Raw genomic sequence first — 72,089 nt, 5'->3', positions numbered from 1 at the left:
ATCATCACTAAGGTCAGAATGGCCTGTTGATTTGAAAAGCTTAATAATACTCTCGATGTGCGCACATTAAACAAAAGGTTAACCACCACTATTAAGATGAAGTGAGCCATTATGAAACTTTGACACAAGCATTTCATTTGTTAATTTAACATTAGCACATACTGATGAAGAAAGCAAGAGAGTTAGATTTACAGTAAAGGTGACATACGCTAGCTGTCAAACTGTCTTTGATTTACAGTTAGGCTACATATCAAGACCAAGGCCAGTGGTTTGTACATACTGCAAAAGATTATAGTGTAACCCTGGGGTGTAAAGGTGCTTGCTAGTCCTCCTTAAAACATTCTCTGGTTCTTTTATATTTACATTTATGCATTTGGCAGACGCTTTTATCCAAAGTGACTTACAGTGCACTTATTACAGGGACAATCCCCCCGGAGCAACCTGGAGTTAAGTGCCTTACTCAAGGACACAATGGTGGTGACTGTGGGGATCAAACCAGCAACCTTCTGCTTACCAGTTTACCGGTTATGTGCTTTAGACCACTACACCATTATATGCAAAAATCTTTTATTTTGGCAGCTAATTTACACACATACTAATATATATATATATATATATATATATATATATATATATATATATATATATATATATTATTTCAAACATATTCATAACAAAGAGGAGAGTTGCTATAATGTTTTGCTGATTTAAAGTCAAATTTAAATCACTCATTCGCTTTTTATTCAGGACTCGTTATTCTATACATGGATTTCTAAATGAATGTTCATGAGGGGCATGTTAATCTACCCCTGTCAATCAATCACAACATAAGGATATAAATAAACAACCACTTACCTCATTCCCTGGACATCTCTTCCAGCAGCCCTCCACCAACTTCACATCTACTTCACTTATATCATGTGTTATGTAATATTATAAATAGGGCTGTCGATTTAACGCGTTAATTCAGTGCTATTAATTTTACAAAAAATAACGCATTACAAAATTTAACGCAATTAATGGCAATGCCCCCGGACCGCAATAAGGAAGATTCCTGAGGAATGCTTGTAGTACCACCTTGTGAAGCAGTTTATAAGATGGAGGACAGGAAACAGGTCTTCAGCATACAGTAAGCTTTCTTTAATTCTCTTTTAGCAACAGCAATCGAATACACATAGCACAATAGGGACTTCAAACGCGGGGTTTGTTGTCGATCTCTCTCTCCCTCTCCTCTGTCGCTGCTGGCTTTTTAACCGCTCTCCTCACTCTACTGCAATTAGAGACAGGTGTTAGACATAATTTAGCCCAGGTGTGAGCGCCCTTACCGCTCTTCTCTCTCGGACGGGCGCTTGACCACGCCCCCGCTGCCACACACCTGTTTACTCCAGAGGGCAGTAAGTGAAACTTCAGCTGTGTGAGCAACACACAGTTTATACAGTGAAGAAAACAACACAAACATGCGTTACGTTCTTGCGTTCAAAACAGTTGATGGAGCGCAAATCTGAACTAAGAGATCTCAAGATGAGTTTAAAGATTGAGTATTAAACTATATTTGAACTAAACATTGTATGTTTATGACGCAACACACCCGAGACGCTACACAAGCATGTCTGACGCAGGTGTTCATTGACGGTCCTTAAACAAGCCCTCATAATAAATCTCTGATTGATAAATTCACTTGTGTAATGGATTACTGTGAACTGTGTGTCAATGATGGACTTATGATCAATAATATGGTATTAATCAATACATTGTATTATAAAGACACTTTCTGTCTTATTAATGATGAACTCTTCTGACACAAGAATGTAGCGCATTATAATTATCTAAATATATATATATATATAATTTTAAAATATTTAAAGATAGCTATGTATAATTATTTCTTCATTGTATATTGAATTATTGAAATATGAGGGGCTTTCTCAGCAAATATTTGTATATGCGATTAATCACGATTAATTAATCGGGACACCATGTAATTAATTCGATTAAAATTTTTAATCGATTGACAGCCCTAATATATAATTATTCATTAATTAGTCAAGGGGGGTATTTATAGATTGAGTTGAGTCTTGTATTGGAGCCATATATCACAGTAAGCCACATTTGTTTACCTTTATTTCATGTGAAGTCATGTAATGCACGTTCAGTCTTTAATATTGCTAATTAATTTATTGCTATTTTCACATTTTTAGTTTATTTTTAAATGCAAAAATCTGGGTTCCAGTGAGGCACTTGCAATGGAAGTGAATGAGACCAGTCCATAAACATTAAAATACACACTTTTTCAAAAGTATTGCCACAAAATGTAAACACTGTATCTGTTAACATGATTTTATTGCGATGAGATAACTTACCATATCAGTGTAAAGTTATATCCAACATTACAACTTCATTGCCATGATGACGGAACGCCGGTAATCCCTCGAAGCATTTTAATCATACTGAAATAACGTAGAACAGAGATTTTATCATACTACAGTCATGTAAACATATACAATATTATGTCACATTTCAATGTTTATGGGCTGGTCCCATTCACTTCCATATTACCTCTATCCATTTTCTATAGCTGCTTATCCTGTGTAGAGTTGAGGGGTGTGTGACGCTCTTGTTCTACCCACTCCATACGGGACTCGAACCTAAGTCTCTGGCGTGGGAGGTGGGTGCTCTAATAAGTAGGCTGAAGGCTACAGCCTCTAGCATCAGTCGCTAGTGCACCTCTTGAGGTCAGGAGAGTGAGGTTTACACACTGCACAGCTATCTACTAGCTGGCTCCCGTTACACTCACCCCCCTAAAACTCACTCCCATCCGGGTCACGGCACCAATGTGACGCTCTTGTTCTACCCGCTCCGTACAGGACTAGAACCTAGGTCTCCGGCGTGGGAGGTGGGTGCTCTAATAAATAGGCTAAAGGCTACAGTCGCTAGAGCACCTCTTGAGGTCAGGAGAGTGAGGTTTACACACTGCACAGCTATCTACCAGCTGGCTCCCGTTACAGGTGCTTGAGACTATCCCAGCTTCCTGGGGTGAAGACAGGGAAACTCCCAGAACAGGTGGACGGTACTTCCAGTGCAAGTGCCTAAATGTAACCGCAATGTCTTAACTTGCATTGAACCCAGAATATTTCTTTAACGTTTATTGTCTGCATCTCCCGTGAAAATGTAAAAGAGGAAAAAACATATTTTTTAGGTATTCAATTGACCCAAACATATACAGGGGCTGCCTTTTTCGATATCATTCTCAAAAATGTGGTCCACTCACACTGTCCATCCCCTCTGCCTCACATATTTCTGTATCTAAGAGCTCTAAAGGGTTTAAGAGTCAATAAGATGTAAATTAGCAGAAAGTATAACCCTCACACTGTCTCTCTATGTCCTACTTCTTTACTGATCACCTGAGGACAGGAGAACAACTGCACACGGTCACCCTGCTGCCGAAACTGGGTAGATCAGAGCTGGCGGGGAATCTTTTCACTGATAAACCATCACAACAGATTTATTTCACACCGAGTGATGCCCCCACTCGAGCAATTTTCAAATGCTCTTTTTTTATAAAACTGAAAGGGTGTTATTATCTTGGCACTCTCAAAGAAATATGAAGCATAACTAAATGCAGAAATGGGGCAAATGGCCACGACTGCACATAAATCTTCCACAGATCTTTGAATTTTAAGAACGTGCTCTAGGATTTTGATGCTTTTGAGAGTTTAGATTACAGCTGTAAAAACCAATACAGTACTTCTGAATATTGTACCCTAGTAGCGGATGGAGAAGGTTGGAGAAGCTGCAGAAGATTCCTGTAAGTTCCTGCATTCACCCTGGACAAGCTGTATGTCACATATGGCAGTTTGCGATGAGAAAATGAATTTAAATGCCACATATGAGCAGAGGTGGGACCAAGTCATTGTTTTCCAAGTCACAAGTAAGTCCCAAGTCAATTTACAAGTCTTCAACTTTTAGCTTCAAGTCTTAAACAAGTCATTAGTGCGCTTTGCCCAAATTAGTGTCAGAGTATTAATTACTATAGTCAATTTATACTAATTTTATAATCTAATTTATAGTCTAATTTGATCTTTTTTTTCTTTTTATCGATATCTACCTGTAAAGACCAAAGCGGGTAATAAAGATGATACATGGATCTTATCTTTGGAAACTTTTACTTTAAACACGCAGTGAAAGGACGCTGAACGTGCTGAACTGGTGAATGAAATCTGAAATATTACCAGGCGGTGGCTAATTGCAGACATTTAAGTTGCATAAACGAGTTATATACTGTAAAGGGCTGCGAACAGAGTAAATGATCGGTTTTGTGATTTTTAGAACCATAACCAACCATCCATCCATCCATCTTCAACCGCTTATCCGAAGTCGGGTCGCAGGGGCAGCTGCTCCAGCAGGGGGCCCCAAACTTCCCTATTCCAAGCCACATTAACCAGCTCTGACTGGGGGACCCCGAGGCGTCCCAGGCCAGTGTGGAGATGTAATCTCTCCACCTAATCCTGGGTCTTCCCCGAGGCCTCCTCCCAGCTGGACGTGCCTGAAACACCTCCCTAGGGAGGTGCCCAGGGGGCATCCTTACCAGATGCCCAAACCACCTCAACTGACACCTTTCGACGCAAAGGAGCAGCGGCTCTACTCCGAGCTCCTCATGGATGACTGAGCTCCTCATCTCTAAGGGAGAAGCCTGCCACCCTTCTGAGGAAACCCATTTCGGCCACTTGTACTCGCGACCTAGTTCTTTGGGTCATGACCCAGCCTTCATGACCATAGGTGAGGGTAGGGATGAAAACTGACCTGTAGATCGAGAGCTTTGCCTTCCGGCTCAGCTCTCTTTTCGTGACAACGGTGCGATAGAGCGAGTGCAATACCGCCCCCGCTGCCCCGATTCTCCGGCCAACCTCCCGCTCCATTGTCCCCTCACTCGTGAACAAGACCCCGAGGTACTTGAACTCCTTCACTTGGAGCAATACATCCTTCCCTACCCGGAGTACAGACTCCATCGGTTTCCAACATGTTGCAATCCTTTTGTTACCTTTAACGCTGTATTCAATATATCCCAATTATATCAACTTTGGTATAATTTTTGCTGTGTCCTTGTCCTTAAATGCGCACTGCGGTCTTCAAACTTGGTCCAGCTTTCATGGAAGCTGATTGGTTGGTTGTCTGATTGGTTGAATATGGAGCGTTGAAATGCAGATTTGAAAATCAAATGAATCGTTTATTTGGGAAATTAATCGTTGATTTACTGCACATTTTTAATTATACAACTCTTATCTGTGGTTTTAAAAAGTATAAGTATTTCCAAGTCAGACGGCTGAAGTCCAAGTCAAGTTGCAAGTCATTGCTGTCAAAGTCGAGTCGAGTTGCGAGTCATCAAATTAGTAACTCGAATCCGAGTCAAATCCAAGTCACGTGACTCGAGTCCAGAGCTCTGCATATGAGAAACACATAATGCTTAAGTGCTCATTTGACATTTTAAAATGTATAACAGTTGCCAGGGTTGCTTTAGATGCCATCTCACAGATAAAACTGATCAAATGTATAGGTATACATGGCTTAATATTAGCAGAGTGTCTTCTTCTATTATTGGCAAGATATGTATGTGCCTGAGGAACACATTACTCCAATTAAGTGTCACACGTGTTTATGTGTGAAAAATATAATTAATGTTTTATGTGCCAGCTGACTAGTTCATTATCCCATCAGAGAGATTAGGGTGCCATGACTGCTGAAAAGCCATGTCTCAGACATCTCCAAACATTGGCTTAGACATCAGGGAAAGTGGGACAGATGTTTCATGATTGATTGTCCATTAAACATCAGGAGACCGTAAAGTGGAGCAGTCGAAGCACATAGTAGCATACTCTTTGTGTTAACATTCTGATTGTTTTACATGGTTTCTAGCTAGACCAAACGGGTCATTTATAGTCAGCTTTTAGCTGGTGCAAGCTGATGATGAATTAGCTCGACTACCAGCTGGTGGAGAAGTTATCAACCTGGAAGACCTTGATCAAGCTGATTAGGGCTGATAAACCACTTTGCACCTTTAACAAACCTGATACTATGCTCAAAACACTGATTGAACTACAGATGACATGACATGGTTTTCCAGCTGTGACATAGACCTAATTGGAAAATCAAGGTTTGACCTCCTGAGAACTGAGCGTCACTGCTTTTTGATTTGTAACAAATAGCACCAAATAAACATGCAAAAACAAAATAATCTAGAGAAAATGGTTTTCCTAAAAATGTATGTCAACATATGTGGACAGCTGGAATACATTTTAAATAACACCAAGCAGATTATTATTTTTAAATAAATTGTTTATTATGTTTCCAGGAGAGATGGTTATTCATGTTTTTGATGTTGCATACATAACATCAGAAATTAGCATAATTAATTCTGCTTCAAAGTAATGGCCAGCATCATCCAATCACTGCCAACCATGTTAAAATAAAATTATACATTATAAATCCTATAATCGGATTTTAGGAGTGAATCAACTTTAGGATGCTCCCTATTTAGTGAATGACCAAATCTCCAGTGTGTGCTATCTGTCTGTACTGTCTCAAAGCTGTTAAAAATGCACCTTATTTTCATCTGAACTCCTTATAAAGTCTCTAACAGCAACATTATTTCAGCTTTTGGATAAAACCATTGATTTATGCACAGTTAATATAGGATTTCTATGGAAAATAAATGTGCTGTGTTTAGTCGGTTGCTAGGGTAACCCCATCGGGTTGCTAGGCAGTTACCATAGTGATACTTGTAATGTCTCCTTGCCATCCTGATTGAAATAAATCAACCAAGAAGTCTCTATGATTTTCTGGTGTAGAGATATGTGATTTGTTACTCGGTTGCTAGGGTAACCTCATCTGGTTGCTAGGCAGTTACCATAGTGATATTTATCAAGTCTCCTTGCCATCCTGATTGAAATAAATCAACCCAGAAGTCTCTACGATTTTCTGGTGCAGAGATATTTGATTTGTTACTCGGTTGCTAGGGTAACCTCATCTGGTTGCTATGCAGTTACCATAGTGATATTTATCAAGTCTCCTTGCCATCCTGATTGAAATAAATCAACCCAGAAATCTCTACGATTTTCTGGTGCAGAGATATGTGATTTGTTTCTCGGTTGCTAGGGTAACCTCATTTGGTTGCTTGGAAGTTAACATAGTGATATTTATCAAGTCTCCTTGCCATCCTGATTGAAATAAATCAACCCAGAAGTCTCTACGATTTTCTGGTGCAGAGATATGTGATTTGTTACTCGGTTGCTAGAGTAACCCCATGTGGTTGCTAGTCAGTTACCAAAGTGATACTTATCAAGTCTCCTTGCCATCCTGATTGAAATAAATCAACCCAGAAGTCTCTATGATTTTCTGGTGCAGAGATATGTGATTTGTTACTCGGTTGCTAGGGTAACCCAATCTGGTTGCTAGGCAGTTACTATAGTAATACTTATCAAGTCTCCTTGTCATTCTGATTGAAATTAATCAACCCAGAAGTCTCTATGAATTTCTGGTGCAGAGATATGTGATTTAATACTCAGTTGCTAGGCAGTTACCATAGTGATATTTATCAAGTCTCCTTGCCATCCTGATTGAAATAAATCAACCCAGAAATCTCTACGATTTTCTGGTGCAGAGATATGTGATTTGTTTCTCGGTTGCTAGGGTAACCTCATTTGGTTGCTAGGAAGTTAACATAGTGATATTTATCAAGTCTCCTTGCCATCCTGATTGAAATAAATCAACCCAGAAGTCTCTACGATTTTCTGGTGCAGAGATATGTGATTTGTTACTCGGTTGCTAGGGTAACCCCATGTGGTTGCTAGTCAGTTACCAAAGTGATACTTATCAAGTCTCCTTGCCATCCTGATTGAAATAAATCAACCCAGAAGTCTCTATGATTTTCTGGTGCAGAGATATGTGATTTGTTACTCGGTTGCTAGGGTAACCCCATCTGGTTGCTAGGCAGTTACTATAGTAATACTTATCAAGTCTCCTTGTCATTCTGATTGAAATTAATCAACCCAGAAGTCTCTATGAATTTCTGGTGCAGAGATATGTGATTTAATACTCGGTTACTAGGCAGTTACCATAGTGATATTTATCAAGTCTCCTTGCCATCCTGATTGAAATAAATCAACCCAGAAGTCTCTATGATTTTCTGGTTCAGAGATATGTGATTTGTTACTTGGTTGCTAGGGTAACCTCATCTGGTTGCTAAGCAGTTACCAGGGTGATATTCTCAAGCCTCCTTTCCATCCTGAGTGAATTAAGTCAACCCGGAAATCTCTACGAATTTCTGGTGCAGAGATATGTGATTTGATACTCGGTTGCTAGGGTAACCCCATCTGGTTGCTAGGCAGTTACCATAGTTATACGATAAAAACGGCATATCAGATGAAATAAGTCTCTAATATTTAGGCAAGTTTCAATGTAAAAACGTAATTAGGTTTCTTACCAGATGTAGACAAACTCTTCTGTGGTCAGCACCATGATGTTTTGTTACGACTCGAAAGTTTAACCCTTTATTGATGGCACAGAGTCTCCTGAACTATGATCAGTCGGTTTAAATTAATTTAAATGATTGGTTGCTCATAGCGAAGCCAAAATACGTGTACACGGGGGTCGCACGTGGTTAAAGATGGTGTTGTAGTACTAGGAAACATACATATATATAATACTATACTTTATAATATACTTTACAATAGTATTGTCAAAAGTACTGGTACTTTGGTACCAAGATGGTGCTAAAATCAAAAGATGTCACAATACCAGTGATTCTACAGTACCGGTAGTACCGAGCACCGACTTACTGACACACGACTGCTTTCAAATGAGCGTGCGCTTATGCTCACGTGTGCTCGTTTACTCCCTTTACACTGAACTGCACAACTAATCAAATTAAAATCGTGATATGTCCTAGTGGGATTATTAAACCGCAATATTAGTCTGCATTCGAGCTGCATGAGCTTTAAATTCATGTATGAAGCAGACCGCTCATACACTGACAATGAGAATCATCGTGTTGTATGAGATGACAGAGCAGAGCACTAATCCACTGTGAAGCATTATTTTTACATAACTTATATAATTAAATGACAGCATTTGCACTTTAACCGTAACACTGGACCATGTATCGAAGTTAAACTTCCATCAAAAATACATGTCAAAATAAAATAACTTTTTTTGTACTTAATAAAAGTTTGTTTAAAAATGCGATTGTTTGTTGATAAGTAATTGTTATATTTTTTACTTTTTTGATAATGAAATGAAACTTTAAAACATGGAATTCTGGGGAAAAAAATAGGAAAAAAGGATTTGGAGAAAAAATAAACAGTAGGATCCTGCTTAAAAACAAACGTGTTAGAAACACTTTAAAGGAAACATACATTTCTTTTCATGTATTATTTATTATTGAAATGTAACTTTAAATAGGCTAAAGGAGTGTGTTCAACAGCACATTATCATATTAGCACATGTTTCTTCTTAGGTAACGAAATTAGTATTGAGATTTCACTGGTGTCGGTATCGACTACTGACATTTTGGAACCGTGACAACACTGCTATATAGTAGCTGTCCCACTTTTGCTAATGATCTGTCCTACTTTACCTGAAAAAACCCCAAAACAACTGACTGTGAGGCACTAACTGTGTTCAAATGTCTGTAATTATCACATTAAAATTAAATTGAATGTTGTTTTGATAAGAAACCGATGCGTACTCCAGGTAGGGAAGGAGGTATTGCCCCAAGTGAAGGAGTTCAAGTACCTCGGGGTCTTGTTCACGAGTGAGGGGACAATGGAGCGGGAGGTTGGCCGGAGAATCGGGCAGCGGGGCGTATTGCACTCGCTCTATCGCATCATGAATCACGTAAAAGAGAGCTGAGCCGGAAGGCAAAGCTCTCGATCTACCGGTCCATTTTTGTTCCTACCCTCACCTATGGTCATGAAGGCTGGGTCATGACCGAAAGAACTAGGTCGCGAGTACAAGCTGCCAAAATGGGCTTCCTCAGAAGGGTGGCGGGCTTCTCCCTTAGAGACAGGGTGAGGAGCTCAGTCATCCGTGAGGAGCTCGGAGTAGAGCCCCTGCTCCTTTGCGTCGAAAGGAGTCAGTTGAGGTGGTTTGGGCATCTGGTAAGGATGCCCCCTGGCCGCCTCCCTAGGGAGGTGTTTCAGGCACGTCCAGCTGGGAAGAGGACTCGGGGAAGACCCAGGATTAGGTGTGTGGATGTGTCTGTTCGAATGTGTGCTTATTTTGTGTGTGCATTTGTTTTTTTATGTGCAAATATTGGAAGTCGTTATATGCAAACAGCCCTGGTAAAAAGTAAGCATACGGCATATATGCGCATATGGCCCCAACTACACCACTGCTGCGAGTGTGTCATGGTTCCGGTGAGTTTGTCGGTTTGTTTTTTATGTTTTGGCATTTTCTCTCCCTCACGACTCGCAGGCGCAGCCAGCATGCATGATCGGTGTTTCCATGGGAACACTGATTGTTCCCGGGGGAATGTTGATCATACTGATTAGTGTGTCAAGCAACACCTGTTCTCCCCTAATTCACTCCCTTCTTAAACCCATCATGTTCTTTGCTAGATTATTGTTTAATGTTGAGGACTAACCTCACTCTCTCTGCCTAGTAGGTGCTGTCTCATGGATCTGATGGTTGCCTGCATGTCGGGTGTGTGATTACCTTGCAGTATTTCTGCATGTCAGCTGGTCTTCCACAGAGGATACCTCATCTCTGCCCGCATGTCGGGAGTGAAGTTCGCTCATCTCTGATTGGCATTGTTCTGCATCTCACTAAGCTTCAACGGAGGATTCTACGAATCGGTTTCTGACTTCCACAATGCACACACATCCTAAGAACACCCTCTTCAGGGATTGCCCCTTGCGTTACTATGACGTGCATGCCATTGGAGATCACTTCCTGCTGCTGCAGCGGGTGTCTGTATTTTCTACATTCCTCAACCCAGTGACTGCTCATTATTACTGTTAATAAATCATTTGAACTGTTCCTCTGCTTTTGGGTCTGTTTGTCTCAACAACTATCATTCATTACAGAACAATCTAGCCAAGTATGGACCAAGCGGAGTAATCAACTCTTCTCTCCACCCTCTCTCAGCAGGGAGTCTTGCTGGGACATCAGCAGGATCAAATCGCTGCATAGAACCAGACTTGGGAGACGATGGCTTTTCAGCTTGCCGAGCTCACCTCCTTTGTTCAGCAGCTCCGCCCATTTCCTGATGCTGGCCCATCTCAGGAAGCTTCCTTACCTGCTCCGGTGGTTCCTCTGGCTCCTGAACGCTTTGAAGCACGCATTCCCCATCCAGCCCTCTATTCAGGTGAGGCTGAATCCTGCAGCGCATGCCTTTCGCAATGTTGCCTGTTCTTCAAGTTACAGCCCTCCACTTTTGCTTTGGATACAATGAAGGTGGCCTGTGTTATTACGGTCCTCACCAGAAGGGCTGGCGAATGGTGCTGTCCGTCATCCCTCAGTTCACAAATTTGGTCACCTTCATCTCTGGGAATCATACAGAGCAGTTGTCCTTCTAACTTCATCGGCACCGCTAGTGTTGTGACATCCTTGGTTGGTAATGCACAACCCCCACATAGATTGGTCAACCAACACTGTTCTTGCTTGAAGTCCTTATTGTTTGTCGCTCTGTATTAACTCTGCTGTTTCCCCTGTCCCGTCTTATGTTTCATTGCAGGATGAACCAGTAGACTTATCTGGAGTACCGTTGACATACCATGACTTGAGGGCGGTGTTCAGCTGGTCCCACGCCTTGACCTTTTCTCCCCATCGCCCATACGACTGTGTGATTGAACTGTTTCTTGGCACTTCGCCACCTTGGGGATGGCTGTATTTGCTCTCAGCTCCTGAGAGGGAGACCATGAACAGGTATATAAATGATTATTTGGCAGCTGGTCTCATTCGCCCTTCCTCTTTCCCGGCAGTGGCAGGGTGGCATGCATGATCGGCATTTCCATGGGAACACTGATTAGCGTGCCGAGCAACATCTCGTTGCCCATCTCGTTCTCAGGATCTTTGCTAGATTGTTGTTTGACATTGAGTACTAACCTCACTCTCTCTGCCTAGCTGGTCTTGTCTCGTGTATCTGTTGGTTGCCCATGTATCGGGTGTGTGGTTACCTTCCAGTATTGCTGTGTGTCAGCTGGTCTTCCATGGAGGATACCTCTTTTCTGCCTCAGTGTCGAGAGTTAAGTTCGCTCATCTCTGCTGAGCGTTGTTCTGCATCTAGCTAAGCTGCAACGGAGGATTCTATGAATCTGTCCCTGACTTCCACAACACACACACTCATCCTACGAACACACACTTTACGGATTGCCCCTTGCGCGACAACGATGCGCACGCCATTAGAGGACGCTGTTGGTAGTTTCTACATTCCTCAACCCTGTGACTACTCATTATTACTGGTATACAATCATTTGAACTATTCCTCTGCTCTTGGGTCTGTTTGTCTCACTATCGTTCATTACAGAGTGTTGGCAAATCACCCAGTGGCTTTTTCTGATTCTGATTTAAACTGATTGTCTCACAGTGTACACAGTGATACATATTCATGATTTATTCAAGTGACTCAGCGGAGAACTGTACAGCTTCTAAGGAGTTTATAGCAGTTATGTTGTGAGTTCTTTGGGCCATTAGGCTACAGTAGGTCCTGCTTCGGCTGCATCAAATCCAAGTGCTGGCTTAGTCTGTATGACCATTTGTTTTTTGACTTACATGAGGGCAATGCTCATTAGGCATTGATTTGTCATTGCCATTTGGCTTGTAGTACGCTACCAACACGACACACATTGTGATAGGTAACAACTTAGTAGTTATTACAACTGACCAGTAGTTAGTTGGTCATTCTTCATTACATATAAAATATTCAGTAATTATTTAATATCTAATAGTGAACGACCCCAGTCATCAATTTGCCATTAACTCCGAACGTATTAAATACTCTTCCATATTAGTTAGCAGTAATATCTGAAGAGTTAAGGCTGCACTCTTAATTTGTCCTGCATTAGTTCCTGCATAGATATGTATTAACTCTGGAACATTATTATTAAGTGTTACCACTACATTCACCACAGTGACAGGATGGTCATGTGGTTAAAATGGTTTTAAATAATTTCTGCAACATTCGTTTAAAATGTGCAACTTCTGCACTCTTTTATTGAGTCAACTTGAGTTATACACAAGAGGGATTGTGTGATGTTTCCTAATGTAACTTCAATGCTTTGGCCTCCCATAATGGACACAAATTATGACCATTCTGGTGAAGCGGTGGGACTAAAAAAATTAACTCAACATGATAAATACAGAGGCATAAAAGCAACAAAAACAACACTGTTATGAACTATTGAGTTCTGAAGTGAACTGTCTGGCTACAGCTCTTGTGGTCAGACTGCTACAATATATTTCTGGAATGAGGGCAGATAAACATTGCACATATAAATATACATATACCATGAATAATTATTCACTCAGAAATATGAAACAGAGATGACTCATTGCAAAACAAGTGTATGACTGTCATCAACACAACAACTACACTGCTGTAGACAGATCAGAGGTTTTCAAAAAGTGCTGGTATCTGAACCCAACACTCTCTTGTGTGGATCGAGAATGTTTCTGAGATTGCTCTTAGTGTTGCCATAAAACCCTGAATTTGGAGATGTATTTTCAGAACCACTAACGTCCCAGAGTTCTTAAAAGGATGTTTTCAAAGAACTACATCTGACAACTTGACTGTTGGAGTTTAGTACTGGCACTATGTGAGCAACACGAATCTGAGTGCTACTCTACAATGTACCTTTTCTAAATTATATTTAATCGGTCCAAACAACAAGGTGCAAGATGGATAGACAGTTGTTTGATGCAATTTCGTACCGTTTTTTAAGCCATTTTTATGATGCATGCTCTTAGAATAATAGTTCAACCAAACACGACAATTCTGTCATTATTCATTCACTCACTTTTAAACCTGTATAACTTTCTTTCTTCCATGCAACACAAAAGGTGCATTTTTTAAAAGCCAGGGTTTATTTTCCATGTAATGAAAGTGAGTGCACCGGACTGTCAATCACGACAGAAAAAACCCCATTAAAAGAATTTGATATGACACATACTCTATATTCTAAAGCTCCTGAAACCATATGATCATTTTATGTGATGAACAGAATCAAATTTACATTGTTATTCACTCTCAAGTCTAATCAAATAATTGATAACAGCTATGTTGGTAACACCAAACCTCATTGGTTCACATCATGTCTCATGACCAAACATCATGATGTCATGTCGCAAGAACCAATAAGATGTTATGTGCAATTTCTCCTTATACGGGTTTGGATCGACATGTAGGGTAAGTAAATTATGACAAGGTCCCAAGAAATATGAAAAGAAATTTAGGTAGGGTTTGCATTTTATCTTTTGAAGTGCTGAACTATTTTTAAAGACACCACATGAACTGCTTTTGTCATTCAGAATAACATATTTCTCTGGGTTTAATTCATTCAAGAGGATAAACCAGTAGCACACAAGTAAAGATTCATGAATGAGGCTACAGCATCCCATTTCTTTGACGAGATACAAAGCTCACATCACAAGTTTTACTCCATTTTATCAACACTTGTTTTCAAAAACCTGACATTGTAAACAAAACACCACTGAGCTCCCATACATTTAACTCTACCTTCTGAAATATAAAATGCTACATAAAAAACTAAAAGTCTAAACATCAAACATTTATATACAATATTGTTTATATACCCAAATAGTTTCATTCCAATGATTTATCTTGCATTTGAATTCAAAGGGTTCTGCTCAGACGAAGGTCTTTTGATGAACCTGTGATAAACTCGTAGATGCCATTTGGATACTGTTTTAATAGGTCCTGCTGCACCATCGCTAATCTGCGCTGCTTTCTTTAGAGGTAATAAGGAGATTATGCAAAACATGAACCCAAGTCCAATCTGAGGTTACATTTGCAATTTTGTGAGTTTGAAGAGTGAATTCACAAGCAGCTAACGCTCTCATTTTTGCTGCTTTTGGACAGATGGTGTTTTTTTTTAGAAAGGGGCAAAGAGAAATTCCCATTGCCTATTGATCCACCGAATGGCAGGTGTGTGGACTGATAAGCCAGTGGTGGAATGGTGTTGACCAGAATAAACTGTAACGGTTTCCTCTCCTCGTGAAACTGGCATCGGATGTATCTGGCAAAAGCAGAGCGGTAAGTCTTGTTGAAGAGTGTGTAGACTAATGGGTTAACGGCAGAAGAAAGATAGCCAACCCACACAAACACATTCAACAGTCGATTTATCACATCAGCGTCACACGCCTCAGGCTCACAAACCACCGCCAAAACGTTAGTGATAAAAAACGGACACCACATGACCACAAACAGGAAGAAGACCACGCCCAGAACTTTGGAGGCTTTTTGCTCGTTGCTGATGGACTGCGCGGTGTGACGTCCAAAAGGCGGGGTTACAACTCCTGACTCAGCCCCTGTCTCGCGGCTCAATGAGCGACGAAAGAAAGGTTTTTTCTCTGAAGGATAGAACGCAGGGCCGGGAAGAATGTTTAGGGTGAACCCAGAGCTCCATTTGGGTCTGGGCACCAGCTGGTCCAGACAGAGTGTAGCTTCACTCTGCAGAGCACTGATAGTCAGGAAGTAGGTCACCACCATGATGGTCAATGGCACAAAGAAGGCCACAAAGGAGCCAATCAACACAAAGGAATTGTCAGTCAATAGGCAGCTGCCATCTTTAAATACTTTGGTGTGATCTTGCAGACCCAGCACTGGAATTGGCGTGGAAATTCCTACAGAAAGAAAGAAGGTACATACACAATGTATGGTTTAGTAAGTCTGCAAACAATTTACACTTAATCTCAACATGTATAACAAATTAAAAAAGATATTCATATATTTTGACATTAGTTCATGCGTAATGAAATAACAAGAACTATTGTAGGAATGAACAATTGTTGTTTCAAAATTAACATTAACCCAGATTCATAAATGCTGTAAAAATACTACATATTGGTTGTTTATTATGACTAATGCATTTACTACTGTAAACAAATAGAGCCTCATTGTAAAGTGTTACCCTAAACACAACTTCCCTGATATATCCTTAGTACTACTACTACTAATAATAATAAACCAGCCTAAAATGGTTTGCTGGTCTTAGCTGGTTCAAGATGGTCTAGATGATCTCCCAGTCTACCCAAGCTGGTCTTCAGCTGTTCAGCCTGACATGCTGATATGCTGACATGCTGACAATCTAAGCTAAGCATCTAACCCAATAAGCTAAGCATTTTTTTTTACAGCAGGGATGTGCACATATGTAACTTGTAAGCTGCCTATAACATATGCATCTGTGCTATTTATGTCCTTTTTGCCCCAAATACCTCTGATCTTTGAGAAAAGGCCAATGGGAATTGGCAAGTGGAATTTGCATGCCACTCTCCCGGACATACGGGTATAAAAGGAGCTGGCTCACAACCACTCATTCAGGTTTTGTGCTGAGGAGCGGCAATTTCAGCGGGTAGTTCAGTGTTGTGGCAGGTGGGACACAATGTCTCATTCCCTCCATCAGGGAACGGAGATTACAACAGTAACCAAGACGTCCCCTTCTGTCACTCACTCGACGTTGTGTCGATGAAGTGACACTAGGGGTCCCTATACAAAACGCCACGAATAACTAATCTGTGTTACGTGGACTGGCGATGCGAGACGGGCAGACTTCTGAGTGCCTCGTAGCCAGCGCACCCGGCCGTCACGTAACCACCCCAATGCTCTTACAGGTGTCAAACGATCCCCTGAACCTCGGAGAACCTTGTCTTTTTTCTCCCCATAAGGCTGTGGGCCTTATAGGGTCCGACGTCGTGGGGTGTCCCTCTGAAGGGGAGGAGACCACAGAGACCACACCCCACCTGGAGAGTGGAAATATGTCACATGGTCTTACCGAAACTTGTCGGAAGCACATCATGTGGAAGGGTCCCATGGTAGGTAATGGTAACTTGGTAACTTCCTGGATTGCCCATCTCAGAGGAGCTTCAAAACTTTTCAAAACCAGCCGTGACATGGGTGGCATCTGTTTCCTGCGGGTGGCTCCACGCCGGGGCTGGCCATCTCGGAGGGGCTGTGGCAGAGCTGGGTTTGTCTCCGCAGGGGAACGCCCTTGGCGACGAGCAGATGGGGTGCGAGACCTTGAGCCACGCCGGGGCAGGATATGTTGAATGACCTCTGTCTGCTTCCTCACCAAAAGGGTAAAGTCTCAGACGTGTCGCCGAATAGGCCAACCTGGGAAATGGGGGCGTCAAGGAATCGAACCTTGTCAGCCTCCCCTGAATCGACCAGGTTGAGCCAAAGGTGCTGCTCCTGGACCACCAGGGTGGATATCTCACACCCGAGAGAACATGCCGTGACCTTAGTCGCCTGGAGGGCACAGCTCCTGCATCAATCCCGGGTCAGGACTACCCCCGTGCAGTTCTTTGAGTGCCTTGGCTTGGTGCACCTGCAGGAGAGCCATGGCATGCAGGGTGGAGGCGGCCTGTCCAGTAGCACCATAGGCTTTAGCCGCCAGCGACGACATAAGCCTATAGGCCCAGTACATGAGCTTCGGGTGACTCTATCAGGTGGGGGCGCTCTGCGGGCACAAGTGCACTGCGACCACCTGATCCATCTGGGGAATTGCCGAGTACCCCTGGCCACACCGTCGAGGGTAGTGAGAGCGGAGGAGCCCGCAAACCGGGTCCGGGCAGTAAAAGGTGCCAGCCACGATTACGTGAGCGTCTCATGCACCTCTGGGAAAAAAGGAATGGGGCGGAGCGCTGCCATGAGACTCCCAGAAAGACTCTATTGATATTCCCTGATATTATTATGAAAACTTAATATATATGAATAAAGGAAGGAATAAAACGTCTCAAGACTCCATTCATAAAATTGGGAGCTCTCCTATAATCTACCTTGTCTCTTCCCATGTAATAGCGACCCCCTCCCCACCCCCAAAAAAGACGGAAGTGGTCTGGTCCTTCAGCCAGTACAGTGCAAACTGAGTACAGGTCAGAACCATTACTTAGTCCATTAATGTACAGAAATGAAGCCGAAATTGGACGTTCAAAGGAAACAAGAGTCTAGAACTAGTGAGCGGTAGAAGACAATTTGAGTCACTGTGTCCTGACCTTTTTTTGACTCAGATGGCCTGTGTTAGGCACAGATTCATTCAAGGGTAGCATGAAACGTGTCTCTTTAAGAACAGTGTGTCACGTACCATTGAACAAGCGGCATCGGGTCACAGGCAATGATGGACCTGAGTAACAGGGGCCCTCACTGGAGGGTGGCCCACAGAAAGGCTTCATTGATATTCCATTATATTATAAAGTAACTTTCTATTGGTTGGAAAAAAACATCCAAATTGTGCCGTTGTGATTTAATGTGCTGAGTAACGTCATTTTCCCCACCGTGTCTGATATTAAAATCAGTGCGACACACATTGCAAAAGACGTGGGTATTGTCGATATGGCTTCGAGACATGAAATTAAATTCTTCCGTCCAGCTGTTGTTTAATTTATATGTTACAAGAGCAACACCTGAGTCTTCTCCTCCCATCTACAGTACCAGTGATGCTTGATTCTACTTCCCGTGTCTACCACCTGCGCAGATATCAACAGCACAACTGGGTTGTAGGTTGTCAGGTTGAGGTCACAAATGGGATGAAATTTGTATGATGTGTCGATTGTGTGAGTTGGATCTGGCAACTGGACAACCTTGGAATAATATATTGATGTGATTATACATATAACGAGGTTTGGGCCATACAAACTACAGGAGTTTCCCGGGAGAAATAACAAAACGGGAGGGTGGCGGGAGATGGGTGTGATGAGTGTTGACAGGTATGCATTAAGCTACCAAATGTAAAATGATGTAAACTATGTAAATAATTTTAAATGAAACAATTTATGCATGTAAATAATAAACATGTATCAAATATATATGCAAAATACTAAATGCAGTTTCAAGACATTTATTGGTAGAATATCATGAATTTGACCATTTTTCAAAAGCTGAAATGCAACCAATATGATGAAAAACTGACTCAATATAATTTGTAAAAGTAATATTGTTGGGTTAGAAGGTCCCTTCATAATTAACAGCATGTGCTGAGAAATCATTTATTTTATATTTAAGTTAAATGGAAATTGTAACCAAAATATACCTAGAATCTGGAAACTGTAACAACCCCTCGGCCGGCCCTAATTTTAACTTAATTTTGGACCCTGTGTAAATATCGGTTAGCAAGTTGAGACTTTCTAAAACTACCTGAGAGCAGAAAATGAAAATGTGTGTGTGTGTGTGTGTGTGTGTGTGTGTGTGTGTGTGTGTGTGTGTGTGTGTGAGCGTGTATTTATCACTTTGTGGGGACCATATAGGATAGTATCCCCATAAGGATAGTAAAACCCGAAATGTTTGACCTTGTGGGGACATTTTGTCGGCCCCCATGAGGAAAACAGCTTATAAATCATACTAAATTATGTTTTTTGAAAATGTAAAAATGCAGAAAGTTTTCTGTGAGGGTTAGGCTTAGGGGTAGGGTTAGGTTTAGGGGATAGAATATAAAGTTTGTACAGTATAAAAACCATTATGTCTATGGAAAGTCCCCATAAAACATGGAAACACTACATCTGTGTGTGTGTGTGTGTGTGTGTGTGTGTGTGAGCGTGTATTTATCACTTTGTGGGGACCAAATGTCCCCATAAGGATAGTAAAACCCGAAATGTTTGACCTTGTGGGGACATTTTGTCGGTCCCCATGAGGAAAACAGCTTATAAATCATACTAAATGATGTTTTTTGAAAATGTAAAAATGCAGAAAGTTTTCTGTGAGGGTTAGGTTTAGGGGTAGGGTTAGGTTTAGGGGATAGAATATAAAGTTTGTACAGTATAAAAACCATTATGTCTATGGAAAGTCCCCATAAAACATGGAAACACAACATGTGTGTGTGTGTGTGTGTGTGTGTGTGTGTGTGTGTGTGTGTGTGTGTGTGTGTGTGTGTGTGTGTGTGTGTGTGTGTGTGTGTGTGTGTGTGTGTGTGGTCGTGGTCTGATGGCTTGGGGGAAGAAGCTGTTACACAGTCTGGCCATGAGGGCCTGAATGCTTTGGTACCTCTTGCCAGAGGGCAGGAGCGTGAAGAGTTTGTACATACATTTATACCAATATGAAATACACCAATAGCGGTGTAAAACTTAAATAAATATATCATTTGTAAAATAAATGTATTTCTAGCTTCCATTGTGTTGCGCGGATGGAAGCATGTTTAGCACTTATAACATGGCGAACATTCAAGGATGTTATTTCATTTTTGTGTACTTTGTAATTACTGTATGGGGAAAAATAAATGTACCTACGTTGAATACTTCATTGTAATCAACTCAAGTAAAAGTAGCAACAGATGTCAAGGTTTTCAATGAAGAAAGGCTTAAATTCCATGTTATGTCTCACCAAGGCTTATCGTCTGTCTTCAGAAGACTTGTACTATGACGCACAAGCCGCACTTGGTCCTTCTTTAAGCATTAAAACATCTCTTTTTGTCTTCCGCTAGTAAGAAAGACATATGGGTTTGGAACAACATGGGGGTGAGTAAATATGACAGATGTTTTGGATGAACTCTCAATTTAATCCGGAACTATTTGCAACTATTAGCATTTAGTTCAGAGGAAGTGTCTGTGCTGTATATGATATACGTCTCATTTCCGTCATTATCTTGCAAATGGAAAGCTGGTATCGCTCAAGGACAAACTTTCAGGGAAACTGCCATGGTGATAAGACGTCTCCATGGCAACAGTAAATCTCTGCAAATCATGTCTGATCTCTAGGGTTTGTTGGGGGGCAACCAGTGCTAGTAGGGTGGTGGGGGTGGGGGGTAATATGATGGACCCTGCACCTCTGGACGCCTCCCCTGGCATTGGCTATACATTTAATGTTAACTGGAGGCCTTGCCTGACTATGATAGAAATCACAGAGTGTGAACAATTGGGTGTAGCTGAGTGTCAAAATTTGAGAGGAAGATGAGGAGATTAAAAAATTAAACAGTGAGTTTAAAAGGGGGTTAGTTCATCTACTCACTCACATTTAGGGACAGGACTTGTGCTCTAAGGGCTGCGTCTTCAGTGGATTTATTAACACTCTGGTGCACTCTGTTGAGGTTCCTCAATACACTGAAAATGTAAAACATGTTGTTTATGTGTAACGAGTGATAGTGAGACAAACAGAACCAAACGCAGAGGAACAGTTCAAAGGATTTATTTACAATAAATGTGTGCAGTCACTGTGGATGCCGAGGACCCCGACACGGGCTGCAGCAGCGGTGAGAGATGAGCGACACATGGGCAAGCGGGCAAACAACAGATACACGAGACAGGATCAACTAGGCAGAGAGATTGAGGTTAGTTACTTCACACCAAACAACAAACTACTGAGATACTGAGAACACGAAAGGCTTAAGAAGGTAGTGAATTAGAGGAGAACAGGTGTATATATATATATATATATATATGGTGTAATGCATTGCTAAGTAATTAAATACTGTAATTAAATTACTTTTTCATTGAAAAACTCTTAATTTTTCATTAATTTAATTACAGTTACTTCTGATGTAATCATGTTAAATACTGTATAGACTACAGAACAATTCTATTTAAAACAACAGTGAATTTAAAATCGAAATGTAACTTCTAATGTTAAAATATATGATTTCTAATTTAACGCCGCCCCCTTAAATTCTTTGACCAGTTCATGAATAATTTATTTGATTTTATATGATTTATTTGAAAGAATTAAAAGAACAGTTTCATGTCTATCCTTGTGTTTTTCATCTGGTCGAGGTTGAAAATGGTTTTAAAAAGTAATTAGTAATAAGTAATGCAATTACTTATCAGAAAGAGTAATTATTAATGTAGAAGACGTAATTAGATTTTTTTACAGTAACTTAAACAATACAATGTATATATATATAAACTACCATTCAATAGTTTGGGGTCACTTGCCTAAAATGTTTCTCATGATCTTAAAAACCTTTGTTGTGCCAACAAATTAATTTATTTAATTACAAAACTAAAACTGGACCAAATAATAAAGAAAAGCAGCCAATAAGTGCCCAGCATAGATGGGAACTCCTTTAATAATGTTTAAAAAGCATCTCAGGGTGATATAATATAATCTAGGCAAAATATGGCCACTTTAAAGATGCTAAAATATAACATAGTTTTGATTTATTCACAACATAATTCCCATATTTCCATTTCTATTCTATTCTATCGTAGTTGTGATGACTTTACTATTATTCTAAAATGCGAAATAAATACATAAATAAAGAATGATTAAGTGACCCTAAACATTTGAACGGTAGTGTATATAAATATATATATATACAGTATATACAGTATATTGCTCCAACATTTTATTTTGACTTATTATCACCCTGATTCTTACCCTTGGACATTAGCTAAGTTTAAAGGAGACTTTAAGAGGTTTTAGAGGTTTATAAAATCAAGAGGTTTGTGAATGCTCCACAAATGGCAGTTTTAGTCATTTTCATGCATTACTTGACCATAGTTGGTCTGTTTGGATTATTACAGGTACTTTAATGCAGGGTACAATTAATCAAATGTCATGAATTTCCCTTTAAACAGAGATAACTCATTTTATGTTATTTTCTATTTCAACGACAGCAATCATTCTGAAGCCATTTTTTGTTCTAAAAACCAGGTTTCAAAAGCATCTGACTCATGCCTCAAAGAGCACTAAACTCTCAAACATTAAATGAGTAGATCTTCTTTGATCCCCGAACGATACATAATTACGAACTATAAGTCTTCTTCAATCTAACGGAATTGCCTAATAGCTCTTTGAACACTGTGAGGCTTGCAAAAGTTGAAGAAGTTGCAAGGATTCACTAAATGTTAGAATCCTTTGAGTGTAGCAGTTTACAACAGTTTAATTCAAGCAGATATTGACCTTGATGTTATTGCTTTATATTCAATGTGTTTTATCCGTTTTGTTTTTTGCATTATTATGACGTACTCTAAATGGCATTGTGGCATTTACTTATTACATTTTGGTCTTGCTTGGAGTTCAAAGGACAGGCTTGACATGAGGTCATTTTGAAGAATCCAGAAAAAAAAAATGAATTTACCATCATGCAATGATCCATACCTGGGAAATTAATGAAAAATCAGCTTTCTATTATGCTATTTGTTATCTTTCTTCTAACCCATTCCTTTTCAATTATTTCTTCCTTGTGGTGCACTATTGACATAATCAGCTGGATACTGATGAAGCTCCCGTCACTACTGCAATTGTTTTTGTTGCCTCTCCCAGCTCCAATCTAAGATATATATATATATTAGGGCTGTCAATCGATTAAAAATTTAAATCAAATTAATGACATGGTGTCCCGATTAATTAATGATGATTAATCGCATATACAAATATTTGCTGAGAAAGCCCCTCATATAACAATAATTCAATGATTATATAATGATTATAAATATTTATATCAATATATAATTATACATAGTTATCTTTAAATATAAAACAAATGTATGTATATATATATATATCAGAAGAGTTCATCATTAATAAGACAAAAAGTGTCTTTATAATACAATGTATTGATTATTACCATATTATTGATCATAAGTCAATCATTGACACACAGTTCACAGTAATCCATTACACAAGTGAATTTATCAATCAGAGATTTATTATGAGGGCTTGTTTAAGGACCGTCAATGTACACCTGCGTCAGACATGCTTGTGTAGCGTCTCGGGTGTGTTGCGTCATAAACATACAATGTTTAGTTCAAATATAGTTTAATACTCAATCTTTAAACACATCTTGAGATCTCTTAGTTCAGATTTGCGCTCCATCAAGTGTTTTGAACGCAAGAACGTAACGCATGTTTGTGTTGTGTGTTGTTTTGTTCACTGTATAAACTGTGTGTTGCTCACACAGCTGAAGTTTCACTTACTGCCCTCTGGAGTAAACAGGTGGTACTACAAGCATTTCTCAGGAACCTTCCATATTATGGTGGGATTTTACACATGATTTTTTGTCAAATTAATCGCACTGAATTAATGCGTTAAATCGACAGCCCTAATTATATATAATATTAAATACTGCTGCAATTTTACGTCTCAGTTACATTTACCAACTTGTGCCCAGTAAGCTCTCTTTCTTTTTGCTACACATGTACAGTATTTGCTCTGGCACCTTTCCTTTGGTGATTGACAAAAAGCAAAGGAGTTTATCAGCCATTGATTCGTTAGTCCCAAAAGCATTTCAAATTTAACCAGCACATATACATACAGTAAATGCATAAAGACTTATTTTGCATACTATATGTCTTGGTTTTAATAGTGTCTCTACGAGACACTCAAACAATACAGAACCAATAAGAAACACCTTCAGGGCATCCACTTATGATTTATTATGAAACAGTCAGTAATAAATATGTTCTCATGAATATGCAGTAGAGTCCTGACTCAACGGACAAAATGCCTTCGTGTTTATAAATGAAATTAGGTCAAGATTGTTTTAGAATAATTCACATCTTCACATCGCACCACAGCAGGGTTCATCAACCTTTTTCAGGCCAAGGACCCCTTGGTGGGTAGAGAGATAGAGCAGAAACCCTCTGTTGCACAGTGTATAAAATTGCATATGTATGGTATCATATTAATGTATGTATAGTACAGACTTTATGACCTTTACATTGCAAAGCCATAAAATAATCCTTCAGTGATTTATAGCAGGAGTTTGCAACCTTCTTGACATGAAGTTCTCCTTGTTAATCACTGTGCCATACCCCCTCCAAAAAAGGAGAATAAAACAGCTTTTATAAGGCCACTGATATGACTATAGTCTTCATCTCATGTGTTAGAGGTCGATTTTATACATATATGTTTTAAAATGACTAAGGAGCAAAACTTTGTAATAAGTGCGCATTGATTGTTGATTTGAGAGTCGCCATCTTGTGTGCATGGACCATTTAGCCTATGCTAGTTTTAGGAGAAACAAGTGCACACAGAACATTACAGTGAGACACAGAATATAAAACAAGGTAAGAGTATAAATAGACACAAATAATAGGACATATAACATAGAATGGCATATGAACATGTACAAGTGGTAATGTATGTGCAAAATGTGTGTACAGTTATTGAAATATGAGTGCATTGACATATGTACGGAGTGGTGGTGGTGTAGTGGGCTATAGCACATATCTGTTAATCAGAAGGTTGCTGGTTCGATCCCCACAGCCACCACCATTGTGTCCTTGAACAAGGCACTTAACTCCAGGTTGCTCCGGGGGGATTGTCCATGTAATAAGTGCACTGTAAGTCGCTTTGGATAAAAGCGTCTGCCAAATGCATAAATGTAAATGTAAATATGTGCATGAGATAATTATTTACATTATTGCACTATGGGGTAGTCCTGAAGGCAGTTTAATTGTTCATGTGGAAAATGCCCTGAGGGTAAAACTGTTCTTGTGCCTGGATGTCATGGCACTCAGTGCTCTGTAGCTCTGGCCAGAGGGCAACAGATCAGAGAGGGAGTGGGGAGGGTGTGTGGGGTCCAGAGTGATTCTACCTGCACATATCCTGACTCTGGAGACATACAAGTCTTGGAGGTTGGACAAGGGGGTACCAGTAATCCTCTCAGCAGTCCTGACTATCCATTGTAGTTTAATTCTGTCTGATTTGTTGGCTGAACCAAACCAGACAGTTATAGGTGTACACAGGACAGACTCAATGACGGCCAAGTACAACTGTGTCAGCAGCTCCTGTGGCAGGATGAACTTCCTCAGCTGGTGAAAGAAGAGCAACCTCTGCTGAGCCTTCTTCACAATGGAGTCTATGTGGGTGTCCCATTTCAGTTCCTGAGAGATGGCAGAGCCCAGGAACCTGAATGACTCCACTGCTGCCACAGTGTTGGATGGTGAGTGCGGGGGGATTTCTCCTGAAGTCCACTATCATCTCCACTGTTTTGAGAGTATTCAGCTCAAGGTTGATTTGACCGCACTAGACAGCAGCTGTTCAACCTCCCATGAGGCTGATGACCGTGGTGTCATCTGCAAACTTCAGGAGTTTGACAGAGGGGTCCTTTGCAGTGCAGTGGAGAGAGAACACATCCCTGAGGAGCACCAGTGCTAACCGTGAGGGTCCCCAGTCTCACTAGCTGCAAAGCTGAAAGCTGATGATCCATCAATAGATTGGGGTGGACACATAGAGCTGGGTCAGTTTGGTTGCGAGAAGATCATACATGATGTTATTGAAGGCTGAACTGAAGTCCACAAATAGGATCCGTGCACAAGTCCCAGGTCTGTCGAGATGTTGCAGGTTATAATGCAGTCCCATGTTGACAGCATCATACCCAGACCTGATTCTCTGAAACTGAAGTGGGTCTAGCAGGGGTCCAGTGATGTCCTTCTGGTAGGCCAAAACGTGTCTCAAACGACTTCATGACCACAGACGTAAGAGCCAACACACATCCTCCTCTAAGTGCAGGTTGAGTTGCAGGAGGTGTAAGTGGGTGTGTGGAGTGAAAATCAGACTGGGGGATGGGTGCGAAACTGGGCTTTTCAAACCTGCAGTAAAACACATTCAGGTCATCAGCCATTTGTTGATTCTCTACAAAGTGAGGGGGTGGTGTCTTGTACTTGGTGGCATCCTTCAGGCCTCTCCAAACAGCTTTTTTCAGCTTTTCAGAGTAGCTTCTTTTAGCCACTCTAATCTCCTTAGTGTGTTTCTGGCCTGGTTGTACAAGATTTTATCCCTACTTCTCTAAGCATCCTCTTTGGCATGACAAAGCTGTATGAGTTTTGCTGAAAACCATGGTTTATGGTTATTAAATGATTAAAATGTCCTTGTAGGATGAACATATCCTCACAGAAACTGATATATGATCCAGGTCTGAGTCTGCAGCTTCAAAAACACTCCAGCGCTGCTTCATTGGTGCCTCTCTTTACAGTCCTTACTACAGGTTTAGCTGATTTTAGTTTCTGCTTGTAGGTTGGGAGAAGATTAACCAGACAGTGATCAGAGACTCCTAAAGCTGCACATGGGACAGAGCGATATGCATCCTTTATAGTGGTGAAGAAGTGGTCCAGTATATTTCTGTCTCTGGTGGGGCATGCAATGTGTTGTTTGTATTGGGACAGTTCACATGTGAGGTTAGCTTTGTTAAAATCCCCAAGAATAATAAGTGACTCCGGGTGTTGTTGCTCCGTGTCTGTGATGTGATCATCCAGCTGTTGCTGCGCTGCATTCATGCATGCTTGTGGTGGGATGTGAACACTCACCAGAATGGTTAGGATTAGGGTTAAGGTAAAACACCCCCATCTCAGAGGTACCTTTTTATTGACACCAAGTATGTCATTTTGTTCTGAAAGCAAAAAGCAACTGAACAATACAAGAAACTGTTGACTGTAATCCACTCAACCACATAACGAGACCAATGCAAAGCATAAACGTCTTCTTGCGCCTATTCTTGCGTGATTATTTGTGGACCCTCTGCGGAGACACGGACCCCTAGCTCTCAGTTTTGTGGAGTAACTAAATAAAAGTATGCTGCTAAATACTAACTACATTGTTCAGTAGCATGACAGTAGTTCTGTTTTCAAAATAGTGTTGTTTTCTGCTAACAAGCGACTTTTCCCTTAGAGTTCTGGCAAACTAGCCGAAAACTTGCAGGAAATTTAGCCACTCGTTATTTTCACATGCAAATGAGCTTGTGATTCGCATATTTTTTTTATTTATAGTTTATCGACTTCCTCTAATGTTTAGCTTCATAATTCGTTATAGTTACTTCACTACATTACTATTTTTTGTGTCTGTGTGGCTAACTACTTTTTCAAAGTAGCTACATTTAGCTTAAAGTTTAGCTACTTTTAGTAGCTTGTAGCTTGGCAAGCTACAGTTTCAAAGTACACATAGCTTCTCCAACACTGAGTGTCATGGCCACATGTTGATGGCTTCAAGTTTACCTGCAGAGATGGTCCAGACCGCAGTGATCTTGGCCCAAGCACGGGAACGGGAGTTTGAGCGATTGTGACGGATGGGGTTGCGGATTGCCACATATCGGTCCAGGGAGATAGCACACAGGTGCATGATGGAGGCAGTAGAAAAGAGAACATCCAGGTAGATCCACATGGGACATAGTGCAGTAGGTAGAGGCCACAAGTAACCTGAAGAGGAGAAACACACACACACACACACACCAAGGTTATTATCGATTGAAAACGAAAACTAAATGTAAAAAAAACATTTGCGGAAACTGAAATAAAAATAAAAATCAACATAATTGGAAAAACTGAAACGAAATGACATTTTCATGGCTCTGAAAAAACTAAGCTAAAATTAAAAAACTTAAAAAAATATATAAATTTGGTCAGATAGGTTTTTAAATATTTTAACCTGCTATCACCTTAACATGAAGATGGCACTAGGCAGCGATAGCACCAGCAGACGGACGATGGTATCGATTGCAGGGAAGGGAAGATATTTTATTGCATTGCATGATGACTTGACAATACTTTCATTCGAGTTTTGCAGAAATCATCATCACCAAATGAAAATGCATATTCAGCAAGCTGAAAGAAGCCAATCTATTTCTTTGCACAACACACGAAAACATAATTGATATGTTTGATGTCACTGTAAATGCTCACTAAATGTCCACAGTATTAAAGAAGAGATTGCAGGTCATATTCATACAACTGTATTTTTTACAATAGTACAAGCTTAAATGTGTAATTGTATTTTAACTTTTAAGTTCCAGTGTTGCAAATGTTGTGTCAAAATATATAGCTTACAAAACATTTCAAGCACTGACAAGTCATATCATTATTGCACATGCAATATGACATCTTATGGATAGAATACGTTATATGGAATTTGTACATTTTACATATATCTATCAAACCATCTGGTTTGAATCGTATAAAATTAAATATAATAAAATAAAATCATATTTTGCATACTAAAATATGTTATATTGAATTAAGCTACATATTTTAATGCAATGTATGTATCTATGTATATACAGCAGGGGTGCCCACACTTTTTTGTGTGATGATCTACTTTTAAATGACCAACTCAATAAGATCTACCAACTAAAAACACACAGTTTCATTTAAAATAAGAAAATGCTTGTTGGGACTACTGCATGTATCCCTACATGGAATTCATCTTCTAATTAAAAAAAAAATATATAATAATGTTCAATGTTGATATCATTCCGTTTTAAATCTTTAAACCCAAAACACCTACAGCAGAATAGATTACAATAGCCAGGGCATTTACCTTATTCTGATGACGAGTAAATATTGACCAGGCGAGGTTTTGTTTATTCAGTTGCCATGACGACTAGGTTTGCGCATACGCGCCTTCCAAGGACTTCTGAGAACAGCGCGCGAAATGACAGTTTTGCCTAATCCGGGCAGTAGCGTTGCAATTTCGCGCTCTATGCAAACCTAGTTGTCATGGCAACTGAATAAACAAAACCTTGCCTGGTCAATATTTACTGGTCAAGTGCAAGTCAGACAGAAACAAAAAGAAGGAAAGACATTATATTTATTTTTATTCAAATTTAACTAAAGTACATTTACATTTTGTGCGATCTACCAGCATTGCCTTTGCGATCGACTGGTAGATCGCGATCGACCTATTGGGCACCTCTGATATACAGTATATATGCATGTATCACAAACACCCCAGGTGTCCCAGTTTGAGAAATCTGGTCACCCTATAGAAAATGCACTAGCCATGTCTGGGACATTATAGGAATGTCTGTTCGTTGTGTTGCCAATGCATTATGTTAAAACAAAGAGAACAGAAACAATGTAATTCTGATTAGATGAGTGTTCTCTTACGAGAGGTTCTCTCGTATTGCGTAAGCTAGCTTACGCTACGGGAAAGATTCATCTTTTCTGAGATATTGAAGCCAAAAAATTATCCTTAATTTTGTATCATTTGTCAACGCAGTGCAGCAACTGCAGACCTTGAGCGGGCTAGCTAGCGAGCTCATTGGTTGCTCTGCGGCAACTGCTGCAGCCTATAGATCGAACTTGGGCTGAACTCGCGATCCAATGAGAGGCGTCCGCGAGCTTACTGCATCAAAGCCCGCCAAAATGGGCGTGGCTAGAGTGCATATAAGCGTAGTTCGTAGGCTGGAACCCTGATTTTTCATCTCTTCAGCGAAGCTCTTCGCATCTCTGAACTGGAAGCCGCGTCGCCGTTCGAGGGGCATCTAGCAAGCTTGGACAGCGCTCGAAGAAGCCGGCCGTCTCCGCCACCTTAAGATAAGGGCTGTTCCATCACGGCTTCGGACAGCGAGGAGTGGTCAGGCTCCCACGCCTCCTCCTCGGCCCAGGAATCCAGCAGGACCCGCGCCGGAGTCGAAGGGGAACTAACACGCCTCCTCACACAGGCCGTCGACCGCCTCGGGCTCGAGTGGTCACCGCCCCCTGAGCAGGCTCCCAACAGACTCGACGGCTGCTTTCTTCAGAGCCGTCGCCAGCGCAACACCAGCGGCCCGGGCCGCTCCCTTCCTGCCGGAACTCCACACTCAAGGGCTACTCCTCCATCCCCCTGGTCGAGGATTCGGTAGCAGCACACCTTTGCCCGCCCTCCGCGAGATGGCGGTCTAAGCCAGTGCTTCCCGTAGCGTAAGCTAGCTTACGCAATACTCGTTCCCTCATCTAGAGAGAACCGAGGTTACACTAGGTAACCGATTCGATTTATTTGACATTTCATTTCATTTGGCATTGGTATAGAGGTTTGTATGATGTTCAGTTTTCAGAGTTGCGACCAGGCTTACCTTCTCATGTCAAATGCACTAAAGAGGACTTTGTGGTTAAATTTCAATCTGTTTATAGGTAATATCTACTTTTACCAGTACCCCCGAATATGTTACCTCTTCAGATATAACATTTAAAACCATTTCTGTTTGTACTGACATTATGTGACTAATACTGTACATATCTGTAAGACAAAATCATTAACTGTGTCTTGGACTCTTACCCTGGACACAACAGAATTTAAGTATTGAAAATCACTGGATAATTGTGCTCTCGGTGAAATTAGAAAATGCCCTTTCTCAGCACAGGTAAATACATAATCACCAGTGACAAGTGTTTCGATTATACCTACTCACCCCTTTGTGTTTTGGAGAATTTAGTCCTTGTACCATCATTTGATAGTAGGTTTGTGTGTTTTGGGACCCCAGTAAGAATAATGTTACCAGAACACATGTAAAGCCTGATGGCCCGACAAAGGCCCCAGCATTTAAAGCTATAGTTCACCCAAAAATGTACATTCTGACATCATACACACACCCTCATAGACTCATTCACTTTGATTGCATCTCTTGCCATCTCCATTAATGGGGCAGTGGTGGCTCAGTGGTTGAGGCTCAGGGTTACCAGAAGGTCAGGGGTTCAAGCCCCAGCACCACCAAGATGCCACAGTTTGGCCCTTGAGCAAGGCACTTAACTCCAGGTTGCTCCGGGGGGATTGTCCCTGTAATAAGTCACTTAAGTGTCAGTAAGTCGCTTTGGATAAAAGTGTCTGCCAAATATGTAAATTTGTGTTTCATAGATATATAAGTTAAACATAATTATTACAGAGTAAATTATGACAGAATCTTTAGGGTCAACTATCTTAAGCAAAGGCCAATACCTGGATAAATACATGAAGAATAACCTTTTGAGTTTGGGAATATATGATGTGCAGATAAAGGGTTGAGACACTAAAAGATACATTCAAGAACATGTGTGTCATACAGGAAGTTTTAACTACCAGAAGACAAATATCTATGCAAACTATAATGGTGCTGGATATGCTGCCTTCAACAGGGGACGGTGTGAAGTTGCACATACAGGATATACTAGATGCAGGCATGGATGTTGAAGAAGTGGCGAAGAAGTTTAACATAAAGGTATTTAGATAGACCATTGGAATTTTGGTTTAGTGGCATAAATTTGGTCCCATAGGAGGAGGTTTGCAATACATAATGAATTTGCTGTGTATAATTACACTTATAATCATGTTGATTTTTGTCCTGTTCAAATGAATCATGTGCTGTTAAAAGGGGCATAAGAGGAGCTAAAGAGTCCGTAGGATTAGTAGAAACAGACTATATACGGCAGTATAAGGGGTGAGCCCAAACTTCAATTGCTGATTAAATTAATTGAAGAACAAAAAATACATGATATATGCTGCTATACATCCATCCATCCAAACTAAAGCCATTGGTGGAGAATTTGCTCTGTTTTGAGAGAGGTCATGTATTCAATTCTCTGTGGGCAGACAGGCAGAAAACGACCATTTTCTACAGACTCATCACAGAAATGGAAAGTTCACTCTTAACAATGCTGTCGTTTTGTACAAAACACAAACACATACACAGAGAACTGGGGAAATATTGAATGAGTAACACATTTACAGCCTTTTGCAATTATTGGCAGGTGCTTTCTTATGAAAGCAACCTAAGAAAGGTTTTGTGTTGCTGGCAAAAAATGAAAATCAAGCACATAAGCAAAGCCAAAGGTGGCAATCAAAATAAAGAAATGTGTCTTTCAAGGGAAGAGGAAATTAGGTATAATAATAGAAGAAATGGGAAAAAGGAAAACAGATTTGAGGAGGAACCGGCAGGAAACGGGATGAAATGAGTGAGAAAGTGCTGAGAGAGAGAGGAAGTGAAGAGAACATTGGTCATGTATAGTGTGATGTGTGTGTATGAATGCACAGAGCTTATCTGCAAAGAAATATGATAAGGACCACCAATCACCACCAAAACAAAGATCAAACACACTCACTTCAACATCAAAACGCATCATCAGAATTCACCTAGGATTTGTTCAATACATTTATGTCCAAAGAGGTCTATTATATCCTGGGAAAGCTCTGTCAGGATTTCCATTCATCTAAACAGCAGTTGCTCAGCGGGCATTGACAGAAGTATCTGCCATCTTTTCTCATGGGCACTCATCCAGGCATATTTAAAACAATCATACAATAATACTCTACTGAAGCAATAAGCCAAGACAGGCCATGCTATATTGTAAATATAGTCACTTCACTTACGACATGCCTAACAACACTGTCGCTATATTCACAATATGGCACAACCTCAATTGCCTTATTGCTTTTATTAAACGGTCACAACACAATAAAATATTAAGGACACAAATTTTCATTAATTAAAATCATTAAATGTCATCCTTACGCCAGAAAATATTGTCCCTGGCATTAAACAGTAAACAACGTTGCTAGGCAACAAGAATAACCATCAGCTATGGGCAGGGCCTTAGCAAGGAATTTGTATAAGCTCATTTCAGCTCCACACAAGTAAACAGGTGCCATCATCCTGATGACTGTTTGACGTTCCAAAAGTCATATTTAGGCAGCATAAAAGTAATCCACACAACTCCAGACGATCAATTAATGTCATCTGAAGCAAATCAATAGCTTAGGTCGATATTTAAAAAGTTTTTAACTTAAATCGTTACTTTCAGCAAAGGCTGGGATGGTGTTTGAAAAGTTTCCGACTCCTTGCGTGACGTTCCTTCCTCTGTTGTGAGCAAAACACGCGTTTCCGACTTCTTGCGTGACGTTCCTTCCTCTGTTGTGAGCAAAGAGGGCGTTTCCGACTTCTTGCGTGACGTTCCTTCCTCTGTTGTGAGCAAAGCACGCGTTTCCGACTTCTTGCGTGACGTTCCTTCCTCTGTTGTGAGCAAAGAGGGCGTTTCCGACTTCTTGCGTGACGTTCCTTCCTCTGTTGTGAGCAAAGAGGGCGTTTCCGACTTCTTGCGTGATGTTCCTTCCTCTGTTGTGAGCAAAACACGCGTTTCCGACTTCTTGCGTGACGTTCCTTCCTCTGTTGTGAGCAAAGCACGCGTTTCCGACTTCTTGCGTGACGTTCCTTCCTCTGTTGTGAGCAAAGCACGCGTTTCCGACTTCTTGCGTGACGTTCCTTCCACTGTTGTGAGCAAAGTACGCGTTTCCGACTTCTTGAGTGACGTTCCTTCCTCTGTTGTGAGCAAAACACGCGTTTCCGACTTCTTGCGTTAAGTTCCTTCCTCTGTTGTGAGCAAAACACGCGTTTCCGACTACTTGCGTGACGTTCCTTCCAAACAACGTTGCTAGGCAACAAGAATAACCATCAGCTATGGGCAGGGCCTTAGCAAGGAATTTGTATAAGCTCATTTCAGCTCCACACAAGTAAACAGGTGCCATCATCCTGATGACTGTTTGACGTTCCAAAAGTCATATTTAGGCAGCATAAAAGTAATCCACACAACTCCAGACGATCAATTAATGTCATCTGAAGCAAATCAATAGCTTAGGTCGATATTTAAAAAGTTTTTAACTTAAATCGTTACTTTCAGCAAAGGCTGGGATGGTGTTTGAAAAGTTTCCGACTCCTTGCGTGACGTTCCTTCCTCTGTTGTGAGCAAAGAGGGCGTTTCCGACTTCTTGCGTGATGTTCCTTCCTCTGTTGTGAGCAAAACACGCGTTTCCGACTTCTTGCGTGACGTTCCTTCCTCTGTTGTGAGCAAAGCACGCGTTTCCGACTTCTTGCGTGACGTTCCTTCCTCTGTTGTGAGCAAAGCGGGCGTTTCCGACTTCTTGCGTGACGTTCCTTCCTCTGTTGTGAGCAAAGCGGGCGTTTCCGACTTCTTGCGTGACGTTCCTTCCTCTGTTGTGAGCAAAGCACGCGTTTCCGACTTCTTGCGTGAAGTTCCTTCCTCTGTTGTGAGCAAAGCACGCGATTCCGACTTCTTGCGTGACGTTCCTTCCTCTGTCGTGAGCAAAGCGGGCGTTTCCGACTTCTTGCGTGACGTTCCTTCCTCTGTTGTGAGCAAAACACGCGTTTCCGACTTCTTGCGTTAAGTTCCTTCCTCTGTCGTGAGCAAAGCGGGCGTTTCCGACTTCTTGCGTGACGTTCCTTCCTCTGTTGTGAGCAAAGCACGCGTTTCCGACTTCTTGCGTGACGTTCCTTCCTCTGTTGTGAGCAAAGCGGGCGTTTCCGACTTCTTGCGTGACGTTCCTTCCTCTGTTGTGAGCAAAGCGGGCGTTTCCGACTTCTTGCGTGACGTTCCTTCCTCTGTTGTGAGCAAAGCACGCGATTCCGACTTCTTGCGTGACGTTCCTTCCTCTGTTGTGAGCAAAGCGGGCGTTTCCGACTTCTTGCGTGACGTTCCTTCCTCTGTTGTGAGCAAAGTGGGCGTTTCCGACTTCTTGCGTGACGTTCCTTCCTCTGTTGTGAGCAAAGCACGCGTTTCCGACTTCTTGCGTGACGTTCCTTCCACTGTTGTGAGCAAAGTACGCGTTTCCGACTTCTTGAGTGACGTTCCTTCCTCTGTTGTGAGCAAAACACGCGTTTCCGACTTCTTGCGTTAAGTTCCTTCCTCTGTCGTGAGCAAAGCGGGCGTTTCCGACTTCTTGCGTGACGTTCCTTCCTCTGTTGTGAGCAAAGCGGGCGTTTCCGACTTCTTGCGTGACGTTCCTTCCTCTGTTGTGAGCAAAGCGGGCGTTTCCGACTTCTTGCGTGACGTTCCTTCCTCTGTTGTGAGCAAAGCACGCGTTTCCGACTTCTTGCGTGACGTTCCTTCCACTGTTGTGAGCAAAACACGCGTTTCCGACTTCTTGCGTTAAGTTCCTTCCTCTGTTGTGAGCAAAGCGGGCGTTTCCGACTTCTTGCGTGACGTTCCTTCCTCTGTTGTGAGCAAAGCGGGCGTTTCCGACTTCTTGCGTGACGTTCCTTCCTCTGTTGTGAGCAAAGCGGGCGTTTCCGACTTCTTGCGTGACGTTCCTTCCTCTGTTGTGAGCAAAGCACGCTTTTCCGACTTCTTGCGTGACGTTCCTTCCTCTGTTGTGAGCAAAGTGGGCGTTTCCGACTTCTTGCGTGACGTTCCTTCCTCTGTTGTGAGCAAAGCACGCGTTTCCGACTTCTTGCGTGACGTTCCTTCCACTGTTGTGAGCAAAGTACGCGTTTCCAACTTCTTGAGTGACGTTCCTTCCTCTGTTGTGAGCAAAACACGCGTTTCCGACTTCTTGCGTGAAGTTCCTTCCTCTGTCGTGAGCAAAGCGGGCGTTTCCGACTTCTTGCGTGACGTTCCTTCCTCTGTTGTGAGCAAAGCGGGCGTTTCCGACTTCTTGCGTGACGTTCCTTCCTCTGTTGTGAGCAAAGCGGGCGTTTCCGACTTCTTGCGTGACGTTCCTTCCTCTGTTGTGAGCAAAGCACGCGTTTCCGACTTCTTGCGTGGCGTTCCTTCCTCTTTTGGAAGCAAAGCACGCGTTTCCGACTTCTTGCGTGGCGTTCCTTCCTCTTTTGGAAGCAAAGCACGCGTTTCAGATTTCTTGTGTGACGTTCCTTCCTCTGTTGTAAGCAAAGTTTAAAAATAAAGTTTTTATTATCTATTTTTTTTTTACACAAACCTATCGAATTTGCTTCAGATGACATTAATTGAATGACTGGAGTCATGTGGATTACTTTTATGCTGCCTAAATATTCCTTTTGGTCCGTCAAACAGCCATCATCTAGAAGTGACGGCACTATAGAGACCTTTTTTACCATTTTTAGAAATGCAATACTTTACCCACTAAGAATATATGCCAATGTGGGTGAAAACACTGGAGACAGGAAACTGAAAACAGGCGAATCGTGGAACACTATAATATAATATAATGCAAAATAAGCGATAAAACTGTTGAAAAAAAAAGAAATCGTCAGAATGCACGGCTATTTTTAATCGACCGTCACTGTGGAAAGATGCTTTTTGGGTCCACACATGGTGTTGTTATTACTACCAGCAGGGGCTAACTGTGACAAAACTTGACCCCTGGAGTTTGCCACCCAAGCAGAGTCACACATTTGCTGTTGTTTCCCTGCATGCTCTTTGTTTCCTGCACTTTTTCAAAGTGAGATACGTCTGTGACTGTTATAAACATTCAAGGATCTATTCAACATTGAAAACTTTCTTTGCAGAATAAAACATCAGTTTCAGTCGGCAGTATGACAAATGCACACAGCAGCACAACTGTGAGTAAATAACATTATCATAGCTTTGAAGAGCTCCCACGCGCTTCTGCTTTTACCATCTAGAGTCACAGTTGCTAAAGATAGATGTGTTTTACTAGGAACATAAAAATGCAGATAGGCCTCACACATAAACACATGCAGTATTATCTATGTGACAGTATAAAGGCTGCAACTACTGTATGGGCTTGGGGGATGCAGATCTTATGATGAGACATGAGAGGATATTAAGAAGGTCCGGGTGTGCGTTTGATGTAGCGGTATGCATCATGGCATAAATCAAAATCAAAGTCTTGCTGAAGGCTTCAAAATCAAATCAAACACAGGGACATAGGAAAGAGGAAAATATAGAATTGAAAGAATAAAAAGGTCAATCATGGCAGAGTAGAATAGGTGCTTATGAATTGACTTGGAGAGATAACGAACATTTTCTTTTTCCTCTCTACCAGCTGTGGCTTTCATTCAATCAGGCTCAAAGTGAAGATACTGCTAATCAATAATCCATTATTGCAAAATTGCTGTATGTATTTGTGTCTACGAGGTGCTGTAAATGTGTGTTTGCACTTGTGACTGAAAGGGGGAGTGAGACATAGAGGAACAGAGTCTAATTTTAAAACCCTCAAGACTGTTGTTCTAATTTGAGTTGCCATTATTGTGAGCTCAGTGGAGCCCCTAATTACTCAAGGCATAATCGTCAATCAACTTGCCTAAGCCCCTTAAATCTGTGGAGTTTTCCTGCCTGTGCCTCAAATGAAAGGCAAAAGTTATCTGGTCACGCAGGATAATTGCCTGATTTTTGGTGTGTGTGTGTGTGTGTGCACGTGTGTGTGTGTGTGTATGTGTGTGTGTGTGAGCGTGTATTTATCACTTTGTGGGGACCAAATGTCCCCATAAGGATAGTAAAACCCAAAATTTTTGACCTTGTGGGGACATTTTGTCGGTCCCCATGAGGAAAACAGCTTATAAATCATACTAAATTATGTTTTTTGAAAATGTAAAAATGCAGAAAGTTTTCTGTGAGGGTTAGGTTTAGGGGTAGGGTTAGGTTTAGGGGATAGAATATAAAGTTTGTACAGTATAAAAACCATTATGTCTATGGAAAGTCCCCATAAAACATGGAAACACTACAAGTGTGTGTGTGCGTGTGTGTGCTTGAGCATGTCTGTGTGCGCAGGCATGTGTGTGCTTGAGCGTTTGCGCGTGCATGTGCCTGTTATTTTTCACATATCCCAGCTAAGCTGGGGTCAGAGTGCAGGGTCAGCCATGATATGGCACCCCTGGAGCAGATATGTTCAACGGCCTTGCTCAAGGGCCCAACAGTGATGTCTTGGTGGTGTTGGGGCTTGAACCCCTGACCTTCTGGTCAGTAACCCAGAGCCTTAACCACTGAGCCACCACTGCCCTTTATTACTATATGTTGAAAGTAATACTAACCAAGATTAATACATGCTGTAAAATATTATTCATTGTTAGTTCATGTTAACTAATAGTGTTTAAAGTGTTACCCAATACTTTAAAACAGGTTTCTTGAATACTCCCCCATCTTCCATTTGTCTGGATCATTTGCAGAGGTTTAATGCATGCAGACAATAAAGTGGATTTGCTGTGTGTGTTTGTGTGTGTGTTTGTGTGTGTGTGTGTTTGTGTGTGTGGTTGTGTGTGTGCGCACGCGTGTGCTGCCTGATCATGTTAAATTAGCTTCCTGCTTTGTCTTCTTAACTGACACAGGTGAAGAAGAAAGAGGAAACACCTGAAGAACTTCCACCAAAGACTCACACTCTCTCAGTCTGTCTCTCTCTCTCTCTCTCACTGTCTCTCTCTCTCGCGCTCTCTCTCTCTCTCTCTCTCTCTCTTCAATCCAGCTGTGCTCAGAGAATGATCATTGGCTTGAGGAGCACCAGAATCTGCTAGCTCCGCACTCAGACAGAGAGAGTGAGGGGGAGAGATAGTCAAAGCGCACGCTTGACTATCAGGTCATCCAGCTCATAAAATCTGTTGTGATCCGACAACGAGAAGAGAGAGAAGAAAGAAGACTTCATGCAATTGAGAGAACAGTATGCAACATTTGCTTAAGATGTAGTTAACAGTGAAGGAGGCGGAGAAACTAGAGAACACTATGGGGCTAAATTTGAGAATTATTTTAATATTTTTAGGTTGAATTTGATTCATAGATGTACAAAAAACTATTTAAAGCTGTATAACATCCAGAAAGTCTTAAGGTGAAAGGTCACAATTGGTTATTTCTAGTTATGTTATTTCTGTTAAAGAATTATTCACAAAAATAAATGTTCTATTTAATTTTTGTTTTTATTTTGATGGTCTTGACAAAGTTACCATTGGGCCTAGGGCACCATGTAAGATGCCACTGTTCGCCGGACACACTGAAAAGGAGATGTTTTAATTCATATTTTAATAAAATGATGTTTTTTTCTCTCTAACCAATTCCAAATTCATATCGAGCCACATGGACTGCTTTTTGATACATTTGGGTATGATGGTAACCCCATGCCACCCCCCAATGTTAAAGCCAAAACTACTTCCTTGGTTTCGTACAATATAAGCATCTTACAAGTTTGGAACGATATGAAGGTGAAAAAATTGTGACAGATTTTAAATTTTTGGGTGTAACTATTACCAAGGGGGTCACTTTGTTTTAAAAAGCGGTGGGGACAATTTGGGGGAGGGGGTGACTTCAAGAAGTGTCGAAACTCATGAATATTAACTAGGTTGTGTGCAGAAAGTTTCAAATAATATTTTTCTGTTTTGATAAATAGTCATTCCTGATAATTAATTGAAGCACTCCAAGAAATATTTCCCATGATTCATTTGATAAGTTGATCTAAGGTGGCCCAGTAGTGCACAACACAACGAAATTCAAAAAGCAAACATAAGTTCACAACACAACGGAAACAAGCCACAACACAACGAAATAGCCACAACACAACGGAAATGATCCCGACCACTAGGGGGCAGCGTCGGCACTAAAAAGCCGATATTTCACACACACACACACACACACACACACACACACACACACACAGTGTCAAACTCGGAGGAGAGGAGAGGAAAAACACATGTGAAAACAAAGCAAAAGCAGGAAAATGAGTCGGAAGCACAGCAGCATTTGGAACCACTTTAATGATGTGGACAATGTTAAAGCACAGTGTAGAATTTGCCAAAAAAAATATCGCATAAAGCCGGTTCTACGCACAACCTACACCGGCATATGCGAACTGTGCACCCAACTGTGAAGCTAGCGGAGTTTCGAGAAACAGCTTTTTCTTTAATATGGGTTCTATTATGTTCAGATTGTATTTGTTTTCAATGTTGTTTCTATACATTAAAAAGTTCTAATGCAAATGCTTAATAGTATTATTTTTTTCATAACAAATCAATGCATTTTTAAAGAAATTGTGAGACATTGCGAGTATGATTTCATTTAATAATTGAATTAGAATTGTTTTCACACCTATCATAGAGAAAACATTTTTTTTTTAAAGAGCCGTTTGTGAGCCAAAAGAGCCGGCTCTTTTCAGTGAGCTGAGTCAAACGAGCCGACTCACGAAAAAGAGCCGGATTGCCCATCACTAATGCAGACCGCCAGCGATAACACATGGGAGATTGAGAGCAATTTACCGTTTCCGGAGACCACCTGTCCCCCTAGTGGTCGGGAGCATTTCCGTTGTGTTGTGGCTATTCCGTTGTGTTGTGGCTATTTCGTTGTGTTGTGGCTTGTTTCCGTTGTGTTGTGAACTTATGTTTGCTTTTTGAATTTCGTTGTGTTGTGCACTACTGGGCCACCGTATTGATCCGCACCTGACACTGTCAGTATTGGGATTTAGTCCGTCAGTGGATAAATACAGTACATGGACCAGTACGCCTCTAGTATAAGGAGTTCCGGGTTCTCATCGACCCTAATGTAACTTTTTAATTTAATGAACGAAAACTGCATCTGTACGTCAGTGGATTTCCAAAAGTGGTGGTGTCACAATCGTCAAAAAGTGCCTAAAGTGAATATCTATGAATAAATACACACACAAACAAATGATACATCTTAACAAAGACTTGACTCTAGAAAATCAACAAGTGCATTGCATTTATTCAGTAAGCATCGATTTGATCTGGATGCCGAAGTAATGACCACTGAGAGGGCATGATTACATGCGTCAGTGTAAGACGTTTGACTGAGGCAGGGAGGAATCTCTCTTTAAGTGGCATGAGAAGTGTGTCCGAGTGTGTGTGTTCGTGTCCGTGGATGATTACAATACTGCTGGCTCACCCCCTTTTCCCTGACCCTTCCTGAACTCATCCTCTGCCTCGTTAAACAGCCCTGAATCTATCAGACTAATTAATCGCCCTCTCCCATCCACACACACCTTTCACTCTGTGGCTTCATCTCTTGATTATCCAGCAAACATCCCAAAATGGTTCAATTTGACTTACATTTGCAGAAACATAAACATTTTCATATGTTCTTTAATTAATGAGGCGACATTCACACATTCTGTGTTTTGGATTGACATTCATTTAATACAGTAGGTGTGAATCTCTAAATATCATGTTCATACAACAGCTGACGGGACTGTCCTAAACTCACGATCGACGTAAATAGCGCCTGCAACCATAGCGACAGAGACCTGAGCATTCGGGTTGCATTGTTTCCTGAAAATTCAGTCTACAAACTTAAATGTGTTCAGTGTTTTAAACAGGACTGACAACTGCATTCTGCTGTTATGTGAACATTTATTATTCCTATAAATAGAACCTGATGATGGTCTTCCACAACCGTCCTACAGATATTACACCCCTCAAGATCTATAATGCAGATGTATTAATGTGCCTAATCTTATGACTAAGGTATGAGTGCTTGAAGAGGCAACGCCCTAATGAGAATGAAATGAATGATACATTTCTGTCTCTATGTAGATTCTTGTCATTAGCCCTTCATGCTGCTCATTAAGTCACTCCTTTCTTTTTAGTCAATGAGCACCGTGGCAACCCAGAGTCCACCTGTGGCACAGAACCATCTTTAACGGCCGCTATTGAGCTTTGAGTGTTGCTCTGGAACACTCTATCGTCATGGTGACATGATGTGGCAGGAGATTATGCCAGAACTCCGCTGTTGAGATTGAGGGGTTTAGAGCATCAAGGGGAAATTAGTGTCTGTGTGTATTCTGATCCCCTTTATTTTGGCTTTTCTAACTGTCACTCATTCCTAAGCAACGGAAAAATAAACAAACAAATGAGGAAGATTGAAGAGGAAAAGGCAACAAGAATATAAGAGAGGCGACAATGAAAATCTGACCGTTTTAAGATTGTAGTCGGCCCCTAGATTTGGACCTGGCATATGAAATAATTGTCCAAAAATTATAATTTTTGGACATTAAACAGTTTTTAGTATCATTAGACAAACAATCAAAATAAATCATAAAAAAATAATAATAATAATAATAATTTTTATAATTTTTGATAAATTAGGCCAGGGGTGCCCACACTTTTTTGTGTGATGATCTACTTTTAAATGACCAACTCAATAAGATCTACCAACTAAAAAAAACACAGTTTCATTTAAAATAAGAAAATGCTTGATGGGACTACTGCATGTATCCCTACATGGAATTCATCTTCTAATTAATAAAAAAATATATAATAAAGTTCAATGTTGATATCATTCCGTTTTAAATCTTTAAACCCAAAACACCTACAGCACAATATAAACAATAGCCAGGGCATTTACCTTATTCTGATGACGAGTAAATATTGACCAGGCGAGGTTTTCTTTATTCAGTTGCCATGACGACTAGGTTTGCGCATGACAGTTTTGCCTAATATGCGCAGTAGCATCGCAATTTCGCGCTCTGCAATTTCGCGCGCTATTCTCAGAAGTCCTTGGAAGCGCGAACCTAGTTGTCATGGCAACTGAATAAACAAAACCTCGCCTGGTCAATATTTACTCGTCAAGTGCAATTCAGACAGAAACTAAAAGAAGGAAAGACATTATATTTATTTTATTAAAATTTAACCAAAGTACATTTACATTTTGTGCGATCTACCAGTATTACCTTTGTGATCGACTGGTAGATCACGATCGACGTATTGGGCACCCCTGCGTTAGGCTTTAAAGATAATTTTTGTTTAGGACATTTAAATTAGTTTTTTCTTAGCCCATACAAGCTACAGTGGTACATCTTTGGGTATTATCAGAGGGCTCCCTGGCTTTTTCAGAGATACCAAATGTTTGAGAGTTTGATCATGACAACTTCCTCTCCTTGGTCTATAAAAATAAAAGAAAATGAGATCTTTATAATGATAGAGCGGGCTGTATGTATGAAAATACACAGAAATATGAGTTAACACTTTAAATGTATCTCATAAAATGTATACTACGCCTGAAAGAGGCTCTGTGACTTCTGTTGTTGTTGTTGTGGGCATGAATGGTATGAGAGATATACCTCAAAATCCTACTGTATCATATGTGATACATGCATTTCAAAGGGGTGTTTTCAATAAAATAATATTCAAAATTTGAACCAAGCACAAGTCGTTTATATTCAGAACATTTTAAAATATCAGTAACAATATAATCATTACTGTCACTTTTACTTTATTAGAATAAGCTGTCATTAATCCCAACATAAGAGTCAATTTTTGCGCAAGTCAGCTGCCATTTTAAATAGATCGATATAAACATTGAAACACTTATAACCTATAAATGGTGCCATAAACATGTGAAATTTAACATATGTTGTTTAGCACATTAACATGAACAGAGAGTGAAATAGGAGCTGTCAAACATTGTGTATCATATTTTATATGGTTAAAATGTGAATGATTTCTGATGGATTTCATTTATTTTTAACTCTAAAGAAACAGTGAAAATTTTACAAACGGAGCAAATACATTATTATTATTATTATTATAAAACAGATATTTCAGATTCTCAATTTAGGTATTCAAGAAATATGTTGCAGTCTACTTACCCTCATGTTTTTCCGAACCCAAATGGCTTTCTTTCATCAGCATCAGTCACTATTCACTTTTACATTATAGAAATAAACACATGCAGTGAAGGTGAATGGTAATGGAGACGACTATGTCAGTCACTGACTAACATACCAACTTATTTTGTGTTCCACAGAAGAAAGAAATTCATACAAGTTTGGAATGACATGAAGGTGAGTAAATTATTTGAAGTTTCATTTTTGGCTGAACTATTCCTATAATGCTCCAGGCATCGCTTGACAACTGTAAACAGCCTGCAGTGAGATATAGGAACTGTATTATTTGCTGGAGTAATTGGTTGTTATTATTAGAAATTAACTATTTATGTAACTTGGTTTATTTTATCATATACGTAGCTGTTGTATCCACTTCGTGTTGTGCCTGTATACATTTTCACCTATTTGGATCAATGGTAAAAAATACAGGGTTATTTACTGAGTGGCACTAATAGGATTACCCATTGCGTGCTTCATCACAGCTGTAATGCGTCAGCACATAGGACTCAATGGGAGTTCCTCTCTGATTGTATCACCCCTGCTGCTGATATGATCCTTCTCTTCTGTATTAGTTTAAAGTATCCCTGTCCTCTCTCTCTCTCTCACTCTCTGTCATGTCTACCATCTCTCGTCTCCTCTGCAAGCTCTTCAGTCTTCTTTAAGCTGAGCGAAATGTGTCTGCGTATAAAAGTGATTCAGTGGAATTTTCATTGGTGTTTCTTCAATCCTTTGTTAGTCATCCTCGTGTTTCCAGAAAGTTCTCTCCACAGAGACGCTCCCTCAGAACAGGAGATATTGTAAAGAGGGAGAATGAAAGCGCTTATGTAAATGACAGATGAAATTAAAATCAGCTCTCTTGCACTTGAATACTTAAAGTGTTAACCCTGCTGTGAAAGACACCCCCCTTTTATTGGATAGTACAATGTTGAATTTAGAGGAAACGATTAAAACCCCCTGAGCACCAGCTTGGCCAATCTGGAAGATCAAATTAAACCAGCTAAGACCAACAAAGATACTCTTAACATTTTAAAACGTTGTTGGGTCACTTGTTATAGCGACACAAGTTTCCTTGAGATGATACACACAGTGTTTTTTCTCATTTTTATTTTTTTAAATCTTTAAATAAATCTTGAGAAGAGCATTCGATGGTGTTTCCAGAGACAGGGTAGCAGTTTCATGCAGGCTTCCATCGATATTGCAGTGCAGATCATAAAACCTTTGCAACCCATTAAACATTTTACACAAATTGTTCTACATTGTTCAACTGGGGCTTTGGGCCAGTGAAAATGATGAGTGGCTAATGACTTTGAAACACCAATAGCCACAGTGGCCGGTGAACCAAAATGTTAATGTCAAGCCCTGCTGGTCAAGCTGGGGGAAAAAAATCAGCAAATATTGTTCCTTGTTCATTGAAATAAACATATTTTACTTACAAAATTAAGTTAATTGTTTTGCAATAAAAAAATTTTTGTGGTAGGCCTATAGTAATATAGCAGAATTTTCTAATTTGAATAAGTTAGTTTAAGCATGAACTTAAAATATTTAAGTATATTTTACATTCAAACATTTACAAATGAATACTCTATCTAGCTCAGGGGTGCCCAATACGTCGATCGCGATCTACTAGTCGATCGCAAAGGCAATGCTGGTAGATCGCACAAAATTTAAATGTAGCTACTTTCGTAAAATTTTAATAAAAATAAATATAATGTCTTTCCTTCTTTTAGTTTCTGTCTGACTTGCATTTGACGAGTAAATATTGACCAGGCGAGGTTTTGTTTATTCAGTTGCCATGACAACTAGGTTTGCGCATAAGCGCCTTCCAAGGACTTCTGAGAACAGCGCGCGAAATTGCGACGCTACTGCCCGGATTAGGCAAAACTGTCATGCGCAAACCTAGTTGTCATGGCAACTGAATAAACAAAACCTCGCCTGGTCAATATTTACTCGTCATCAGAATAAGGTAAATGCCCTGGCTATTGTAATCTATTCTGCTGTAGGTGTTTTGGGTTTAGATTTAAAACGGAATGATATCAACATTGAACATTATTATATATTTTTTTATTAATTAGAAGATGAATTCCATGTAGGGATACATGCAGTAGTCCCAACAAGCATTTTCTTATTTTAAATGAAACTGTGTTTTTTTAGTTGGTAGATCTTATTGAGTTGGTCATTTAAAAGTAGATCATCACACAAAAAAGTGTGGGCACCCCTGATCTAGCTTATAAGTAAATATTATTTATGAATGTTTGTTATTTTTACAATGTGTCATCATGTGTTAATCGTGAAGCAGAAAACGTTGTCATGTTTATTTGCCATCAAGACCAGCCTGGACTAGTTCAAAGCTGTTTTTATCAGTAAGGATACACTACCCGCCAGCCTTCGTATGATGAGAGACATTTCTGTCGAATCACTATCTGTCCATCAAGAAATTCCCTTATTTACCACTAATTTATCTGATTTTGTGTACACACTGAATTTGAGTTTATTTACATTCAGTATTCTCCAGAATATCTGAGGTTTGCTTTGCTGGCACAGTGTAGACCAGCTGACTTCTGAATCGACCCATGATCAATTCAAAAGATACCCTAAATATCTTTAGATCAAGAGGGCACATAAACAGCTTATTGCAAAAAAATAAAAATAAAAGCTAGAAATGGACGCCTAAGCTGAGCAAAAAAAAAAAGAATGATAATCTTAAATAGTAAAACAGTATGTGGGCTTTTTCAAGCCCTCCTTATAAACAAGACTAGATCTTTACATTTTATAAAGAACGTTTGTGCGGGCTTGACTGTGGCGAAAACACGGGATTGCTCAGAAAAGTAGGAGTACAAGCCGTATGATTTGGGGTATCACTCGTGCCGCTAGAGCTGAACCACTTAGCGTAAGGAGTTGAGAACAAGTAGGCAAGCAGGCGACGTTAATTCAAAACAAGGTTTGTTTGCATTTAACTCAAGAATTCATTTTGCCTAAATGTCAGTGACCAAATGACTTAGTAAGAAACCTGGAATCACCTACATTGAGGGGACCAGCCAACAATTCCCACACGAAAAATGGCTCAAGAAACATGTTTAACAACGTCTTAATTAAAATATAAGGCATTTTCTGTGTGGGTTGGGGATTGGGTAAGAGGGAATAGAAAAATAGTAAAATTATATCAGCTTATGGAAAGTCTCCACTATGATAGACAAACAAACGTGTGAGAGAGAGATTGATAAAGAGAAAAGAGAGTGGCACAGACAGAGTATGACTCAACCATCCAACAAAAGGACAAAGAGTTTAATCAAGCGAATTAACAGACATAAGAAAAGGTGCATAGAAATGGAGCAAGTACAGCAATGACACATTTTATGTGCAACCAAATACAAAACAAAAGCACAAGCAGTCAGGAGACAAAGACGAGTTGCTTCATAAGAGTACAGCTGAAGTCTCTCTCTGACATCCAGTTAATTTTGAATAGCATTAGTCCAGAGTTTAACCAGAAGACAAATAATTAAACACTCACTAACAATCCTCCAAACATATCATCACCCATAATGAGTTCTTTTGTTTGTCCATTTACCAGAGGCATTTAATAAGCCGCAGAGGTCATTCTGCTTACAAATGCACACCTTGTAATGTGAATGAAGGTTTCTCTCATACACCTCATACACCTTCTTTTAAAGCCATTGGCTTTTGTATTAAACCGTATCATGCGTTTTCCATGTGTTTGGACTCATTATAAAATAATGAAGCAATTAAAATAATAAGCAATCGCACGCAGCCATCCTCTTGCAATAATTAATCATGTCAGTGTATACAAGACCACTAATGATCAATTAAGGCATCCACTATAAGTACAAAAATATCTACCATTTACCTTATATAAACACAACAGACAGATTGTGAATCAGAACAAAATTATGACCCAATGTGGAATACCTAAACATTACCATATATCTTAGATATGTCATTAATTATCAGCCTGATAGCTGTAACAACAACACAAACATTGAATGAGTAAAATCCTTATGTTATATAAAATATTAAAGGCAGATGCTATTTGCACCCTGGTTCAAATAAAGGTAGATGCTCTTAACACCCCAGTGCAAATAGTGTTTGCACCCTTAATTTAGTACTAACATACAACTATTGTTTAACCATAGTATCACCATAGCATTTTGTAGTATAATCATAGTATGGAGTGGTGGTGGTGGTGTAGTGGTCTAAAGCACATAACTGGTAATCTGGTAATCAGAAGGTTGCTGGTTCAATCCCCACAGCCACCACCATTGTGTCCTGTAGTAAGACACTTAACTCCAGGTTGCTCTGGGGGGATTGTCCCTGTAATAAGTGCTCTGTAAGTCACTTTGGATAAAAGTGTCTGCCAAATGCATAAATGTAAATATAAATGTAACCCCCAAATTAAACATGGTTACTATTTTAACACCTTATTACTTCCTAACACCGTTGTTAATTGCATCAAATCTATGGTTTCTGCCAAAACTACAATGTGTAACTACAATATATCTACTGTAAAACATTAGTACATAACATTATTATACAGTAAGTAGTATAAAAACAATTTAAGTGCGACAAACGCGGAATCGAACCCGATCAAAAAGGCACAGTCACGCTGGCATTATGCCCCACACCACAGAAGCAACACTAACAATGCAGTCTGTCAAACATTTCTATGTGTCCATTAGGCTATAGAGCCATGGGGGTTCCTCTGGATTTTCCAGTGGGTTTTTATAATGGAGTTTTTGTAATTGTGAGTAAAATAAGGTCTGTGGTAAACATTGCTTGACTATATACATGGACATTTTGTTCTACAACATAAATTACAATTTCATACCTCAAATGTGAATTTTGAAGCCACTGTGTGCTTTTATTTTATTTTTTAAGTATGTTGTTCAATACAGCTTTAAAATTCACATTTGAGGTATGAAAGTGTGTAATTTATGTTGTTGAACAAATCGTCCACCTATCGTCAAGCAATATGTACCACAGATCTTATTTTACTCATAAGTTCCAAAACTCTGTTATAAAAACCCATAGGAAAATCCCATTGGACCCATGGGGAATTCTCTTCCAGGTTTTTGGACTAAAAGCTGTACTGCTTTATTAAGGAGCAAATAGCCGTGCAGTGTGGCAGGTGTTTTTTACACATTGGTGCAAATAGTCACTCCGAACATTAAACTGAATGTCAGAATGGTACAGTGTAGAAAATGACCATAACATGCCACAAATATGTTGCATCAGTCATTTCAAACAATATGTTAGTTAACTTAGTCATCAGAAATGTCAGTACCATGTCCATAATACCATACACATAGACTACCTGTTAAAAGCTGATATAAACTGAACTGATATTACTGCAGTCATCAAGCTGTCTTGACATGATGAAAACACAAAATCCTGATTCATTTGCAAGAGTATGCAACAGTTCACCATTCAGTATCAAGTACTACTCTTAAAACCATTATTGTACATTTGAATACCATTGTCACTTGAGGATTGTCATGAGATTGATGATGTCACACTGTTCATAAACAAACAATTATCACTACAAATTGCTTATCAATCACGGCAGTACACACCAAACACCTTTCTCAAAACCAAAGCACACTCACCATACACAATGGTCACCATGGAGACTGGCATGACCAGCAGTCCCAGAAGCATATCTGCCACTGCCAGTGACATGAGGAAGTAATTAGTGGCATTTTGCAGCTTTCGTTCCAAATTGACAGCCATGATTACTAATATGTTCCCAGTAACTGTAACAATGACTACAACCAAAATAAGCAGCGCAGCCCAGTTTTTGCCAACTAACTCCTCTTGACTCGTCTCTCCGTTGCACCTGTGCCACGACAGCAGTTCTGTCCTTTCATTAGAAGTTCCACTGATTGATAGATTGGGAAAGAGAGACGCTTCAGTGTCAACCCAGCTTCTGTTACACCCAAACGAACTGTTATGGACCGCCTTGTCCAGCATGTTGTCTGGCCTGGGTGTCCAGGTGTCCGGGTCAAAGGGCATCAGGACTGAAGAGGTGACAAGTTTGGAAATGTTTGCATGCAAGTTCATGATGTCCCTTATTGACACTCGCAGACTCTCAAAATAAACAAAAGTTTGTTACCTCCAAAGTTCAATGAAAAGGTGTGATTTATACTTCTGATTCCCCCGGGCATCCTTCATGAAACTTGAATCCAGAGGTTTTCTTCAATGTGTCCTCTTTGACTGAAGAAAACACTCCTAAAGTCGTCCTGGAAACTTAGCCAGGGTTTTCCTTTGCTGTCATCAAAAGAGGCATAAAAACAGGAAAATGTAGAAGCTGAAATTCTGTTCCCATAATCCAAGCATTTTTGAAGGCGCAGTGTCTGTTCTCTCACTTGCGTGAAGTCTTCTTTCTTCTCTCTGTTCTCGTTGTCGGATCACAACAGATTTTATGAGCTGGATGACCTGATAGTCAAGCGTGCGCTCACTCTTTCTCTCCCCCTCACTCTCTCTGTCTGTGTGCGGAGCTAGCAGATTCTGGTGCTCCTCAAGCCAATGATCATTCTCTCAGCACAGCTGGATTGGAGAGAGAGAGAGAGAGAGAGAGAGGAGAGAGAGAGAGAGAGAGAGAGAGAGAGAGAGAGAGAGAGAGAGAGAAGTGTGAGTCAGGGGTTTGGTGGAAGTTCTTCAGGTGTTTTCTCTTTCTTCTGCACCTGTGTCGGCTATGAAGACAAAGCAGGGAGCTGATTTAACGTGACAGGCAGCGCGCGTGCACACACACACACAAACACGCACACACACCCACACACACACACACACACACACAGCTTAAGGCCCAAACAAAATGTGATTGATGAAAACAAACAAGCTTAGGAAAACATGTAGACAAAGATATAGACACACAAAGTGAAAACTTACTATGAGGAGATAACTCTCCTTCCAGGGTCACCTTTAGTACATATTCATAAAATAATAATAATAATAATAATAAAACTTAGAGGTAAGTGCACACAACGTAAACAAAAGTAACTACAGAAAAAAATTAGTAACAATAAAATGATATACAGTATTATTGCCAAAGCATTTATTTAGATTAAATAATAAAAAAGCAATAATATTAATAATATATTGATATAATAATAATAATAATACAATAATAACAAGTAATAATGAAAATGCAAATAAAAAGCCATTAATTCCTAGTAATGATGACATAAAACAAAGAACACAGCAAAATTAAGCAATTAATCAAATCTACATCAGTAATGCTAAAATACTCTCTCTCTCTCTCTCTCTCTCTCTCTCTCTCTCTCTCTCTCTCCCCTCCCACTCGTCCGCTTACATTTGAACTGCCTCATAACCCCAAGCGCTGAATCTTGTTTTCTATTTATTCCACATCTAACCTGGCAGTCATGTCTTTTAGAATAATGTGTTTATGTGTAAATATGCGTGTGTGGCATGCTTTTGCATTAGTGTGAAATGTACATGAGCATGTGTTTGTGTTTACAGTACAGATTAGACTCTGATCATTAAAGAACCCGTCAGATGTTGCTATCAATAGTTTACCACCAATTAGATCTCACCTTCTAAGGAGCACTGATATTTAGACATTCAATTATTACAGAAGACACCCGTTACAGACTCCCATGCAACAATATACTTCACAACAAAAAGAAGATTGAAATGATCTTTGAATTATTCTCCATACAGAAGAGGGATATTATGCGTTACATGCAATTCAATCAAACACTAAATGGTCTCCCGAAATGAATGTAATGAATAAATGTACAACCCCAATTTCAAAAAAGTTGGGACAGTATTAATAATGCCAATAAAAACAAAAAGGAGTGATTTGTAAATTAGATGAGATAATCACCCTTTGCTATATTCAAAGCACTACACCAAACATTACATGATGTTTTACCTTGTGAATTTCATTGTAATTCAAATCAGATGATTGCAACACGCTCCAAAGAAGTTGAGACAGGGGCAATTTAAGACTAATAACAATTTGAAGACTTCAAATAATAAGACATTGTGAAACAGGAGATGTTAAACAGGCAATCGTGTCATAGTATATAAGGAGCCTCCAAAAACAGCCGAGTCCTTCAAGAGCAAGGATCATTCCAGGCTTGTCAATTTGCCAACAGATGCTTCAGTAAACAATCCAGCACTCATAGAGCAATGTTCCCCAAAGACAAATTGGAAGGGTTTTGGCCATTTCACAATCTACAGTGCACAATATAGTTAAAAGATTCAAGGAATCTGGTCAAATCTCGGAGCGTAAAGGGCAAGACAAAACACTTCTGAATACACGTGATCTCTGATCCCTCAGACATAACTGTTGGATATCATAAACATGAGCTTGGGATTACTTTAGTAAACCTTTGTTAATCAACACCATCCACTGCTGCATCCACAGATGCAAGTTAAGACTTTACTATGTAAAGGAGAAGCCGTACATCATCACTGTCCAGAAGCACAGCTGACTTCTCTGGGCTCGGTCTCATCTTAGATGGAAAGTAGAACAGAGGAACTGTGTTTTTTGGTCCGATGAGTGCACATTTCAAGTAGTTTTTGAAAAACACTGCCGTCGTGTTCTCCGGTCCAAAGAGGAAAAGGACCATCCAAGCTGTTATCAGCGTCAGGTCCAAAAGCCAGTGTCTGTATGGTCCAGGGGTGTGTCAGTGCCCATGGCATGGGTAACGCGCACATCTGTGAGGGCACCAGGAATGCAGACAGATGTGTACAAATTTTGGAGCAGCATTTACTGCCATCCAGCACCGTCTTTTCCTGGGATGTCCTGGAATTTTCAGCAGGACAACTTCAAACCACATACTAGCTGAATAAGCAGAGAGTGTTGGTGCTAGATTGGCCTGCCTGCAGGCCTGACCATCTCTAAATGAGAATGTGTGGTGCATTATGAAGCGCACAATACGGCAACAAAGACCTTGTACAGTTGTACAGCTGAACACTTGCATAATGGATGAATGGAGAAATCAAACTTAAGTCTTCAGTGCCTAAATGCTTAATAAGTGTTATTAGAAGAAAAGGTGATTTTTCAGTTTAGTTTAGTGCTTTCAATATAGCAAAGGGTCAAAATAATTTACAAATCACTCCTTTTTGTTTTTACTAGCATTTTTCATACTATCCCAACTTTTTCAGAATTGGGGTTGTAGCCTTGAAATATTTAGTTTGCACTTGCTTCATAGTGGTATATCAGTGGTTATCTGTGGGCTGCTTGGAGAGTCATATTTAAAGATCTAAATGAGAGAAATATCTGAGGTAATCTGTGATTAAACATTCAAATTACAAACAACATTGATTTTACAGCCTGACGTCATAGAAGAGCCTTTTTAAGGTCCAGAAATAAAGAAGAAATGAAGAAAATCCAGCTATGTACGGGTCTTGAAAGAACCCACACAAGATTTTCTCATCAAACAACAGTAAGGAAATGGCCGCAGAGGTGCCAGCAAGTTACTGTAAAATTAACGGTGTCTTGCTGTTGCTGAAATTAACAGCCAGATCCTGTTTTTACAACTACAGTATACATCTGTAATTTAGCAGCATATAGCAGTAAAATGACATACTAACTACTGTTGTTGAAATTAACATCAATGTTCCCAGCATGCACTGTGGCATGAAGAAATTACTTAGATTTTCTACTATTTACTGGTTTATTTTGACATTGTTTTTGCTGTAGTCTAAGTTACTTGTAATTTAATGTTCAGCTTTTACATTTTACGTAAAATTATGTTTGTTAATTGTCACCATTGTTGCGTTTTGTATGACGAGAGTTGATATCTGTGCGTGTCTTGTCAACATGTGTTATGCTGTAAGTTCAAAAACATCAAACACTCAACTTGCTGATATCATTTTGCTGAAATATCCATCTACTGTTTTTGCTATTATGTGTAATGCATCACTATTGACACGAGTAGTACTGCTGTAAATGTAGAATCAGATATTCAGGCTGATCTTAAATTTAGTCTACCAAGTAGCACAGGGCAACAACTTGTGTTTTACTCAAACACTAATTGACTGTCTGGAAGAACATAATATAATAATATAGTCAGCTCAAGAGAACATTAATCACCATGATGGTGACTTCAAACAAAACAACTATTGTTAACTAAACAACAACACTAATAATACTAAGACTTCTATTAAGTCTGAATAAAAGCTTTTGTACCCGTTTGTTTTATTTTTATATTTTTAAAATGTTTGTAGCCCCAATGCATTGCCAAAGCATATATACTTATTCAAGCACAAAGGCTTATGGGCATTTCTCTTAGGGGTGTTATTTTACTGTGTACAGGTTGTTGTTTATTCATAAAAAATACACTGTTAATCCTGGCAACATTGTACATTTAATATGTACATTGCTTCAAAGGTTGATTTTTTATTTTACATTTACATTTATGCATTTGGCAGACGCTTTTATCCAAAGTGACTTACAGAGCCCTTATTACAGGGACAATCCCGAGTTAAGTGTCTTGCTCAAGGACACAATGGTGGTGGCTGTGGGGATTGAACCAGCAACCTTCTGATTACCAGTTATGTGCTTTAGCCCACTACGCCACCATCGCTCACTCACTTCTCATTAGACAGACAAGTGAAGGCTGATGTGAGATGATAAAGAACAGAGGAGTTGGCCTCTGTTAAAACTAACATTTTAATGGGAGGTTATACAATATACGTTTCAAAATGTCACTAGCTTTCGGCAAGATGATATCATAAATTTACATTTTCATTTTCCCCTAAAGCCTTGCATACAACAGCTATTTACTGCAAAACTAGTTAGTTAACAGTGAGCCTGCTCTTGATCTCCCAGAATGCAACATTTTTAACAGCAAACTATTGTATTTAAGAATCACGGTAGATTGTAAATTGGCCTTAAATTTGAACAAACCCAAAAACCCAGAACTTTATTTTGTATTGCTTGCCAAAAGAGAAAAAAAAGTAAAAGATGTAAAGAGACGCCTGTGGGCGGATTGATAGTAAAGTATCAATACTGATGTGGTATCAAGAATATCGTTCCTCACATAAAAATATCGATTCTGATGTTTTTTTATTTTTGTTTTTATTTGAATTTTTACAAGTGATATTATTATTTAGATTACATGAATATTAATGCATCTCATAAGCATCAAAGTGGAAAAAAATATTATTATATGAGCGAATTGTTGATTACTGGTATAAACAAACAATTAGATAAATAAATGTTACAAAATCTTGCTAAAATGCTGAAATACAGCAGAATACAGAGCATCCTCCTATAAATCTGGGGACCGATTATTGAACATCTTCATTGTAATAATATGAAGAATGTAAAAAAGTTCAAAAGATTGTTCTAGTGCAATTTATAACACAGTTAATAGTTTATATATATATACACTCACCTAAAGGATTATTAGGAACACCATACTAATACTGTGTTTGACCCCCTTTCGCCTTCAGAACTGCCTTAATTCTACGTGGCATTGATTCAACAAGGTGCTGAAAGCATTCTTTAGAAATGTTGGCCCATATTGATAGGATAGCATCTTGCAGTTGATGGAGATCTGTGGGATGCACATCCAGGGCACGAAGCTCCCGTTCCACCACGTCCCAAAGATGCTCTATTGGGTTGAGATCTGGTGACTGTGGGGGCCATTTTAGTACAGTGAACTCATTGTCATGTTCAAGAAACCAATTTGAAATGATTCGAGCTTTGTGACATGGTGCATTATCCTGCTGGAAGTAGCCATCAGAGGATGGGTACATGGTGGCCATAAAGGGATGGACATGGTCAGAAACAATGCTCAGGTAGGCCGTGGCATTTAAACGATGCCCAATTGGCACTAAGGGGCCTAAAGTGTGCCAAGAAAACATCCCCCACACCATTACACCACCACCACCAGCCTGCACAGTGGTAACAAGGCATGATGGATCCATGTTCTCATTCTGTTTACGCCAAATTCTGACTCTACCATCTGAATGTCTCAACAGAAATCGAGACTCATCAGACCAGGCAACATTTTTCTAGTCTTCAACTGTCGGGTCATAAACATAATGTTTTCAAGTTAATTTAGAAACACATCTTGGGATCTCTGGATCTGGGCTCCATCAAGCTGTGTTTGTACGCAAGAACATGTTCACATTTTGTGTTTTCTGCCCTTGGTAAGTGCAGTTTGTTCTCTGTTTGTGTAATCTCAGCTGTGCGTTGCCAGCTTGAGTTTCACTTACTGCCCTCTGGAGAAAACAGCTGGTTCTACAAGCTTGAATTGCTCGGTCCGTGGACATAATTAATTGCGTACATTTTTTATTACACGCTATTTTTTTGTATAGTTAATAACACCAAATTAACATGTTAAATTGACAGTTCTAATAATAATTGTATAATGATTGACATTGCTCCAAAAATGTACAGTGCATTTTTATTGCGTGCAGTCCTCTTACTTTGTGCATACTGTCGATTGCATACTTTTTATTGCATGCAGTCCTCTTACTTTGCGCATACTGTTGATTGCATACTTTTTATTGCATGCAGTCCTCTTTGAGCATACTGTCGATTGCATACTTTTATTGCATGCAGTCCTCTTTGAGCATACTGTAGATTGTATACTTTTTATTGCATGCAGTCCTCTTACTTTGTGCATACTGTAGATTGTGTACTTTTTATTGCAAGCAGTCCTCTTACTTTGCACATACTGTCGATTGCATATTTTTTATTGCATGCAGTCTTCTTTGCGCATACTGTCGATTGCATACTTTTTATTGCATGCAGTCCTCTTTGCGCATACTGTCGATTGCATACTTTTTATTGCATGCAGTCCTCTTACTTTGCGCATACTGTTGATTGCATACTTTTTATTGCATGCAGTCCTCTTTGAGCATACTGTAGATTGCATAATTTTTATTGCATGCAGTCCTCTTACTTTGCGCATACTGTCGATTGCATACTTTTTATTGCATGCAGTCCTCTTACTTTGCGCATACTGTTGATTGCATACTTTTTATTGCATGCAGTCCTCTTTGAGCATACTGTCGATTGCATACTTTTATTGCATGCAGTCCTCTTTGAGCATACTGTAGATTGTATACTTTTTATTGCATGCAGTCCTCTTACTTTGTGCATACTGTAGATTGTGTACTTTTTATTGCAAGCAGTCCTCTTACTTTGCACATACTGTCGATTGCATATTTTTTATTGCATGCAGTCTTCTTTGCGCATACTGTCGATTGCATACTTTTTATTGCATGCAGTCCTCTTTGCGCATACTGTCGATTGCATACTTTTTATTGCATGCAGTCCTCTTACTTTGCGCATACTGTCGATTGCATACTTTTTATTGCATGCAGTCCTCTTACTTTATGCATACTGTCGATTGCATACTTTTTATTGCATGCAGTCCTCTTACTTGATGCATACTGTAGATTGCATACTTTTTATTGCATGCAGTCCTCTTACTTTGCGCATACTGTAGATTGCATACTTTTTATTGCATGCAGTCCTCTTACTTTGCGCATACTGTAGATTGCATACTTTTTATTGCATGCAGTCCTCTTTGAGCATACTGTAGATTGCATACTTTTTATTGCATGCAGTCCTCTTACTTTGCGTATACTTTTTATTGCATGCAGTCCTCTTACTTTGCACATACTGTCGATTGCATATTTTTTATTGCATGCAGTCTTCTTTGCGCATACTGTCGATTGCATACTTTTTATTGCATGCAGTCCTCTTTGCGCATACTGTCGATTGCATACTTTTTATTGCATGCAGTCCTCTTACTTTGCGCATACTGTCGATTGCATACTTTTTATTGCATGCAGTCCTCTTACTTTGCGCATACTGTCGATTGCATACTTTTTATTGCATGCAGTCCTCTTACTTTGCGCATACTGTAGATTGCATACTTTTTATTGCATGCAGTCCTCTTTGAGCATACTGTAGATTGCATACTTTTTATTGCATGCAGTCCTCTTACTTTGCGCATACTGTAGATTGCATACTTTTTATTGCATGCAGTCCTCTTACTTTGTGCATACTGTAGATTGCATACTTTTTATTGCATGCAGTCCTCTTTGAGCATACTGTAGATTGCATACTTTTTATTGCATGCAGTCCTCTTACTTTGCGTATACTTTTTATTGCATGCAGTCCTCTTACTTTGCGCATACTGTAGATTGCATACTTTTTATTGCATGCAGTCCTCTTACTTTGCGCATACTGTAGATTGCATACTTTTTATTGCATGCAGTCCTCTTACTTTGCGCATACTGTAGATTGCATACTTTTTATTGCATGCAGTCCTCTTTGTGCATAGTGTAGATTGCATACTTTTATTGCATGCAGTCCTCTTACTTTGTATACTTTTATTGCATGCAGTCCTCTTTGAGCATACTGTAGATTGCATACTTTTTATTGCATGCAGTCCTCTTACTTTGCGTATACTTTTTATTGCATGCAGTCCTCTTTGTGCATACTGTAGATTGCATACTTTTTATTGCATGCAGTCCTCTTACTTTGCGTATACTTTTTATTGCATGCAGTCCTCTTTGAGCATACTGTAGATTGCATACTTTTTATTGCGTGCAGTCCTCTTACCTTGAGCATACTGTCAGTTGCATATTTTTTATTGCATGCAGTCCTCTTACTTTGAGCATACTGTCAATTGCATATTTTTTATTGCATGCAGTCCTATTTGAGCATACTGTAGATTGCATACTTTTTATTGCATGCAGTCCTCTTACTTTATGCATACTGTCGATTGCATACTTTTTATTGCATGCATTCCTCTTTGAGCATACTATAGATTGCATACTTTTTATTGCATGCAGTCCTCTTACTTTGCGCATACTGTAGATTGCATACTTTGCACATGATGCTGTAGATTGTATATTATTAGGTATATATTGTGTTGTGTAACAAGAAGTGTAAACGGTGTTATGTGTTAATCAGATGTTTATTGTAATTGTCATACTGCTAAGTTGCTTGGAGCGGCACCCAAGACTTTCACCCACTTTGGCACTTGTGTAGATGGTTGTGTGACAATAAAGGGATTTGATTTGATTTAATGTGGAATACATTTTAAAAGTAACCCTCCCAACCCTGCACACTCCTCATAGAAGCAGTCCTGACAGCACTGAAAAACACCTGTCTCAGAGTTTGCACTTATTTATACAACCTGATTCTTTAATATTGAAGTGTTGCACATGGATACACACATCAATTAATTAAAATATTGATACAGAGATCTAATGAGATTCTCTTTTAGCAACAACAAAAATATTTTGGTAAAGATTTTGTTGTACGTTGATGCATTTGTTTCAGAATAGATTAGACAGATAGATTACAATCACTTGAACACTGGCAGTGGTAGTGGACTGCCGGTTTTCCTGTGATTTGATTAAGAATGACTTTGTTTTCAGTGATAGTGCTGATATGTCACACATTTAATTATTCCAATGTTTTCTGTGTGACCAAGGCCCTTTAATAGGAGAGTGGCAATCCTTCATGCACTAAAATATGGAACTATGGAGCAGCAGTAATTTGATGTGTTCCTGCTACATGCTCATTATAATGTGGGAAGCGAGTTGTTGCACTGCAAACCCTTAACTAGGGATGGGCATTTTGCTCATTCTACTCAAGTTCTCAAAGTAATTATTCAAGTACAGTTTGTGTTGTACCCTCAACACAGAATCATTGCACAGGACATCACAACTAACAAGTTTGCTCTGCTTTTCAGATATCAGGAAACACACTTGTGCCTCTAACAGTCAGTGGTTGCCATGGTAAGGCTTTGTCGCTAACAATATATTCAAAAGGGAATGAGATAACCAAGCGATAATCATATTGATGCCTCTTTTTAACCTATCACAGGCTCATAACACTGGAGTTCCTTCATGCTCAGAGCAGATAAGAACAAAGAGAATGCAAAGGCCAACAGGCCTTCAGTACCAATGGAAGGAAAAAATATTAAAACAATAAAAATATTATTATAAAATACAGTGTCAAGATAAAGTATGTAAACCCTTTGGAATTACCTACATTTTGTATCTTAAAATTTGTCTTAAAATTGAATACATCATTTAAACATTCACAGTGTAGGTTTTAAAAAGTATGTGATCCCCTATTCATTAATGAAATTAGATTGGAGGTGTGGGTTAGAACTACTTTGACTTATAAAAATAAATTTTTTTGAGTTTGCTATTCACAAGAAGCGTTGCTGAAGTGGACCATGCCTAGCTCAGATATTCATCTGTCCACAGTTCAATATATTGTCTATAAATGGAGACGATTTAGCACTGCGGCTACTCTCCTATGAAGTGACCGTCTAGCCAAGACGACTCAAAAGGGCACACGGCAGAATGCTCAGTGTTGTATAGAGTAACCCTAGAGTGGTAGCTAAAGACTTGAAGGAATCATTGTGTCTGGTTAATATCTATGTTCATGAGTCTACTATATGGAAAACATGGCATGTTGTGCTGAAGCCGCCACTTTCCAGCAAAAACATGGCTGCGTCCCTGAAGGTTGCCAAAGACCACCTTGACACCACAACGCTACTGAGAAAATGTGTTGTGGACTGATGAAACTAAGGTTGAATGTTTTGGGAAGAACACGCAGCACTATGTATGGCATCAAAGGGCACCACATACCAACATGAAAACGTCATCCCAATGGAGAAGTACAGTTAAGGGGGTATCATGATTTGGGGCTGCTTTGCTTCTTCAGGCCTGGACCGCTTGCCATCACTGAGGGAAAAATATATTCCCAATCTTATCAAGATATCCTACAGGATAATGTCAGGGTTGCTATGCGCCAGCTGAAGCTCAGTAGGTGTTGGGTGATGCAGCAGGACAATGACCCTAAACATTGAGGTAAATGCACTACAGAATGGCTTCAAAGAAAGAAAACCATCTTTGGAGTGTCCCAGTCAGAGCCCAAAGCTAAACCCATTAGAGATGCTCTGGAATGACCTCAAGAGAGCCGTTCACACCAGATATCCTAAAGCAGTTCTGTAAGGAAGAATGATCCAGAAATCTTTCTGAACGTTCTGCAGTTCTAATTCGCAGCTACCAAAATGTCACTTACTTTTCCACAGCTCTGTAAATGTTTAAAGGGATGTGTTCAATAAAGACATGAAAGATTATAATTGTGTTGTAAACTTCAGCACATTGTGTTTGTCTACACTTGTGACCTTGATGAAGATGAGATCACAAGATCACATGAGCAATTAATGCAGAAAACCAGCTAATGCCAAAGGGTCCACATACTTTTCCTTGCCATTGTATATGAAAAGTACAATATACTTCAACACATAAGTAAAATTTATTATTTACATAAATACTTGAGACTGCTATAGTCTGGCTACTTTCAGACTTGTAGCAATTATTTGGAAATGATTTATGAATAAAGCTTAAAATAATCCTTTGTTACCCGTGGCTCTGGTAGTGCTGCAGTCACAAGCCATTTTCCAAAATCAGAATCCAATTTGAATAATGATTCAAAATGCATTACAAAGGCATCTTTTAAATCTGCGTATAGCACATATTTTCTATAATTATGTTTGCTCAATCAATAACACAGAGAAAACTGAAGTCTTTAAAACTAAACCCCTGCAGAGCTCAATTCCAGCTCTAATCAAACACACCTGAAACAAATCATCTTTTGGTTCGTTTGAACATTTCAAACAGGTGTTGTGAAGAAATAAACTCTGCAGGTAGATCACCAAGAACAGAATTCAGCATTAATATTGTCCATATGGATGATGATTGTGGTTAATTCCGATAACACATGAAGGCAGTATGACTTCGAACCTAGCAACAAAGGATATGATGTCACTCTGGGGTTTCTGTATTTAATGAATAATAAATCATGTATTCCTTGTATTGAGCCAGGAGTTCTATCTATGACGTTTCGATTGATCACACGTTGTCTCGTTATCCGAATTCACTAAACTTGAACTTTGGTACGCAGTAGAATACAAATGACATCACATGAGCTTGTGTTTCCAGTCCCCCGCATTCTGATGCGTATAAAAGGAAACGGATGGAGCGCAAAGTGTGTTTAGTGTGACCGTGGCTTCCTTTGGTAATCACGTCAGTATGAGTCAATATCAAATGTTCCAAAACACAATGAAGATTACATTTCAAGCACAATTTGCCTTTTACATAATGCACCTTCTCAGTTTACTGCTCATTTATCATCATCATCATTATCATCATCATCATCATCATCTGTGAGTGCTTTTATGATTGTTGTGGATAAACAACATCACTCTCAGTCAACACCTCTTGTTGCAGCAATCTGTCCTTAACCAGCCTGTGAATTGTGTTCTGGAGATTTTTATTCTTTTAGGGCAAATAATATACTGCACATCATAATATCATTCCTCAAAAATGCTTACATTTAAAGGTATAATAATCCCATCCTCATGTTGTTCAAAACCCATTCTGCTTCTCCTTGTGTTCCATGGGAGAAAAGAAAGACATACGAGTTTGGAAAGACATGAGGGTGAGTAAATTATTACTTTTATGACTTTTCTTTTTTTCAGGTGAACATTTCAACGTGATCACATGGGAAACTGACATGTTGCTTCCAAATGTTCATTTACCCTGAAATTTACCCTATTCTGCTGAATAAAAAGAGTCTTCCCCTATCTTCTGAATTACTGACAAGCACCATCTTCCATCAGAGATTGTTGCATCAATTGCATTTTGATTATCTTCGAAACCCAGGTTCTGGTCTCATGGAAACCAGGAAGTAATCACGTTCACATAAACAGTGGTGAGGCGTTTCGGAGGTTGCATTTTTGCTCTAAAATTACATTTTCACTCCACTGATGGTTAGGCTTAGGTTTGGGTTAGTATTACATGATTAACAATTTAGGTTGCAATGTGAAGCATTTACATGTTTCCAATGATGATTGTATAAATAATGGGGGGGGGTTGTACTTACTTGTTTGACGCCCCTGCCTGTCTTCAAGTGATAAAATTGCAGGAGTCCGATTGTTAGGGCTTGGCGATTTAATTTGAATATAAGTTTAGACACTATATATTTAGATAATAGAGAATCAATGTTTTGCATAAAAATATTATAAAACGCTGTTGTTAGATACATTGTCAATCCACCAAAGGCTGAAAATGAAAGAGAAAACAATTCAGTTGCACTTGGCTTGATGCTGCTACCGATCTGATCAGCTACACGTGTGTGTGCGTGCTCCAAAATGTACAGCTGTGACCAAAAGTATTGGCAGCGACATACATGTTGTGTTTCGCCAGGTTTTCTGCTTCAGTTGTTGTGGAGTTGATTCACATTGTTTCTAGATTATTGTGCAGAGTGATCAGATGCATTTAAATAATTGCAAAAAGCTTCATTGGCCAAAAAAATTTACTTTATCAAAAAACCCAATTTTTTTTGGCCCGGGCACAAAATGACCAGCCAACATCATATCAGCAGCACCTGGGAAAGTGTGAACGAGTACTGAAATCACTCTATCACTCTGATTGGATTATAAGAGCGGACTGATCGCTATAAAAGGAGGGAAGAAGTGCTTCCAATCATTGTGTTCTTGTTAGCAGTGGCTACTTCTAAAGAAAGACGTGCAGCCATCATCGCTTTGCATCAAAATGGCTTCACATGCAAGGAAATTGCTGCAAAGAATATTGCACCTGAAATAACCATTTACTGGATCATCAAGAACTTCAAGGAGAGAGGTTCAACTGCAGTGAAGAAGGCTTCAGGATGTCCCAGAGTGTCCAGTAGGTGCCAGGACCATCTCCTCCTGAGGAGTCAGCTACAGAATCATGTCACCACCAGTGCAGAGCTCAATATTGGCAGCAGGTTGGTGTGAGTGCATCTGCACGCACAGTGAGGCGAAGACTTTTGGGCAATGGCCTGGTGTCAAGAAGGGCTGCAAAGAAGCCACATCTCTCCTAGAAAAACATCAAAGACAGACTGAAATTCTGCAGGAAGTACAAGGATTGGACAGCAGAAGACTGGTGCAAAGTTATTTCCCCTTTCGACTGTTTGGGACATCTGGAAAATCGTTTTTTTTAGTTGTTTTTCTTGCACAAATATAATGAAAATAACTATTATTTCTCTAACCAGGTTCCTTGCATTCTAAGAACATATTATTTAAATCATGTTGGAGTTTAAAAATGTATTTGGAAATTGTATTTATTTGCCATATCGTCCAGCGCTACTTTCAAGATAGATGTTCTTATTTAGACTAAATGAGTTTGTACGTGTGTTTACATGCATTATATAATCTATGTCCAATCAACTTCTATCCCAAGCAGCTCTAAGCTCTTAACTTCCACTTTAAAGCAGCTTTGACGTCTTCAAAAACAACTTCAATGCAGTGAATAGATTAGTTAACATCACTGAAAATGGCTAATGGAGATAATTCCATGTCAGATTACTCATTGCAATCTACACTCTCATCTCTTCTCCTCTCATGCACTCATATACTGTAGTCTATGTCAGCTACCAAAAAGTAAAATCTGTGAAAAAAGAGAGGGCGTCTGCATTTAGCATGGTAAAGTTCAGCATCCTTTTGTCTGTTGTTAGTAAATTAAATTGAGAAGTTCTTAAGAGTCATTTTCTCCTCTTTGAAAAGTAAACAATACCCACCTCTGTTGTGACAGAATCAAAAATAAAAAAGTCTAGTGATCCAAACTCCATGAATATGCAAAGAGGAAATATGCTAATTAAATGATGAGACTTTCCATACATGATTTCACACCAATTGTTATTCCTTGCTCTGCTAACTCCTCTTCCATACATGTTCACTAGCCATAAGGCGTTTTTCTACTGCAGCAAGTTCCTGGAACTGTTCCTAGTTGCTGGAAAAATGTCAGGTTCTTGTTGTATATTGAAGTAAGTTGGCTGAGCTTTCCTGTTGTCGCATCAAGTTCAGGCATTGCTGCTACAACAGTGCACATGCTTACGTCAAAGCTTATTTAAATAAAGTTCCTGGTTTTCGGTCCCTGGAGGAAAAATTACACTATGAATTTAATCGGAGCAAGTATAGTTGGAGTGGTGGTGGCGTAGCGGGCTAAAGTACATAACTTGTAATCAGAAGGTCACTGGTTCGATCCCCACAGTCACTACCATTGTGTCCTTGAGTAAGACACTTAACTCCAGGTTGCTCCGGGGGGATTGTCCCTGTAATAAGTGCACTGTAAGTCACTTTGGATAAGCGTCTGCCAAATGCATAAATGTAAACAGTTCCACAATTAACTGATTTTAGTTCAGGTATTAAACAGCCTATTTTAAAAACATTAACAAATGTTCTTAATTCCAAGTTCCTTCCAGCTTCAATTGAATACAGACACAAAGCATATTCAATGCACCCAAATCAGCAGACAACCATTAAAACACAAATCAATTGCCAACTGAAGGAGTCATTCAATTTGAAAACAAATCACAAATGTTCTTGACTATTGTTCTTAAACATTACAGGAAGAACGCAAGTTACTTAACAAAACACTTTGCAATATTGCAGATACACGCCCTTATGAATATCATAACTGTTACATCTATGAAGAGCAAAGTTTAACGTTAAGAATGCCTGTCACAGCTGTGGATTATCTGTGACTTTGATCCATGCCAACACTTTGACAGGATGTGTGTGGTGTGCACCTGTTTTTCATTCTGCTTCCCTTACTTATAACTCATCACAAGATGCCAATCAAACATTGTTGCCATTTCAATTCTAATAACTCATGCTTCAGGATTTTGGCTGGTTTGCAGACTCCTTCTGTGATCACACCATCCCAGCTGGCAGCTATTTCATTGATGACAGTCAATAAACATCCACAGAAAATGACAAATAATAAAGAATTGCGTACTTCCATACATTTTCTAACAAATGTGTGCTGTAATTCATAGCTGGTGAGTGGTGGTGGGGTAGTGGGCTAAAGCACATAAATGTAATCAGAAGGTTGCTGGTTCGATCCCCACAGTCACCACCATTGTGTCCTTGAGTAAGACACTTAACTCCAGGTTGCTCCGGGGGGATTGTCCCTGTAATAAGTGCACTGTAAGTCACTTTGGATAAAAGCGTCTGCCAAATGCATAAATGTAAATAGCTGCATGCAACAAAATGCACAACTGTATATATTTTACACTGTTTTGTAAGCTCGTAATACAATCCAAAATATGCACAGGTCATTTTTCCATTTGTGATTTAATGCATATATAATGTCCTGGTTACTTTAGTAACCTCCGTTCCCTGATGGAGGGAACGAGACGTTGTGTAGATGTAGAGACACTAGAGGTCGCACTTGGGAGTCCCAAACACCTCTGATCTATGACTGGCCAAAACAGTGGCCGTATCATGAATTGAGAGAAATCACTGATGTGAATGTGCTCAAATCTATTGTAAATCTAACACATATACTGTACGTCACATTCACTGACATTTTCTCAACTTTGATTTCAAACCAGGAACAAAATAGCCCACAAATCGCTAAATTAACCACTTTAAATTTAAATTAATGCTTGCCATCATTGTATTACATCACCTGAAAAACATAAGGGTGATGTAATACAATGATGTTTTTTCTAGACATTATGACAAACTTGAATAAAATATAGATAATAAAATATATGAATTTGAATATATAATTGTAAAATGATCAGTGGAAAGGAGGAGGCGAGAACTGGCTTGACGATATAAATAATGGATTAATGATAAACTTTAAAGAAGACATAAACACAGACATGACGGACATGTCCGTAAACGATCTCTCTCTCCTGCACGTTCATCTGCAGTCGACCTTTATCCCTCAGAGGCTTAATTAGCCTAATACGGGACCGGGTGTGTATAATCACGACCCGGCCCCGCCCTCCATCCTGCCACAATAATATATATATACTGTATATATCACTTATATTTACAATATTTCTGAACTGCAAAAAACTTCACAACAGCATTTCATCATGTTTTTCGTTGTTTAAATAGCCAAATTTATTTCATGTAACTATGGTAACAGGGCTTTGCTATCCCCCACGAGTGGGCAGGGCTTCCTTGCCAACCTATAGGGGATGCCTTTTTTTATTTAAAACTTTAATAATGGCTTTTCTTATCCCATCACACAACCAGTTGGCCGTTAGCTAATAGTGTACATACTAAGTAGCCTCGCACAGTACCAAGTAGTCTCGCAAAGTTTGGTCCACCTCTCAGCTTATGTTGGCCGAGAACAACTCACTTAGACAAGAAGAGACCAACCACAGTTACTGCCATACTGCCTCTAATGCCTTAATGTCAGCCAGTCAGCTGCAAACAAAGCAGAATTTATTCCAGCCTTCACCACACAGTCCGCCCTCAGCATCCTCACACTGACAGAAACATGGATATGTCCAGAGGATACAACAACACACTCTGCCCTCTCTAACAACTTCTCCTTCACGCATACCCCTCTATATACCGGTAGGGTTGGAGGAACATGTTTGCTCATTCCAAACAACTAGACATTTTCACCACACTCCTCGCAATGTAACAATACTTCTTTTGAATTCCATGCTCTTACTACAATGCAACCCACACAAATCCATGCTGTTGTCATCTATCACACTTCAGGTCAGCTGGCAAACTTTCTTGAGGAGCTAGATGTCCTGCTGTCCTCCTTCCCTGAAGATGGCAGGCCACTTATGGTTCTTGGAGATTTCAACTTACACCAAGACAAGCCCCAGGCCGCTGACATTCATACTCTTCTGGCCTCGTCTGACTTGGAAGGACTAAGCACTACAGCAACTCACAGATCGGGCAAACAGCTGGTCCTTGTTTTTACATGTCTCTGATCACTACTTCGTTCCATTCAACATGACCCTTCCATCTGTATTAAAACAGACTCCACCTCCACCTTTCTTTCGCCGTAACCTCTGCAACAACAGCCTCTCAAACGTCACCCTCCTGTATGCAGCTCTTCTATCTTTATGTTCGCTCCTCTAATATTTTGTTGGACCGCCTTTAGCTTTGATTACTCATTGTTTTGACCACTTTATGCAATGTCACTTCATTTATTTCTGTCCAGATGTGCATTCATTTGTATTGATGATGGGAGAGTTGAACCCCTCTGTAAAGTCTTCTCCAGCACATCCCAAAGACTTTCAGTTTGGTTAAGGTCAGGACTCTGTGGTGGCCAATTCATGTGTGAAAACGATTCCTCATGCTCCCTGGACCACTCTTTCACAATTTGAGCACGATGATATGCCCATGCCGTCAGGGAAGAAAAAATCCGAATTTTTTTCCACAAAGATGACGGTTCACCCCATCATTCCAGGTTTTAATAATGCTTTGGACAGTTCTTAACCCAATTCCAGTGATTTCAGCAATCTCCTTAGTTGTTTTCTTTGCTTGATGCAGGACAATAATTGGCTCCTTCTGAAACACAGTAACATCTTTTGCACGACCATGGGATAAGTCTTCCGACATGGTTGTTTAAGAAATGATAAGCTACACACTGCAACAGTTAGGGTTAAAATATTTGTTGCCAGCTGAATCCTATAAATCACTGCAATGATGATGCAATCATAGGCTCTTAAGAATCTGCTTATGTAAATCCAAATGGTGACTTTTTTTTTTTTTTTTTTGGCCAGGCAGTGTACTTACCATTATATATTACATTTAAGTAAAAAAAATAAATTAAATGTTAAAATCCAAATGTGTATTATGAAATAGTCTCACATGGTTTTCGGTCATTTTCGACAAAATGTGTAGATACTGCATTTTGCCTTTGCTGGTCAGTTTATATATATAATTAGATTCGTCATGAGTTTCAGAATGCCAGTTATGACATTATGACAATGCAAAGGTATTTAAAAAATGTTATGTAAATGTTCAACTTTAAATCTGTCTGGACAAATTCTGTATACGTTTTTGCATCATATTCACACTGTTGCTCATCTGAACATCCATATCATGCCTATTCTGAACTTCCAGAACGTCCTGAAAACATTCAAACACACATCACAAACAGCCCTCCACCTGTGTCTTATTAACAAATAAACAAACCCCTTCTCTAAAGTCATTGATTTTCACTTGGTTTGTTGTTGTTGAGTTGTTCCATGCCATCAGTTTCCAGTAATGGATGACCGCTTTCTCATTCCTTCATAAGTCTCCACCTTACAGCAGACAAAAATACCAAGTCACATTACAATAGAGGTGGCTTACTTTCCAATGGATGGTCTACATCACACGGTCAGGTGGAAAATTCCATGAAGATGGTATAAGAAATTACAGATATTAAAACTGGACATTAACCTTTAAGGATAATAAGAGCATAAATCGGTACAAAATGTGCATGTACAAGACATCGTCCTGTAGCCAACCAATCCGCTGTACATCTGATATCAATTTATGCATATTTGTGTTGAGCTCTTATCATGGCTGCTAATGAATTAATCTTCTCTTTAGGACAGACAAGAAAACACCTAAGCAATATTTCTTTAAGCATAGCTCTCCGTAGACATTCATAGCACAAGTTTAAACAAAAACTCTTGAAAAATGTGTACAGTAGTGCTGTCAGTCTAATCAAGATTTTAAAACTGACATGTCCCCCTTGCTTTTAAAGGTTCCTACGCCCCTGCATTCTGCAGATAGTTAAGACTTGATGTCTTAATTTGGTAATTAACATTAGTCTTACATCAGCTGAAAACTACTTGAGTTCTATCACAAGTCCCATCTGGGCTTGTTTTGTACATCAAATAACCTTAAGAGGTCCTATCTTCATCATTTTATCACTGACACAGGAGCACTGTTTTGTGTGTGTTGTGAAGTGTGTGTGTAATGATTCCAGGCAGACACATTACCAATGTTTCTGCTGGCTTATGTAGTAATAACTGTAAATGCGTTAATCGCAATAAAGAAAAATTCTGACAACTCTAGTTTACACACAACTACTTGCTTACCATCTTAAATTAAAACCGTATTGTTGGTATAAATAAAACTTTGTCCACATTCTACTGATCAATTGCAGCATCAATGAACTTTAAAATGGTCACTGTGGCAGGGCGGAGGGCGGGGCCGGGTCGTGATTATACACTCCCGGTCCCTTATCAGGCTAATCAAGCCTCCGAGAGGGATAAAGGCCGGGAGGAAGGTGCGGGAGAGAGAGATCGTTTACGGACATGTCCGTCATGTGTGTGTTTGTCTTTTGGTTTAAGTTTCTCATTAAAACTAATATTTATATTGACAAGCCGGTTCTCGCCTCCTCCTTTCCATTGAAATGCTTTACACTGGTGCCAAAAACCCGGGAAGGAGGAGGGATACGCCGTAGTAGAGTTCTCGCCACTACCGTCCACCCCAATGGAGCAGCCGCGGCCATCTGCCGGGGGACAGAGGAGGCCGTCCGCCTGGAAGCGGAGGAGTCCCCTACCGGCCGCTGAAATGCGGCGGGGTCTGAGACCACAGACCGCGAGCGGGGAGGGGCTTGCTGCTGACCACCTGGAGCGGGAGAACCGCTGCCAGGGGCGGGCGAGACCGCTTCTGTTTCCCGAGAACGCGGCGGGGTGTTCCGTCCGCCAGGGGCAGGAGGACTGCCTCTGATCCGCCCGGAGAGGAGATGCTGTCATCCATTAGAGGGTGGAGGAGTGGCCGAGAAACATGCTATGGCGTATCGGAGAACTTGCGAGTAAGTGTTTTTTTTTCATCTCTCTCTTCTCTCTCTCTCTCTCACTGCCGATCCGCGTTGGCCTTTTCCCTCTCTTTTAAATTTTACAGTGTTTTTTTGGGGGGTACTACACTGTTACAGGAAGTACCCCCCCCCCCCATTTTTTATATTTCTGTTTCCCTCCCCTTGTCCCCTCCCTCGTCCAGGTAGACGGGGATGACCTGCCGGCAGACGGGGAAAAAGGCAGGGCGGAGGGCGGGTCGAGTTGTGATTATACACACCCGGTCCCATATCAGGCTAATTAAGCCTCAGAGAGGGATAAAGGCCGACTGCGGAAGAATTGTGCGGGAGAGAGAGATCGTTTACGGACATGTCAGTCCTGTGTGTGTTTGCCTTTTGTTTAAGTTTAATTATTAAAATATTATTTATATTGACAAGCCGGTTCTCGCCTCCTCCTTCCCATTGAACTGCGTTACACTCACAAAATCAAGACAGGTTCTATGTGGTGCATCATTTTTATATTCATGCTGCAAGTTTCCAACATCATGTGCAGACAATTCTACCAAATTTTGTGGCCATCTTGTATATAGTCCTGTGAGAGATTTCCAACCCCCTTTAGGAGAGAAGAATCAGTTGCTCTGGCTTGGGCTTTTTAATTTATAGCTATGGAAGCAGAAGACAGTAAAATGAACAGCACACAGAGCACATTTGGAAGCATGTCCTGTCACTGTCTCTCCGGGGCTCTACACGGTTTTCTTTAGCAATCTGCAAAAATATACTCATGGATTTTTCTTCTGTTCTGCCATTCGGACACATACAACCTACAGCACATTAATTGGTGATGAGTGTAATTTTTGGGATAATAAAATATTAAAATCTCTGCATAATGTGCAGAGACAAATATATCTCAGCCATTCCTTGATTGATGTCCCCAAAATGTGTTAACCCAGTGACTCTTTGACACTTTACGAAGACATTGATCTTTTTGTTTGAGCTTCCGAACAACTGCTCAACCAATGGAGTGGTTTTGCGACAGGACTATTTGTTTGTCCAACCAATGGCAGGTGGGGAAAGTGTTCCGCAAACTTGTTTGAAAACAGTCATTATTTTTGCAAGTCTGTTTGTCCCCATTTTGTCCCAAAACACCTTGCATGCATATGCACATATGACACATGGTGCCAGAACTGAGTGCCCATGAGCAACGTCAGATCATGGACTTCTGTGTCCTGCACCAGTCGAGTTCTGCTATACAGATGAATGTTGATGCTAAAGATAGCTTTCTAGGTATTTTCAAAGTCCTTGGCACCAACAAATTCAATGCATCCTACGCAAGCACATAAACAGACCTAAGCAGACC

The 72,089-nt window shown here is 39.9% G+C and overlaps 1 protein-coding gene across 1 annotated transcript; it reads right to left on the bottom strand.

The window, feature by feature from the left end:
- Nucleotides 1-13,424: 13,424 nt before the first annotated feature.
- Nucleotides 13,425-50,563, bottom strand: LOC127655232 (5-hydroxytryptamine receptor 2A-like). Its single transcript, XM_052142911.1, has 3 exons — nucleotides 49,762-50,563; nucleotides 28,087-28,287; nucleotides 13,425-15,855 (listed from the first exon to the last, which is right to left on the bottom strand). The coding sequence occupies exons 1-3, from the start codon at nucleotides 50,213-50,215 to the stop codon at nucleotides 15,050-15,052; spliced, it is 1,461 nt and encodes a 486-aa protein (XP_051998871.1). The 5' UTR covers nucleotides 50,216-50,563; the 3' UTR covers nucleotides 13,425-15,049.
- Between the last annotated feature and the right edge of the window lie 21,526 nt (nucleotides 50,564-72,089).

This window comes from Xyrauchen texanus, chromosome 14 (genome assembly GCF_025860055.1).
Source record: "Xyrauchen texanus isolate HMW12.3.18 chromosome 14, RBS_HiC_50CHRs, whole genome shotgun sequence".
In the NCBI taxonomy this organism is placed as follows: domain Eukaryota; kingdom Metazoa; phylum Chordata; class Actinopteri; order Cypriniformes; family Catostomidae; genus Xyrauchen; species Xyrauchen texanus.
This window is presented reverse-complemented; position numbering and strand designations above follow the sequence as displayed.

Excerpts from the sequence above, each read along its gene's own strand:
- LOC127655232 (XM_052142911.1), bottom strand. The coding sequence starts at position 50,215 with ATGAACTTGCATGCAAACATTTCCAAACTTGTCACCTCTTCAGTCCTG. Across the intron at positions 28,288-49,761 it reads CATGGTGACCATTGTGTATG|GTTACTTGTGGCCTCTACCT; the intron begins GTGAGTGTGCTT and ends TCTCCTCTTCAG. Across the intron at positions 15,856-28,086 it reads GGTCTGGACCATCTCTGCAG|GAATTTCCACGCCAATTCCA; the intron begins GTAAACTTGAAG and ends TTCTTTCTGTAG.